This window comes from Hyaena hyaena, unplaced genomic scaffold (genome assembly GCF_003009895.1).
Source record: "Hyaena hyaena isolate Hyena2069 unplaced genomic scaffold, ASM300989v1 scaffold_10, whole genome shotgun sequence".
NCBI lineage: Eukaryota > Metazoa > Chordata > Mammalia > Carnivora > Hyaenidae > Hyaena > Hyaena hyaena.
The window spans coordinates 1,073,389-1,144,868 of record NW_024080642.1 but is presented as its reverse complement, the minus strand read 5'-3'; the positions used below and the strand labels follow the sequence as shown (position 1 = coordinate 1,144,868).

At 46.1% G+C, this 71,480-nt stretch overlaps 2 protein-coding genes and 1 pseudogene across 2 annotated transcripts in view; 2 read left to right on the top strand and 1 right to left on the bottom strand.

The window, feature by feature from the left end:
* Nucleotides 1-23,017, bottom strand: part of MYO1D (myosin ID) — a 351,929-nt gene extending 328,912 nt beyond the window's left edge. The window contains exon 1 of the mRNA XM_039251930.1: nt 22,623-23,017. Coding sequence (XP_039107861.1) covers nt 22,623-22,717 — 95 coding nt within the window. The 5' untranslated portion in view covers nt 22,718-23,017. The remainder of the gene's footprint in view (nt 1-22,622) is intronic.
* An 18,144-nt stretch (nt 23,018-41,161) lies between these two features.
* LOC120245745 lies at nt 41,162-42,785 on the top strand (annotated as a pseudogene).
* Nucleotides 42,689-55,428, top strand: TMEM98 (transmembrane protein 98). Its single transcript, XM_039251587.1, has 7 exons — nt 42,689-42,786; nt 45,340-45,521; nt 46,659-46,790; nt 47,756-47,789; nt 50,183-50,298; nt 52,767-52,826; nt 54,085-55,428. The coding sequence occupies exons 2-7, from the start codon at nt 45,391-45,393 to the stop codon at nt 54,290-54,292; spliced, it is 681 nt and encodes a 226-aa protein (XP_039107518.1). The 5' UTR covers nt 42,689-42,786; nt 45,340-45,390; the 3' UTR covers nt 54,293-55,428.
* Nucleotides 55,429-71,480: the final 16,052 nt, after the last annotated feature.

The window sequence follows — 71,480 nt, the reverse complement described above, 5'->3', positions numbered from 1 at the left end:
CTGGCCTTCCTACCTCCAGCTTTGGCCATGAGATAATATAACCCCTTCATAGTACTAACAGCCACTGTTCTAAAATGTAAACCTGATCAAGCCATTTCCCTCACTTAAAAACCTTCAAGGGCTCCCTACCACCACATAATAAAATCTAAAAATGATGCAAACATGGGACATCCTGAACTTACTCTCTTCATGCCTACTTGTCAACTCCCTACTCATCCTTTAGTGCAAATGTCTCCTCTAGAAAGCATTCTTCCCCCTGACCCCTCCCTAGCCCGGAAACACTTAGCCAAGTCTCCTGAGGTCCTGCAGCATATGCCATCTGTATCTCCACCGCAGCATGGATCACACTGCTGTGATTATTTGTTTCTGCCTTTTCCTCTAGATTTGGGTTAAACGTGGTCACGGACATGATTCTACTCATCTTTGTATCTCTGAAACCTAGCATACAATTGGTGAAAAATTAAATGCGCTGAATGGTTAAGTGAATGAATGAATTGGCTCACAAACAAAACAAAATACAAGATGAATTAACAACTTAAGAAATTTTTTCTATACAACTGAACCAATGCTCTAAGAATCAACATATGCAAGATAGCAAATTTTAACCAGTAAATTACCGAAACAAGTATTAAGTTCCACATTATGAAGTTGTGGGTTCTGCCTTAAGTTTACATAGCTATCTAGCAGTGATTTTCAAAGTATGTGAGTCTTTAACTTAATCCATAAGAACTTTTCTCTAGTTTTTTTGAAACATGAGGCTCACATTTCAAAGTCACCTTTAATATAGATACTCCTTTCAAACACAGGCACAAATTTGCTTAATTTCCTAAAAATGGGGCGGAGGGGAGTCAAATACTCTTTTGACTAGCAATGTCAACAACTGGAATTATGCTGGAATCAGTCCAAACTAAAGAACACTAAAATCTCCTTTTCACTCCATGGAGAGTTTATTTTCCGTTCCTTCCAAACACATGCAATAGGTAATCCCTGGGAAGCTTAGTTTATTAATCAGAATTATCATGAAGATCTAACTCATAAAGAAATAAAAATGGATGCTGGCAGATTGGACACAATTAAAAATTTATGAAAAACAGATATCTCCCTTGCTTAGCTATTTAAAATTCCTCATAAGTGAGTCACCCTCTTCTAAAAAACAAAATTCCACCTGAAATAAACCTGAATGTGAAGAAGCTTGCACATCTAAGAAAATCAACAGCAGTTTTTCCTAAAGCAGGAACTCACTGATAAGCCAACTGCAAACTACAAATAATAAAAGGTAATTCTTGCTTCACTTTGAAATATATATAATGGTGACAGATTTAAGTTCATTTGACAAACTAATATTAGAATTAGTTTGCATTTCTTGTGCAGAAACCAATGGAGCCAGTTAAGCAGGATCTGGGATTAAAAACACCCCATAAATGTGCAATTTTTCAAGGCATCTGAGACTCGAAACAAAATGAGAGAGGAATCTAAAGAGAAGTAATAAACATAGGGTAAAGGCTGAACAGGCACAAATAAAGGCTGTAATGTAACAACAGCTATAGAACACAGGAACCGGAGGTGGGGGGTTGGAACACTCTGCTGGGTAATGCACTGGCTGAATCCACACGCTTTGCTAAGTAGCTAAACTGCAGTCTCTAGGGGACACCAATGTATGATATATAAACGCATACGTACACGTGCGTCGCCTCACACACATACATCTATCCTGTATTTAGCAATCGCTTTTCCAGCCGCAGCAAATCCCCCGAAGTCATGACATACCTTCGGTTAACATTTGTAGAATTGTTGGTTAATTCTCATTGGCTGCAAAGAGGTTTATGATGCCATTCATAGGTCAAATGCCTTCTACCAGCTCTTAATTGCTTGCTGATTGTTGTACTGTTTCCTCAATCATTTTTTAAACACATTTTATTGAAGTATAATAGGAACACATAAAACTTCACAAGTCATAAATGCATATCTTGATGAGTTACCGCGGTGATCATACCTATGTCACACTCCTAGGTCAAGAAAACTCTTACCAGAAGCCCTCCTGTTGCCTCCTCCTAACTGTTTCTTCCTCTCCTCTCCAAAATAACCATTATCCTGACTTCTAACACCACAGATTAGTGTTGCTTGTTTTTGAATTTTATACAGATGGCGCATACAGTAGGTTTTGTTTTGCATCTGGGTTCTTTTGCTCAATATTAGGATTGTGAAATTAATTCACGCTGATGCATGCAGAGGTAGTTGATTCAATTTTGTTGTTACCTATTCTATCATATGAGTATCACAATTTATTTCTCCATCCCACCACTGATGAAAATCTGTATTCTTCCCTAGTTTTAGCTCTTAACTCCTTATTACATTTTAGTATCTAATATAAACACCTTCCCCTTATTTCCACACTGCAGGTCTAGAACTATTTTTTTTTTTTTTGCATGATTCATACCAGTCAAAAAACCAAAAATCTGTCAACTATTACAGATCAAAACAATTCTTCGGAGCCCAAACTAAACAGCAAAAAAGGAGGTCATGACACAGTAAATAACACATATGGCAAAACATAATCAGCTCTGAGAAGTGTGGCACACATTCTTTGCTTCTATGTGCGTTTTTTTTTGTTTTGGTTTTTTGAGAGAAACAGAGTGAGTGGGGGTGGGGAGAGAAAGAGAGAGAGAGGGAGAGAGGGGAGAGAGAAGGAGAGGGAGAGGGAGAGGGAGAGGGAGGGAGGGAGAGAGGGGGAGAGAGAGAATCTTAAGGAGGCTCCACGCCCAGCAAGGAGCCTGACAAGGGGCACGAGCCCCCTCTGGGATCATGACCTGAGCAGAAACCAAGAGTCAGACAGCCAATTAAGCCACCCAGGCGCCCCGAGGCACAGACTTTGGATGAAGCTGAGGCTCACACTCACTGCCCCCCCCCCCCCCCCGTAGGACAGGCTGTAGGACTACCTTTCACTGCCTGAGGATGGATTCATTCTCATCCTCCTGTTACACCCTTTTTCTTAAGTTTATTTATTTTGAGAGAGAGAAAGAGAGAGAGGGGGAGAAGGAGGAACAGAGAGTGGGAGAGAGAGAATCCCAAGCAGGCTCCACACTGTCAGTGCAGAACCCCACGCGGGGCTTGATCTCACAAACTGTAAGATCATAACCTGAGCCAAAATCAAGAGTTGGTCGCTTAACCAACTGAGCCACCTAGGTGCCCCCTTTTACGGAAGATATTTCAGAACAAATAACACCATACACAGACCACTAAATTGAGCAGCTTTAAACACTATGAATTGCCATCACCCAAATGTGCACGCAGGTGCTATTTGTGGACGAGGTTGTTTTGGAAATGGCATGGACCACGCAGCTTTGCTTTGGCTGGGGGAGCCGCCGCATATGGCCGCACAATCTGATGTACGGGAGGCAGAGAGAGACCATTTAAACCACAAACTCAGAACCTCCCTTCCTCCCCATCCTGCCCACCACAGCTTCTCCAGATTCAGGGCTTTGCCTCTCATCACCTTGGGAGTCTCACCCTTTGTATTAGACTTTCTCCTCCCTCAAACTGCTCTCTTGCCTGCCTCCTTCCCATTACTATTCATTCAGATTCTCTCCAGGCTTAAAAACAACAGAAAAACAAAAACCCATCTGCAACCCCCTATAGCTGTGGCTTCTCTCCTTCCCTCAGAGCAAACTTCTTGAAGGCTGCAGCACCACTCACAGATTCTACCTCTTCACCCCCGCCACTCACTGTTCACCCCACTGACTGCTTTCCACCTCTGCCTCTTAACCAAAACCATGCTCATTCAAGTCTCCAAGGCAGTCCTGTATTACCGGACTCTTCTTCCTGGATCTCTCGAGTGCTCACCCCCACCGCCCACACTCCCCTTCTCTTGACTTCTGGGATCGTACACTCAGCTGTTTCCTTCCAACCTCCCTAAATGCTCCGCTTCAGGTTCCTGTTGGGATCCTTCCCCTGACTGTTCCTTAAATGCAGATTTTCTCAGGGTTCAGTCCTTGGCCCTCTGCTCACTCTTTATCCTCTTTTTGATGATCTACATCTCACAGACATGTCCCATGGGCACCTTGAACTCAACAGGAGAGGCATTCTCTTTCTTCCAACACTGGTTTCAATATCTACCCATGTAGTCAGGATCCTCATTCTGTATCACTGCCCCTGTTCCTTTCCTTACGTGAGCAGCAGCAGGGGTATGAGAATGGGTATGGGCTTTGAAGCCATGCCATGCCAATCTGGTTTCAAATTCAAGCCGCCTTTTAAATTAGCAATGTGACTTTCAGAAAATCATTTTTCTCTCTCTGAATACATGTTTCACGTCCAGACGAGTATAACACCTGTCTTGCAGAACTGAATAGATTAAAAGAGATAGATGAACGAATTAAATGAATGAGGAACCATCTAACACAGCACCTTACGTCTCATAGCTGTCCCAATCCTAGTTTCCTCTTCATTTTCCCTTTTATGGAAGTTAATCCTGTCTCCCTAACTGTAGTGACCTGGGAGCAGGCTTATCCTACACGAACCTTCCGAACCTGACAGACTTGTCCTCTCACACGCCCATGCACAGAGGACTCCTGCAAGGAATGCTTTTCCCTGCCGTTCTTAGGTCATGCATACCTCAGTCTTACTCAGGCTTCACACTCAGCCCCACCTCACACCTTCAGAGAGCCCTTACTTAATCTCAAAAGGTCGCAGAAACATTCTCCTGGTCTGAACTGGATAATGTTGGTACCTACAACCTGGCACTGATTCTATACTACTCTAATGAAGTCATATACTTTTTTTTAATGTCAATGCCCTTTTTACTCAATTACATCATGAACTTGGAAGGAGTCTTAGCAAAAAGCTTTAAATAATACCTGTTGATTGGTATAAGAAGTCAATCTCCTTTGATTTGTAATAACTGAAGGCATAAACATCATTTAATAAATTCAACTATTACTTTAAACTATGCATAGAGACACCCAGAATCTTAGAATCTGGGGTTTCAGAGACCACATAAAGCAATCTTACAGATGCATGACACCTCTTTACAACAATCTTGGTGAAACCAACTTTGGTTTCAATTAATCCCCATAATCAGAAACTCAGGACATCCTTTGGGAACTCATTTGATGTCTAGGTAGAAGTTATTTTTTTTTCTTTTAAAACAATCTCAAACTTACCAAAAATTGCAGGTACCTTCTTTCTTCCTGAACTACGTGATAGTGATTTGCTGACCTGAGCCCCACTACCCATTCATATATATTTTCTGCAAACAATGACATTCTCCTACACAACCACAACATAATCATCAAAATCAGGAAATTTACTAACAATGAATTCTCAACCCCCATTCACATTCTACCAAATGTCTCAATAATGTCCTTTATAAACAATCCAGTTCAAACTCACACTTCTACTTTTAGTTATGTTTCTTTAATCTCCTTCATTCTAGAATATTTCCTCAGTCTTTCCTTGATTTTCATTAACTTGACATTTTTGAAATTTAGTTTCTTTGTAGACCGTCCTTCCATTTGAATTTGCCAGAAGTTTGCTCTGTTTACATTCAGGTTATATACCTTCAGCAGGAATGTCACAGAAATGATGCTGTGTCCCCACTGCATCTATTCACCTGTATGTGATTTTATTTGTCTCATTACGGATACTGTTTCTTTTGCTCACACGATTAAAGCAGTGTCTGCCAGGCTTCACTGTAACAACATTCTTTTTTTTTTTTTCTTTGACATTAATTAATGAGCATTTTGTAGGGAGACAGTATGTAAATATCTCATTCCTTATCAAAGCTCAAGTTATTCATGTAAGTATGGACCATGGTTTCCTATTTCAGCTTGATGCTCAAACTGACCCAGATTTAGACAGGGAGAGCTCCTTCAGGCTGGTTTCTATATCTTCTTTACGTTTTCCATCATTCTTTGAGGACTTCCTTGTTTTCCGGCACAGCTAATGCGCCATGCTTATCTTACTTCTTGTTTTAATGCAAAAAGGAATGCCACTCACCTCTTTATTTAAAAAAATGAATTATACCACTTATTTCATTAAATATATCATACACCCTGGCATACTTTCTGGCCAATAGATACACAGCCATCTTCTTCCAGTGTGATCTATAACATTCCACAGTGCGAGGGACAGAAGCTCCTATGATCAGGATGCTTCCAGACTCTGGCCTATGTACCTCCTCATCTAGCTCTTCATCTGCTGCCCTTATCATACTCTTTATTTGGAACAGGCAAACATAAGTAAATGGTTCTCTGAGTCCTGTGAGCTGTTCTAGCAAATCAATCAAACGTGAAGGGGGTCACGGCAATCTCCTCTATTTACAGCTGACTGGTCAGAAGCACGGGTGACACCTGGACTTGGGGCTGGTGTCCTGAAGTGAGGAGGCAGTCTTGTGGGACCCGGCCCTTAACCTGCACGATCAGATGACAGATTATGCCAGAACTGTGCACATTAAATTTGTAAGCCACAGACAGAGTTGGTGTCCACTGAGAACTGGAGAACTACTTGGTGGTGCTGGAAAACACGCCACAGTTATCATGTCTTATGTCTGGTGCCTTCAGTCCTTCCTCAGTGACATGGTTTCAAGTGCCCCACTCCCACTGAGCACACTTTTCTGAATGAACACCATTCTGTCCACACAGCCTATAACAGTATATACAGTAGGCACTCTTAGCCACTTATCCAGTATCCTATTCTGTTCCTAAAATTCGTCCCTCCCTAAAAGAACAAAGAACCCAATTTTACTCTGGTATCTACTCCCTTCCACATAGTCATGTGCTTCAGGAAAAGTGAACTCTATCCTCAGCTCCTGACTATTCCAAATCAATTGGGATAACCACATTCCTCTGAACCAGTGACGGGTTTAATAATTTGCATGTGAGCAAATACTGACCAAGGAGATGTTAGGAAGGCGCTTCCTAAGAGCAAAGCACAAGACCAGCAGATGCTTCCCTCTCCTTCCCTGGAGGTTACATGTCTGGGTGGGATGCAGGGACCACTCCAATTACCTTCCACCAGCCTGAGGACAAAACCGACATGAAAAGAAGGGCAGGCCTGAGACAATCAGACTAGTGGAGCCAGAGCCCCGAAGGATGGGCCAGAGCCTCTCTTATCACTTCTGGTTCTGTGAGATAGTAAGTTTCCTTTCTGTGTCAGGTTTATTCAGGTTTTCTTTTAGTTGCAGTCAACAGCATTCTGATAGAGCCGTAGTGTGGAACTCCTTAGCCCTCCAAGAGAGGCAGAGTTGAGCCAGAGGAGAAACTTCCAAGACCAATTTCCAGGTCAATGTTGATGCATAGCATGGACTATAAAACCCTCGTCACTGGCACTCTCAATGTTATTTTGTATATATATCGTTGCCCTTCAGTAGAACTAGAGGCTCACTTATTATTTACATTGTTAGCTTTTCCATTGTTTCAACCTGTTCCCAGATCATTTCAAGCAAGCATGTTCTAAGTGAATAATCATAAAGGAGGTTTAAGAACTGCTACTTGATTCCATAGCAATGGAGCGAAGAGAGGAAAAGTAGAATAAATACACAGCTAGGATATAGGAAACTTTTGCTCTAGCAGTAACCAGGCCACCAACCTAGAAAAGAATCCTGGACAAATCACATACTTTCTGTGTTCTGAACTCTATGTATCTTTACATCAGTGAGATAACTTCCAGGTTCCCTTCTGGCATTAACATTCTATGACTCAGAGACTTCATGGCTCAGAATTCTTCTACTGCTTGAGGCATAAAATCAGAAAAGAAAAAAGCCCTCGAAAATCAGTTGTAGGCTGTTAGTCATACAAAAAAGCCCAGATACTTAAAAGTATGCTATATATAACCCTGAAGTGACTGCAAGACGCGTAAAGCCCTTCAGTTGCTTCCCAGTGTACCCAAAGCCGGAATCCCTCATTTCCCAAAGGCCCTTTGCAAAGTGTACTCCCTGAAAGTGATCCATCATGGTCTGGCCCCACTGCAGCCCCACTGGATGCCCTTCAGTTTTTGAAAACCCCAAGCATCCATCTGTCACTATCTCCTTCTCTCCCTTCCTCGTGATTCACTCTGCCTGGCCTGTACTGCCCTCCCTATCTCATTCTCCCACTGCACACCTGCCAAACACATACCACATACATCCACTGCCATTTCCCCACGAGGGAACCCTGCGCTTGCCCTTCACAGCACTCATTACCACGTATTACTATTATTCTTTTGCTTCCCAATTCTGTATGTCTCCTGTTGGTTTGTCAGCTCTATGGGACAAGAAACCGTGTCTGTCAGGTTGCCCCCGCACACCCAGACAAGAACGAAGAAGACATGCTTGCTACCGTACTTTCAAAGGCAACTTAATAACATGGAAAAATGCTTAAGATACTATATCATATGAGAAAACTATTTACAAAATTATGTCTGCTATAAGCATGAAGATTCCAAATTTTAAGATATATAAATTTACACATGTTCAAAATATTATAAGGAAATATATCAAGGAATCAACAAGGATGGTATGATTATACTTTTTTGTATGGACAATCTAGTGACAGAAAGAAAAATAATATATAGTATGATATCAGTGGACAACCACTGGGTGGAAGAACAGAAAATGTGTTGTCAGGATGAAGAATAAAGTACGACTATCAAATAATTAATTGATTTAATAATCACAACAGAACTAAGAATATTGATTGTTTGGATATATTTGTGAATACAGCAGTCAGCTCACATTTCAGTCTTGACCCATTTAGCTGCAATAGAACACAACTGTGGAGTGAAAACCCAGTAGCCCAGGATAGTGGCTGCTAAGCTGACATTAGAATCACCTGGGCTTTAATGAGGCTTCATACATCTGCATCTCCAGGATGTAGGGTCCAGGGAATCTGTATATTCTAAAAGCTGAGTAATTCTCATACAAGCCAAATTTGGGAACCACGGTCCTCGGATAAATCAAGCAGTTAAAGAAAGAGTTTCCTTTTCAGTAAAACTTCCAGATGAAACAGGAAACTAAGAAGCACGGATATGCACGGTAACAAAGTCTGCCTACAGCCGCTGCCTGTCACAAATCAACAGCAATCATGAAGTCCACACTGACGTTCAAATGGTGTGGAGAAGTCTACTTGTCATATTATGGTTTGTTCAGCCACACAAATAATTCATATACCTAATGGCAGCAATACATTTTAGAGTAGCACCTTACCTCCTCAGAACTCACCCTTGGCCCACCTGCCTTACCAGCCAAAGACACCAAAGCAATGAGCAAAAAAACCTCTAAGCAGAGAAAACAAGACAAAAAACAAAGGTCTCCAGACTCATACCTGATTGATGCACCCAGTTCAGCTCCTCAGTCCTCATGAGAACACGTTAACTCCTTCTTTGCGTCGGGCTCTGTGCTGACAGCTCAGACCCTGCCTGGAGCCTGCTTCAGGTTCTGTGTGTGTGTCTCTCTCTCTGTCCTTCCCCCACTCACACGGTCTCTGTCCCTCTCTCTCAAAAATAAACATTAAAAAAAAGTTGAACTGTTTAGATCAATTTGATGTGGAGCAAAACATTACACATATTTCAATAAATCCCAAGGGCATGAAAACAATTGTTCCTATGATCATGATGATCTAAGTCACTGAGGAAAAAAGTTAACTTGCATTCTTTATCTTCCATATAAGGAAGCAAAAACGAGACCGCACTGACATATGATTATGATGTGTTAAGAACAATAACCCACCTGTTATCTCATTTGATGAAATGACCCTGAAGTAGGGATCAGTCCCATTTAAGACTATAGTGGCCCAGAGAAGTGAAGTAAACTGAAGTAGAAGTCACAGATATGTAATACAGCCATGTCTAAATCTGGATAACTGAATTTATTTCCTTTGCTCATTATTTCATACTGCATTGCCACTTTTTAAATCGTTTTGGTTGGAAATAACTTCTAATTATGTATGTTTTTGTATGTTTTTCCAAGGATAAAAGCCATCTGGAAAATGATCACCTGAAACAGTGGTTTTCAAACCATTTTTTCAATGTGAAAGCATTTCCTTCTAAACAAAAATCCCTGGGAACCCCAGTATGTAAGAAGTAGAGCTGCTGTGCAGAAAGCAAAAGGAAGCAGGAGGCCCAAAGCCCTACTCCATGCTTGTCTCTGAGGCACCTCCACGGCCACGGCCACCACAGAATGCAGATAAAAAATAGCACCCACCTGCATCAGCTCAGCCCCTGGATCTGCTGTATATAATAAGCATGTGGCTTAGAGATATTCAACAAAGATACAAAGCTACTACTGAAGGCTGGTAAAAATGTAGTCAATTTGCTAAGGTGGGCAACAATGTAAGACACTCAAGATCGCAGCACCAGTGAAGAACATCTTCCTCTTAGAAGATATGAGGCTTCATATGTCTGAGCTCTACAAGCCCTTTCAAAGGAAAAAAGAGGTCTACCATTTCACAAAAATGTATATATTTTAGTGTATTTTTTTTCCAAGAGTAATGTCAGATTCATTTTCCTATCTTCCTAAAGACTGGAGTCACAACAGAAAAATGAGCTTATATAATTATATAAAATGCAATAAACACAAAGTTCAGTCAGGAATCAAAGATGCAGAAATATTATGTATTCATTTCTTCATTCATTTTTAGAGGGGAAAACATTTTGTCCTTAATGCATGGAAATGAGCCTTCACAGACAAAGACGACTTCATCTTCTTTAAGGTAAAGTTCTTGCCCTCAGGACTTGGAGACCAGAAGCAGGGCACAAATATGAGAAATAAATATGACAGGACAGGTTGAATGGAGTTAGAAATGCCTCATAGTTTTACTTACTGATATTAACTCTACAGATTTGTTATTTTTGTTTTGTTTTGTTTTTTTGGTAAAGTTGCTTAATAATAAGAAACATAAGCAAGGATGGCAGAATCAGGCTAACTCAACCTCGTATCAAGGACTATTTTTATAAAAAAAAAATTTTAATGGGGGCACCTGGGTGGCTCAGTCGGTTGAGTGTCCGACTTCAGCTCAGGTCATAATCTCACTGCTCATGGGTTCAAGCCCCACATCGAGCTCTGTGCTGACACCTGAGAGCTTTGTATTCTGTGTCTCCCCCTCTCTCTGCCCCTCCCATGCTCATGCTCTCTCTCTGCTTCTGATTAATAAATAAATGTTAAAAAAAATTTTTAATTTTTAATGACCTAGATGTCCATAAGAGCACAAACTAAAACATGACCAATTTTAGGGTTATCCAAAAATAAATGTAAGCTTTTTTTTTTTTTTAAAGAGTTTGACTTTTATTTTTAATTGACTATAAAATTTTTCTTGACTTTATATTGAACACAAAGCAGCGGTCTGAGATAGAGTCATTCGCCATCACCCTGACCCCGCTACGGATGATCCTCTATTGTACAAGTTACTCAAAGCAGACTTTGTGGTCAGAGGGGAAAAAAATTGTTTGAGTTTCTCTTGGTGTTTGCTTCATTGTTTTAGATGAAGCCATTTTTTGACTAATTCATTTGCTTCCAGCGCTTATGGGACCCTTGTGTATATAAGTGGCATTCTGCCCTCCCCGACCAGGTCCTAGTAATATGGTTGTGGGAGATACACGGAGGAGAGGAATGAAAGCAAAGTGGTGTTTGTCTCTTGATATATTTTTCCATCTATTCCAGAAGTTTTTGGGTTTTTTTGTTTTTTGTTTTTTTTACAACTATGATTGGCTTGTGTCTCTTTTGGAAAAAGCTATGTTCAGCAAGCAGTAAACAATCTTTTTATTAAAGCAAAATAGCTTTACTAGACTTAATGCTTTCATCTCCTCTAAGTGAAATACACTTCTATATTTCTATATACATCAAGGAGCAGAAACATAGGGGAAATGAAGGAGGTCTTGTTCAGATGTAACAGCAACCAGTCCCACATGAGCAGCTGTGCCTGGAGTACAAACTGGGATATTTTTAGGGGTGAGGCTAGATAATGAGGAGACTGGAAGGTGGGCAAAGTACCAAGTAGGAACCAGGTGATGCATTTAAATGACTTCTGCATCAACTGATGTCACTCATCAGAGCGCTTCACTTTAAAATGGTCCACTTTCCACAAAAGTGAACCATTCTATTTCACCAAGAAATACTGAAAGCCATGATAAGGTTCACAGGCTGGCTCACAAATGTCTCTTTAACACATAAGAGAACGATCATAGGATTCATCCCGCAGTCTGGGTACGGAGTCTTGGAAGTTCTGTAATTAAACAGCAGATATTCAGATTCTTCCAGATTTTTTACTTTCTGAATATCCACTAAGATGAGACTAAACTAGGGGCATCTGGGTGGCTCAGTCGGTAAAGGATCTAACTTCTGCTCAGGTCATGAACTCACCATTTATGAGTTTGAGCTCCAGCATTTCCTACCTCTGTGATGATGCGCAACTTACAGAACTTCTCTGGGTTTAGGTTTCATTATCTCTAAAATGTACGTAATATAAAAACCTGCTATCTAAGAATTGTTGTGAGGAATTAGATGAGTTAATACAGACACATATGTAATATGTAATAAGATATGTAATAAAGTGTAAGACTCTATCTGTAATGACACAGAAAAACAGAAATGAGTAAGTACCATAAGTACAATTGAAACATAAAAAATAAAATAAAATAAAAATAAACAGCAGATAAAGAAAAAAAATTCCATTTTCTCCTCTAGGCCCAAAGATGAGTCACAGATAAATTTTTTAATCGAGCAAAGGTTTTCTCTGGTGCCCTCCCTGTCAACAGTGTGCCTCCCAAGAACAAACTGAGCACCCGCTATATCCTGCCTATCCCATATCCCAGCCCCACAACCTACCAGAGTTCGGTTCTCCACCCCAGGTCTGCCTGGTCCCTGAACAGTTACTCACAGCAAAACTTTCTCAGAAGTGAAATGCTCCCTCTCTCCTTCTAACTGATCTTGCCAAGGCATGTGAAAGGAAGGACTGAGCAAACAGACGCCAATGTAAGAGAATTCTTATCAACCTAACTCTGTCTCCAGTTGGGAGTAAGACAGGAATGGAAGAAGCGTAGATGATGTTGGGGGAAATATCCTGAGCGGTGGAAGCTGGCTAGCAGCAGGGCCAGCCCACTCGTGCTGAGCGTGGGTGACAAGAGAGAAGGAAAGAAGGCTAGCGTGGTGTAAGCCATCAGACAGCAGGACCTGGGTTGTTACCAAGTAAGATGCCGTCCTTCTACTTCCAACAAGGGTCTGCTTGCATTCTACCCCTGCCACAGAGTATGTCCTCTCCACTCCCAACCCCACTTTCTCACTTTCCGAATTCCCCCCAGAGGGGCACCTGGGTTGCTCAGTTGGTTAAGCATCCGACTTCGGCTCAGGTCATGATTTCATGGTTTGTGGGTTTGAGCCCCACGTCGGGCTCTGTGCTGACAGCTCAGAGCCTGGAGTCTGTTTCAGATTCTGTCACCCTCTCTCTCTGACCCTCCCCTGCTCACATTGTCTCTCTCTCTCAGAAATAAATAAAACATTAAAAAAAATTTGAATTCCCCTCAGAATTTTTCTGAATAACACACGAGCCCTTCATCACACTGTCACCAGTACTCTATTTTCTAAAAATATGCTATGTTGATTCCTTCTCTCTAGGAAGCCCTAAAACAACTGCACTGTCCATTTTTGGTTCAATTACATTCTATGTTACATTGACCCAGTTATTAAGGTATCTTTTACTCCCAGTTCAGCTATTCCCCCAAAGAATGACCTTTTTAAAAGTAACCCTCACCAAAGTACCCACTAGACTGATAAGCACACAGCAAGGGTTCAAGTAGTTGCTAGCTTTTTTCATAAGTGTTTATTTATTTGAGAGAGACAAGAACCTCTTGTGAGCAAGGGAGGGGCAGAGAGAGGGGGGAAGAATCCCAAGCAGGCTGCTCCACGCTGTCAGTGCACAGCCCAATGTTGGGCTCCATTTCATGAACTGTGAGATCATGACCTGAGCCGAAATCCAGAGTTGGACACTTAACCCACTAAGCCACCCAGGTGCCCCCGCAAAGCAGTTGCTAGTTTTAAAGCCAGGAGATTATACTAAAAAGATATAAGGTCTATAATGCTAAGCAAAATAAGTAGGTCAGAGAAAGACAAATAACCTATGACTTCACTCATATGTGAAATTTAAGAAAGATAACAAGCAAAGGGGAAAAAATGAGAGAGAGGAACAAATCAAGAAACAGACTCTTGGGGTGCCTAGGTAGCTCAGTTGGTTAAGTGTCCGAATCTTGATTTCAGCTCAGGTCATGATCTCACAGTTCATGAATTTCAGACCTGCGACAGGCTCTGCACTGACAGTGTCGAGCCTGCTTGAGATTCTCTCTCTCTGCCCCTCCCCTGCTCATGCTCTCTCCCTCTCAAAATAAATAAATAAAGGAAGGAAGGAAGGAAGGGAGGAAGGAAGAAACAAAACGAAACGAAAAGAAAAAGAAGGAAAGAAACTCTTAACTATAGAGAACTGACGGTTACCAGCAGGGAGATGTGGGAGGGGATGGGTGAAATAGGTGATGGGGATTAAGGAGTACACCTATTGTGATGAGCACTGGGTGTTGTAGGTAAGTGTTCAATTACCATATCATATACCTGAAAATTATATAACACTGTATGTTACTAACTGGAATTAAAATAAAAGCTTAAATTATACACATATGTATGTATATATACATACATACACACGTACATATGCATATATGTATTATAATAAGGAATGAGCTACAGATTTTTTAAATGTTTTTTTTAAATGTTCATTATTTATTTTTGAGAGAGAGAGAGAGCAAGCATGAACAGGGAAAGGGCAGAGAGAGGTCTGAAGCACAGGATCTGAAGCAGGCTCTAGGTTCTGAGCTAGTCAGCACAGAGCCCAATGCAGGGCTCGAACTCATGAACCATGAGATCATGACCTGAGCCCAAATCAGACCCTTAACCACCACCCTGCTGACCTGTAGATTTTTTTTTAAGACTATACTTGAAATTCACCACCCAGCTATAGCCCGGGGGGACTTCAGGCACCAAAGTCACCAACCTTTGTAAAAGCAGAGAACAGAAGACATGAATAAAATTTTTTGGAATATTTATGAGTAATATGAAGAGCTGATTTCCTTTTTCAAACAATTTAAGACAACTTTTGGAGACTAAACAGTGGTACACCCGGCGGGAGCAGGATTACAAATGAGTATGTTTAGGGCGGGGAGTATGTTACGGAGGGAACTGGGAATAGCAAGAGCACTTGGTCCACAGGGCAGATTGAGAGCCAGAGCCAGAAGATCACCCACTGAGGATCCACTCTGCTTTGTCTTCCCAAAGACTAGAGTCACAACACACTGGGCATGATGCGATACAGGTGCTATAATATAATCCTCACAACAACGTCATCTTTATAGATGAAGAAACTGAGGTTCATGGAGGCTAAGTAACTTGTCCAAGGCCATGTGGGTGGTAGTAAGTGGACAAAGACGTGATTAACGTCCAGATGTGTTTATTTCCAACGCTCTCGCCCTCTCCACTAGATAATCCCAACCCCATCTAGAACATTTTTCATTTTTGTCCCCCCCAAATAAAACCAAAACAAATGAATTTGTCTTGGTGAGGAAGGAAAAGGTGAAAACAGCTAGCTTTTGGGTCAGTTATGAGGCCAGGGCAGGGAGGCAAGGTCATCTGCGAAGGATTCAGGAAGACAGTTAACATCAGTTGAGAGTGAACTGTGTACCAAGCACTGACCAGGCACTTTTTACACACCATGTGATTTCATCCCAGTAACCCCAAAAAGTAATCATTTTATACATAAGGAAACTGAAACTTAGGGACATTAACTTACCCTAAGTCATAATGCTAAAAAGAGCAGAAGTGAGGCCGGGATTTGAATTTGGTCAGTCGGGTCTCAAATCCTGTGCTCTTTCCATTGAGCCCCATGCCCTGGGCAGGCAAGCTCTCCCTTTTCTTCTTTCCATAAGTGTCCAAAACTAAAGTTTAGGTAACACTGTTCTATTAAGAAATCTAACTAGTAATTATATAGCAGTTGAACAAACAGGAGTTTGCTTCCCAGAGGAAATAAGACTATCATCTTGATATTACTATCTAATTTAATAGACAAAAAGAGAGAGGCTTAGAATGTATATTTTTAAATGCTGTGACCCTCTGAACTTATGTATGAGTATAGCTGACATTTTCATAAGCCATGTCATTGAGGCTCGTCACCAATGGGGCTAGAGCCGCTGTTGACATAAGAGTCCTCTGCTAGATGGACTCAGCAGTGTCTGCGCAATGATGCAAAGACCCAGTCCAGTCCCCAGAGCAACACGGCAACAGATGACAGAGAATCATCATACAACGTGGCCAGTCCTTGAGTTAGGGTCCTTTTTGCTGAGGTGGCTCAGACTTCAGTGAGAATGGCAACTCACCAGCTGTCCACACTGGGACAACTTACAGTGCAGACCACTTGCATGTGGAGTATGAAGTAAACACACTTCTGTCTACACCAGACTCACTTATCTTTTGTCTCCAAGTCAAGCACAAAGCCAAAGCCCATCTCTTTCATGTGGAAGCAGAGTCCTTCAGAGACCGCACTGCAACGCCCCAGTAGCCGCTTCTGAGTACTCAATTCCACCCACATCTGGCTCTACTTGGGAGCTAAATTCAGCAGAAGTCTCCAGGGTCAACAAATGACCCTGAGTAAAAATAGTCTTGGAAGTCTGTCACAGAGCAGGAAAGGAAACAAGACGGCAGGGTGATTCACTCCAAATGGAAGCTCCAAACCCAAATGCTCATTTTTGTCCCAATATGAGGCCAACGTGCAAAACAGGCACAGAGCAAACTGTCCTCTTCTGAAGGCCTCTAAAAGCAGTTGCCAAAGAATTTGACGTGGAAGCCAAAAAGATTTAGTGTGCCATTCACCTCTCCTATAAATCCAACTACAGTTACTTCTCACTAGAACTCTGCACCTACTGCAGACTTACACGTGCTTTAAGACCAGCCAGAGTACCTCAGGTTTTGCCCCGGGCAAGAAAAAGGGACCCTATGTCCCACCAAATTTTCCAAATAACCAAGTAGCCACAGAGAAAGAGTACAGAAGTTGTGTGGTGAGTGTGTCTGTGTGTGTGTGTGCATGCGTGTGTGTAATTCTACAACTCATCCATCCCACCCTCACACAGTTAAGCTATATTAAATAAGAACAATATTTTGAGAAGATTGTATGCATTTTTTAAATTAAGAAGTCCACGGGTTGAAGAATAATCAACCAACATTTGTGTAGTTAACTCATGTAAAAATGTATGGAACACACAGGTACCCTGCACAATAGGAAGCACAGAAGGTCCAAGATGGGTATGTTTCACAGCCACTCACTGGCACTGTTCCCTTCCAAAGTCCTGTATCTAATTTGGCACTCACAATTAATACTCTTTTCTTAAAGATGTTCCCCCCGCCCCCCACCAACTGTAATGAGTTTTAAGGACCACAAAACCTGTATCCACAACTGGACAGGCTATCAGTCTCTGAGGATCTCATTATTTGGTGGGAAGGCTGGTATGCAGATAACAACAATATGAACTGACTGATTCTCTCTAATAGTTAGGACCAAGTGTCCATGCATCCTGGGGACACAGGTAAGAGTATAATTAACACAGAGTTGGAGGACTGGGAAAGACTTCTCAGAAGTGGTCTCAAAGGATGAGTAAGAGTGACAGGCAGAGTATGAGAGCAGGGGTGAGGGAAGGAGGAGGACATTCCAGGCGGTGAGAACAACCTACACCAGCGATTCTCAAGTGGGGACAACGCTGCATCCTCCCCCAGGGGACACTTGGCAATATCTGGAAACATTTTCAGTCGTCATAAACGGGAGGGAAGTGGTGCTACTTGGCATCTGGCGGGTAAAGCCCAGGGGTGCTGCTAAACATCCTTCAATGCACAGGACAGCCCCCCAAAGAATTACCTGAGCCCTGAAATCAGTGGTGTGGAGTTGAGAAGCCCTGGTATAAGCAGGACTGTGATAACAGACAGGTGTTAGGTTAAAAGAAGGTGCCTGCAGCTTCCGCAAACAGTTTCAGATGACTGCTTTTATGGAAGAGAAAACCTGGTTAAAAAAAAAAAAAAAGAAGAAGAAGGGAGGAAAAATTAAATTCCCAAGGAGCCGAGATACGAGGCTAAGATGCCTTGTGCTCAAAACAGCTACCATCATCAACAAAGTTAGGAAAGCGGACCCCTGGAAGGCTATCGTGTATTTCACCGCCCTGTGAAGTGAAAAGCACATCTCTCTGGGATGCTGTCGTCGGCCTGAGGATCAGCCCTGAGCAGCAGCTTGCATTTTCCCTTTTACACACACACACATGGCTGAGCGGGGTAGCACAGTGAGGACCAGATGCCCCATGCAGCTCGTGATCCTCAGCCGGAGAGAGGGCACAGGGCTGCTGTTAGTGCTAAAAAAACTCAAGTACAGGAATGGCCCAGCAAGGAGAAAAGGAACCAGCCAAAGGGCTCCAGGTCCCAAAAGGAAGTGGCTGCGAAGAAAGCAGAATATGGTGGGGATACTGTGGCCAGTGCTGCAAGCGGTCAGGTCGTCAGGGTTCTTGGCAGGAACTAGGCCTGACCACAGAGGCAGGAGGTGTCTGCGCAGGAATCTTCCTCCTGGGCACAGATCCTTGAAAAATGCAGCAAGGAACTGACCACTGCCTCCAAAACCACCAGCACCTCCACCTCCACCAAAAAGGAAAAAGAAATAAATAGAAAAGATTCCCCCGCCCAGCAAAGGACTTCTAGGACAGAAAGAAAGCAACCTTCAAAATACTAGCAGTTTCTGGTAAAAGAGTAAGAAATATAAGTTGAAACTCCTTCACAGAGAGACAAACTCACACTCATCCACATCACCCCTTAAATCTTGCCTCGTCTGATTCACACACTTACGTCAACTTTTGAAAATAATAACAGCATGGGGAAAGTTACATCAATTGTAACAGCCGTCTAAAAGCCAAGTTTTAGGGGCGCCAGGGTGGCTCAGTTGGTTAAGTGTACAACTTCAGCTCAGGTCATGATCTCACGGTTTGTGAGTCTGAGACCGGTGTCGGGCTCTGTGTTGACAGCTCGGAGTCGGGAGCCTGCTTGGGATTCCGTGTCTCCCTCTCTCTCTGCCCCTCCCCCACTTGTGCTCTGTCTCTCTCTGTCTCTCAAAAATAAATAAATGTTAAAAAACAATTTAATAAAAAACATAAAAATCAAGTTTTAGCTCCGAGAGGGGAAGAAAGGCCAGCAGAGTAGCAGAATGAAAAGATAATTCCAAATGAAGGATGTCATAAAAGCATTAAAGAAGTAACATTTTCCCTCTCTTTTCTCTCTCTCTGCAAGAAAACTGCTGTCACCAGGAATGTGTTATGTGCCCAGCATTATTATGCTGGGTGCTGCTGTCAGGAAAACGAAAATCCAATTGAGACTGGATGCCCCAACCCCCTGAAACAGCTACAATGTTACAGACAACAAAGGAAGAGGGCCTTGCAGAAGAGCCAGGTGCAGGGAGCAAGAGAAGGAGCCACACGGGTCATGATCTCGTGGTTCGTGGGTTCAAGCCCCACATCAGGCTCTGTGCTGACAGCTCAGATCCTGGAGCCTGCTTCAGATTCTGTGTCTCCCTCTCTCTCTGACCCTCCCCTGCTCAAGCTCTGTCTGTCTGTCTCTCTCTCTCTCAGAAATAAATAAAAAACATTTAAAATTTTTTAAAAAATAAAAAGAGAAGGAGCCACAGCGTGGGAAAGGCAGAACGATCGGGCTCAGGCACCTACATCCTCTTAAAGATGAAATACTCATATTTTGCCCATATACAACCACAAACTACACCGGGTACGGCCCAACCACCCGTGTTGCAAGAGATGAAAACACTTCAATGTCACATAAGAGCACCTCGACCTGCAGTGTTTCTAGCTGCCTTTTGCAAAGTGAAGCAAATGTCCAAGGGTCACAACAGCATGAGCCCAGTAGTTCATACAGCTAAACCCTAAACTAGCCTGCAGGGATATCAGGGTGATAGGAAATCCCAACTATCAGAGAGGGGGCTGTTTTCCACCTGGGTATCAGGATTTACAACTGAAGAGGAGGGCAAGGGTACTGCTACTACCCTTTGCCAAGACTGTGTTTATGGCTACCGAGAACCAACCACTCCCAACTTAGAAGTAAACCATGAAAAATCACTGAACCTCACATTGACAACTGCAGCCAATTCTCAGAGCCGTCAGGTATACACACAGATGAGACACATACAGATACGTGCGCATGTCTGAACAGCCAGGACCTTGACTGACTTGGTGACTGAGGGTGAAGCCAGCCCTATTATAGCTCTAATGAGCTTGCTGATTCCTCCCACATCCCCAACACCAACTCCTTCCCCTCCAGACAACTTAGTTTATTCACTACCACCAAACAGAACCACCTTTCAAGCCTTCACTCCTCTACTCACGCCACCGTATCCACTTGGAATGTTCTCCATCTAGACCATTCTTACCCATCCTTTGCAACTCATCAGAACTTCTCTATGTTGTGTTTCTGAGCCAACCTAAAGTACCTCTCCCTCTTCTGAACTCAAGAACAATTCATTTGTACAATTTCTTGGCCAAGAATCACTGACCTCTATAAAGCCTAACTCTTCTGCTGGTTTCTTGGCTTTTTATTTCAGTCAATAGAAATTTCCACTTTTCTCCCTGTTTTCACTGACATGTCACCTCTTTGAGGACGGGTAAGGATATATCTTACAGTTTTGTGGTACCTCCAACCCTACCTCCCAAAGTGCTTTGCACAATGTGGAATTAAATTGCAAGGTTAAGTTAGGCTCACTTTAAATTTTTTTTTTAATGTTTATTTATTTTGGAGAGAGAGAGACAGGGGCAGAGAGGGGCAGGGAGACACAGGATCTGAAGCAGGCATCAGGCTCTGAGCTGTAAGCACAGAGCCTGCAACGGGACTTGACGCCATCGACTGCGAGATCATGACCTGAGCCCAAGTCCAACAATTAACCGATTGAACCACCCAGGCGCCCCCAAGTTAGGCTCATTTTCATAATGTTCCTTAAGATTCCAGCCCGGTGCTTACTTTGCAACCAATGATATGTAAAAGCAGAAAAGAACATAAGTGCTGAAAAATCGTGAAGATCCCCATTGTTTTATACATTAGGAAACTCAGACGCACAGACTGGCTCAAGGCCAGTTTGTTGTAGGCAGGTGTGGAACTCAGATCTGTGCCCCTGTTCCATACTCTGGGAAGCCTGGCCAAGAGCAGATGAAAACCCTATGGGGTTTGCAATTCCAAAGATTAGAAAACATTTTTTAAATTCTTAAATTAAAGTTAACAGGAGGTAATGAATACTGAGAAGCAGGGTTAGTTAAGCACTCAAACCTAGATCATGATTTTTACTTTATATGCTTACGGAGTGATAGCTATAAACCTTACAAGAAATGAAGCTAAAACTACCAGGAAACACCTCCTCCTCCTCCCCCCCCTCGCCCCCCAGGAAAAGACTCAGTTATTTTCAAACTCCATTTACTGTAACGTCTAACAAAATAAAGTCAAAGCTACTTAAACTTTTTTTAAATGTTTATTTCTTTTTTGAAAGAAAGCGGGGGCGGAGAGAGAATCCCAAGCAGGCTCAGTGCTGTCAGCGGCAAAGCCCCACCCATGGCTCCAGCGCAGGAACCACGAGATCATGACCTGAGCTGAAATCGAGAGCCCGAAGCTTAACTGACTGAGCCACCCAGGCGCCCTGCAAAACTGCTTTCAAGTTCTGTTTACATATTACTCTATCAAGAGTGAAATAATCACATGTAGAAGAGTTTTTAAAATAAATTCGTCTTGGAAGCCCATTTCGGGCGTTGAGTTGTGACTACATTCTCAAGGATGTCGGTAACACAAGGGCTCCATCCATAACTCCTTGAAAAAAACTGAAACCATGAATGCCTTGTCAAATTCAGACAGTTTATCTTGGCACTGGCAAGCAGAGCCGTCTCTTCGATGTCTGGAAACGTGTCTAATTACGTTTAGGAGAGTAACTAAAAAATAGCCAGTGTCCCGGAACGGACAGCTCAGGGATCACTCCATCGCATCCTGAATGACATGATGGAGCCACGCCAGAAAATAAATAAATAAATAAATAATTAAGGAGAAAAAGAAACGAACCAAGCGTGAAACCAGGATGAGACCCAAGTCTCTCTCCAGAACAACCCTCCAGTCTCCCCAGGGCCTTCGTGGCCGTCACAACTCTCTCTAAAGTTCGTATTTTCCTTTACCTTTGTTTCCATTAGGTCACCCGGCCCGCCCACATCACTTACCTAGGGCTGCGCGCTGGCCGGCCCTGCCCCAAGCGCTGCCTGGCAGCCGGCACACCACTCGCACCCCTCCCCCCCGCGTCCGGACGGCACCCAGGACACCGGTCTCCCGAGGGCGCAGCCCCGGGGTGCGACATGCCTCTTACACTCCACGGCGACCACACCCCGGGGCGTCCTCTCTCGGGAAGGCGCGACCACCGAGCTCCGCAGCCCCCCAGACACCCCAATCCTGCCGCACTTCTTCTCTCGAGCTCGGCGCGCCCCTGACACCCCCATTCCCGCCGCACCGCAACGGCGCCCCCTCTCGGGAGAGCGCAGGCTCGCGCCCGGGCGCACGGCCGCTCTGCCCTCACCTGAGCCGGAGGTTGGCCATGAACTCGGGCATGGAGACGGTGTCCATCAGTACGAAGTCAGCCTTTCCGAACTCCAGGCTCTCTTGCTCCGCCATGGCGCCGGCGTACGGGCTCAGGTGGGCGCGGACGGACTCAGGTGGGCGCGCTCGGGCCGCGGGGGACCGGCGGCGGCGGCGGCGGGGGGCGCGAGGCGAGCTCGGGCGGGGTTGGGGCGGGGCCACGGCGCCCGGCGCGGGGCTGCGGGGGAGGGGGCGCCGCGCGCCGCTCAACTGGGCCGGGCCGGACGGAGGCCGCCCCGCTGCTCCTAGGCGCGCTCTCGGCCGGCGCGGCGCACCCGGCAGTTTCCGCTTCTCCCGCGGCGGCTGCCCGGAGCTGTGGGGGGACGGGACACCGAAACGGAGACGGCGGCGGCTGGTCCCGCCTCTGGCTTGGTCGAGCCCCGGCCCCGCCCCGCCCCGGCCAGGCCTCTCCGGCTCCGCCCCGTCCCGCCCCGCCGGCCGAGCAGCCCGCCCCTGCCGCGGCCCAGGCCGCCGCCTCCTCACCTGGGCGGCGCGCACGGGCGCGCGCCGGGCTGGGCCTGGGCGGCGGGGCGGCAGCGCCCCCTGGGGACGAGCGCTGGGATCTCGCGGGGCGGAGGGAGGATGCGCGGTGCGGAGAACGGCGGACGTAGGCGAGTGGGTGGAATCAGATTTCCAGAATTGCCTGCTCCGCGGTCATTGATGACTGCCAACTGAGTTCCAGAAGCAGCTCGTGGAGCTTTTTGCGAGGATAATTCCTATGGCTGATTCTGTCACCTTGCGGCGAAGCCTCCTCCTCCTGTGTTCACATGTTCTCCATCACTGAAATGATGGTTCGCTCACAGACTGAGAGATGGTAATAATAGCTAACTTCCGGGGGACACTTAAAATGCCAAGAGCTTTTCTAAGCGCCTTGGAGAATTCAAGTAACCTGCTACACCGCTAGGAAGTGAAGAAGCCGCAGTTTCATCTAGGTCACTCAAGTTATGAGCCACATAGCAGAATGCTTTCCTTCTTCAGTGTTCTGTGCTCCAGCTTTCTGTTCCACTGATCTGAACATGGCATCGAATATTACATTATATTATTAGTAAGTCTTTAATGTATGTTGCATCATCTCTCTAGGATTATTGTAGGCTTCTTGAGCATAGGGACATGTCCTAAATTTCTTCATATCCCCGCTGGCAACCAACAAGTAGCTATTGTACGGCCCTCCCTACGTCGATATGAAATCCGCACTGGTTCAATAGAGTGGAATGCGTTGTACGTGGCTCCAACTTATAGATACATTGGTTGAGCTTGGGAAATTTTTTTGGAACTTAGACTACATTTTCTGGATGAAAATATATTATACATGACTTACTAAGGCAGCTGCACCTCTTCAAGCCTTGTGTTTCAGTTAAGACCATCTTCTAGGAAATCTGCTAGGAAATCTAGGGGCTCCCAAGGACCTGGCTGGGCTCCAACTCCACGGCTGAATTTGAGAGGAGTAAACCAGAGGGAAAGACCCTGCTCAGGGCTTGCTTCAGTTGCCAACAACCCACTCTAGCCAAGAGAGAGGGGAAAGCAGCTTGATCACCTCCGGAGGGAGCCACCTCTGTCTGCCATCAGAAAGCCACCTCAGGAGCACCTGGGTGGCTCCGTTGGTTGAGTGTGGGACTCTTGATTTTGGCTCGGGTCATGATCTCATAGTTGGTGACATGGAGCCCCAGTCTGGCTCCAAGCTGACAGCAAGGAGCCTGTTTGGGATTCTCCATCTGCCCCTCCCCCATGCATGCACACATTCTCTCTCTCTCAAAATAAATAAACTTAAAAAAAAAGAAAAGAAAAAAATCACCCCAACCCCTGGCTCAGGCAGAGCTTGGTTGCAGTCTACCATTAATATCTTAAATTTTGTGAAATTTGGAGCAATCAAGGGAGCACACTCAGTGACCCATCGGGAAGGGATGTGCGTGTATTTCCTGAGCCCTGGGTTGCCCTGGGTTGTTAGGGCAAAAGTAATCCTACAGTAGGTAGGATCTACCATGGGATATAGCTGTGGTTCTCAAATGGCCAAAGCAAAGGAACCCTTGTTTTGTATCAATATCTTGGACAGTAGCCCAACATACAACATGTGTATACAACATATGCAAAATGTATTTTATAAATGTATAAACCCAAATTAATATAAAATCAGGCATTGAGACCAGTAAGGCTCTTTTGAGGAACCCATATCTGCCCATTGGGGGTCCCTATCACCTTAAATCAGCTTTGGGATTCCACTTTACTTTTGAACACTGTTTTGGTTGTACAGTATCAAGGAAATCCTGATTTACCTGGGGAAGCAGTTATTTGTTACTCATAGAGTTTTACATTCAGCCTTTATAAAGGCCAACGCGAGGCACCTATGTGGCTCAGTCGGTTAAGCGTCTGACTTCAGCTCAGGTCATGATCTCACAGTTCGTGGGTTCAAGCCCCATGTTGGGCTCTGTGCTGATGGCTCAGAGCCTGCTTCAGTTTCTGTCTTCCTCTCTCTCTGCCCCTCCCCTGCTCACACTCTGTCTCTCTCTCTCAAAAATAAATAAACATTAAAAAATAAAGGCCAATGCACAGCTACAATCTTATTAATCAATGACACATTTACAAGAAGTTTCAATATACACAGAGACAGCAGGAGAACGAAACGAAACACTACAATTTGCATTCAAAGAAGATAATATAAGGCAGGTTCTCTCATTATTAATCTCCTTAGTGATAACGTTTAGATATAAACACATTTGGATATGTATGTTTGTGTTACAGCTTAAGATATACTAAAAGCCAATGGGCACCTGGGTGGCTCAGTCCGTTAAGTGTCTGACTCTAGATTTTGGCTTGGGTCATGATCTCACAGAGTGCAAGCCCTGTGTCCAGCTCTGTGGAGCCTGCTTGGGATTCTCCTTCTCTCCCTATCTGCCCCTCTCCCACTCATGCTGTGTGTTTCTCTCCCTCTCTCTCTCAAAATAAATAAATTAACTTTAAAAAGGGGGTAGTACTTGGGTGACTCAGTAGGTTGGGTATCTGGCTTCAGCTCAGGTCATAATCTTGCAGTTTGTGAGTTCAAGCCCCACATCAGGCTCTCTGCTGTCAGCGCGCAGCCCACTTCAGATCCTCTGTCTCCCTCACTCTCTGCCCCTCCTCCACTCTGTCTCTCTCTCAAAAACAATAAACATTTTTTAAAAATATTAAAAATAAAAATAAATTAAAACATATACTAAAAGCCAAATAAAAGTTAAAATCACCAATAATGAGACACACTGACGTCATGAGTGACATGATGAGTTGTATCATCTCCTTAGAAAGACATAATAATATCACTTCCTTGCTAAAAATGCATCCACTGCATCTAATCATGAAGAAACACCAAATAAACCCACATTCAGGGGCATTCTAGAAAAAAACAATCTGTGCTCTTGAAAAATATCAATGGCTTGAAAGACAAAAAAAGGCCTGAGGGGCTGGCCCAGGTTAGAGGCCCCTAAAGACACACGACAACTAAAGGCAGTATGTGACCTGGACTTTGACCAGAACAATGTAAAGGACATTGTTGGGACAATCCGTGAAATTTGAATATAGACTATAAATTAAATAGTAACATAGCATTACTATTAGTTTTCCTGAATTTGATCATTATATTGTGGTTCTGTAAGAGAATGTCCTTATTCTCAGGAGATGGGGTCCAAGTATTTAGGGGTAAAGTGTAGGATGTGTCAAATTGTTTGGCAAAGAATAATAATAATAATAATAATACATGTGGATATGTATACATATGTATAGAGATACAAATGGATAAAGCAAATGTAACAAAACATTAATAATTGGTGAATATAAAGAATGTGTGGGAGGAGCACCTGGGTGGCTCAGTCAGTTAGGCATCTGACTTCGGCTCAAGTCATGATCTTGTGGCCCGTGAGTTCAAGCCCCACATCAGGCTCTGTGCTGACAGCTCAGAGCCTGGAGCCTGTTTCAGATTCTGTGCCTCCCTCTCTCTCTGACCCTCCCCTGTTCATGCTGTCTCTCTCTCTCTCTAAAAAATAAATAAAACATTAATAAAATTTTTCTAAAAAAGAAAGAAATTTGCAGATGTTCCACGACTGAAAAACCCACACACACTTTGAAAACTCTGGTGACGATTATCTGTAAGCTCTGGTTGCCACAGATATACTAAGAGATTATAGATACTGAACAGACCATTTGAAAATCCAAAATATAATTTAAATATTTTATCTTTTCAATATATGTTTATAATTTAAATAATTGAATATGTAAATGTTGTCAAATATGCCCCAGGGAGGGTACTACCTGTTCTCTGCCTGAAATCCCTTTCCCTGTTGTCTCACTACTCACCCCCTATGGTCTGCTTATCTCTTACCTCTCAGCCCCAGCATCACTTCCTCCAGGAAGGCTCCCCTGATTTCCTAAGTCAGGGTTGGCTGTCCCTCCTCTGTGCCCCCACAGCACCCCAGAAGTGTCACTCCCATTGCAGCATTGAATACACTCGAGCCTCTTGTGCATCTCTCATGAGAGAGAAGGCCATGAGGGCTGGGGGCCATGTCCCATTCTTGGATGTAACTGTGGCCCCTGGTAGCACAGTTCCTCAGGTGTGAAAGCTCTTAATACACACTTGCTTGTAAATGAATGTGGAATGATCTGTGAATCTATGGGTTCTGCAGTGTGAGGTTGTCAGTCCCGCCCACCCCCGACTTAGTAGACTTTCTGCATTAAAACCAGACTTTGTGCAGTGTTTATCTTATTCTCATCTTCTGCACCTAGAAGCAGGTCTCAGGGCTGTGTTTACTTCTCTCCTGGGGCCAAGCCTGTGCACTCTGTGTTCACATTAAACAAAGGCTATTGTTCCCCCAGCCCCTCTGTAGTTGACACCTGTTACTGGGTTATCCTTGAAAATCAACTCTGAATTTTCCAAAGCAAATATTTGCTCCCGTTCTCTCCCAGAATGCCTCTGGGCTGCCCCACCTCCCTTTCCTCTGTTTACCAGATGCCCTGCGTTTAGGAAGACACCTCACCCCAGCAGGAATCCTGTAAGACAGAAGTAAGAAGGCCAGGAAAAACATAACTTATTCAAAGGGTCCTGTATACATTTATTTTATAAGCCCAAATTATCCGAGAGCCGAAGTAGAAGGGCAAATTTATGTTGCAAAATAACTTGGTGATGTACTCACATCTATATAGAAATTATGTGGAACTCTCTGCCTGACATATTATCCAAAACATGCTTCCTCCTGTTCATGCTGAAGACTGGATTTGAACTATGAATGGTACATCAAAGGCAGCATGTCTGCTCTCTGTGGTTTCTGAAACCTAAGTATTTTTAAAGTAAAAGCAGACCCAACAGTGGCATCCCTGGTATTACTGGTGACTTGCCTGCCTATGGACATCCCTTCTCCATCCCTCCATAGACATCTCACAGAACAAAGGAAAGGGAAACTTCATAGCTGAGTTCACTGTCACACCACCCTGAAAGCCCAGAAAGTGACTTAAGAAGTTCATTTTCGGGGCACCTGCGTGGCTCAGTCGGTTGGGCATCCAACTTTGGCTCAGGTCATGATCTCACGGTTTGTGGGTTCGAGCCCCGCATCAGGCTCTGTGCTGACAGCTACCTCAGAGCCTGGAGCCTGCTTCAGATTCTGTGTCTCCCTCTCTCTGACCCTCCCCCCTCACACTGTCTCTCTCTCTCTCAGAAATAAATAAAAACATTAAAAAAAAATAAGAAGTTCATTTTCTCACCTATAGCTATTAAAGACAAAGATCAGCTGGCCAATTGCTAATTGCTAAAGACCTGTCTCTGGGTTCTAGGGATTTCTTTTTTTTAATTTTTTTAAAAAATGTTTTATTTTATTTCTAGGAGAGAGAGAGAGAGAGACGCGTGAGCAGGGGAGGGTCAGAGAGAGAGGGAGTCACAGACTGAAACAGGCTCCAGGCTCTGAGCTGGCAGTCAGCACAGAGCCCGACGCGGTGCTCGAACCCATGAACCGCGAGATCATGACCTAAGCGAAAGTCGGACGCTTAACCGACTAAGCCACCCAGGCGCCCCTAGGGATTTCTATCCCTACTGTCCCTGTGGTCCAGCTGTGCTTACCTGTGACAGTGTTGGGTTGGGGACAAGGATTTTTCCTTAACTCTTTGGAAGGGCTGATACCGCAGACAAAGTTCCTTTTAACATAATCAACTTGAGCAGGGAGGAAGTTGGGATATATCAGCTGAAGAGAGGGAGGAGAGAAGAACCCACTGTCCTTTGATGAAATCATGTGGACTTTCTCTCCCAAGACAAGTGTATTAACCACACACACAAAACAGTTTACACATGGACCCCTATGGGTCCCAGGTTAAGAAAGCCCGAGCTAAGGGAAGAGTCACACCACGGGGTCCTAATCATTAGGGAATGGAGAAGAATTTAAGAGAACCTTCATTGTCAGTATCCTGTGAGTCATCAGACAGGGACTATCCCATAGCACATTCCCAAGCATGGTCAGAGAAACCACATATTTATGACCACAGGAAAGAGCGTCAATGGTAGAGGAAGCAGCCTGGGACAGCCTCCAGAACTCTTCCTGCCTGTGGAAACGTGGTTTCTGACTATAAACATCTCACTGGAATGTATCCTCTTTACTAATTACAGAAGAGCTTATCACACTGAATTGGAGTTGGCTGTCCAGGCATTGTCCCTAAAGTCTCCAGGACAGAAGCCATACCCTACTCACCCTTTTATCTCCAGCCCTCAAGCTGTGCCTGATGCCCTGTACATATTTCTTGAATTGAGTAGGTGAATTAATCAGCAAGTTTATTTATTAGGAAAATGGGTATGTGTGGGTGTCGTATTCTATTTCAAGGAGCATGTGGCATTTCTTTAAGCCCCAAGCCAGAAAATCACTAACTCTCAAGCTGTTCTGGCCATTGGAAGTGGTTCTAGAGCTAGAAAATTGGGGGGGGGTGATAGAAACCCCCCAGAGGGAAACAACAAGGCACATCCACAATCGGTTCATGGATTGATGTTTGAAGGGAGGATGCATCAAACCCCAAAGTGTGTAAGAATCACTTGGGTTGTTAGAAATCCAGTCTCAGATCCCATCTCCAGCCTACTGAATCAAAATCTGCATTTTGACAAGATTCCCAAGGCTGCTGCTCTTGCTTTCCAGACCATACTTTTTGTTTATTTGTTTTTAGTTTAAGTAATCTCTACACCCAGCCTGGGGCTCAAACACACAACCCTGAGATCAAGAGTCGCATGCTCTACGGAGTGAGCCAGCCAGGTACCCCTACAGACCATACTTTGAAAAGCAAGATTCTAAGGAGTCCTAATGGTTGTACAATCAAACACATACTTCCTAGGGAAACTGAGTCCCAGGAAGAGCGGCTGTCTTTGACTGGGTCAGAGGGAGGTGCTGGTAGAGCTAAGACCAGAACTCAAAGCTTCTGATTTGAATAATGGTAGTTTCCACTGCCCAATGTGGACATCCATTTGTGAGACAGCATGCTGGTGGAGGAAGATAGAGAGGTCAGGGAGGGTGGCACCTGGATCTTCTTCGGGTAACCCCAGTCCCTCCCTACTCCTATTTCTAAGTGAGGGCAGGGGAGGGAACGGCCTTCTTTTCTCCGTACTTTTTTCTCCTCCTCTAAAAGCTTGGTGTAGAGATCAAATAAGATATTGCTGGGGCTGGGGAAAATTTGGATTCTTTTTTTACCTCCACCTGACAAAGTAGCAACTATTCAGTACTACTATCATCCACCATTAATATTCAATTAGTATCTATAGTGCTGACACTCCAGGAACAGTGTGACATCATTCCCAAGGTGACATCTTCTAATCGGTCCCAAAACTCCATCTCCTGCTGCCATTCACCCAGAGTTTCTCAACTGGTGAGCTTTGGTAGTATTCATCTCCTAGAATTAAGATCACAGAATAAGATGATGTTGAAATGCACAGTGTGAAAAATAAATAAAATTTGTTTATTTCTTATTTAAAGTTTATTATGTATTATGTTACAATATAATGCACATGTGCCCCTCTGACATTTTCCAATCAACGAGATTAATTCCTCAGACTATCCAGTGGCCGAAATGACATGAGCAGTTCTTCCATCCAAATTCTAACAACCTGAACCCTAAAGGAATGATACAGGGGAAAAGTAGAAGCCACAAAACCAAGAGACCTCAGAGGCCATGTAGTCAGTATCCCACCTAATGTCTGAATCCCCACTACAAAAGGCTGCAATGCCAGACCTACCTGGGCCATGACTCTTTTGGCCACTCCATTCCATGTAGACGTCTCCACACAAAAGCAGGTCCCAACACCATTTAACTCCATCTTACTCCTGAGTCACTCCCCCAGACTCACTCCATGCAATAAACCCCAACTATCCCATCTTCTGCTCTTGTTACTCATTATCCCTATTTATGAGCTTGGTTTGTCCTTTGGATCTGGTATTCCATTGAGATGGGACCAGGTTGAAGTGAATTATAATCAAGAAGGGAAGCCAAGGTCATGGCCAGGTAAGGAAGAGCCTTCCATTTTTCTCAAGTTGATCTCTCCCTTTTAGAGTTTCTATCCATAGAATTCTAACACTGCTACCACTAAAGTCTGTAAAGCTGGCCTTCTGAGTGTGTAGGGTCTGTGTCTGACTGTGCTTAGCCATGTCATGGTCATTTTCTCCTAGCATCCCCACTCTTTCCAAGTCTCTAATTAGCTCTTCTATACTGAGTAGGGTTCAGATCAGAGTAGCATTTTCCCCATACAGTTCTCAGTGTCTTAGATACTTGGATTGAGGCATAAGATGGGGGTTGGGGGTCTTCATTTTAGTAAGCAGGTCAGGGGATTTTGCTGCAGGAGGGCAGGAGGCCTAACTTGGAGAAATATTGATGGGAATTTTGCTGCCAGGCATATCAGAGATCAGTTCCTAGCTTCGCAACTTACTGCCTGTGTAACCCTGAACAAATTAGTTTATCTTCATAAGCCCCAGTTTCCTCATCTCTTCTAAAGAGATGATAACACCTATCTGTGAGTATTAAAACCGGGCTATATAATACTTTGTTTAATTCAAAGATGAGAGGTCTATATAATGTTTTGTATAATTCAAGGCAAGTACTGAGCATTCAATAAATACAAGTTAGTGTTGCTGTTAGTGTAACTGCTTCTTTTATCTTCAGGATAGGGAACTTATTTATTTTTCTTAACAATTTATTTATTTTTGAAGCGGAAAGTATGTGGGTGGGGGAGGAGCAGAGGGAAGGGGACAGAGGATCTGAAGTGGGCCCCCACACGGACAGCAGAGAGCCCGATGCGGGGCTTGAACTCACCAACTGTGAGATCATGACCTGAACCAAAGTTGGATGCTCAACTGACTGAGCCACCCAGGAACCCTCAGGATAGGGAATGTATTAGCAGGCAATTTACTGCATATGCTTTTTAGCTGACTGAGATTTCTAATAGATGCTGGTGAATCTTCGGCTCACCCTATAGCTTTTCCCTATGTCAGCTTTGTGATTCAGTAATGTGTCGCCATTTCCATGCATAGCCATGGGCCTTGCACTTAGTAGGGGATCACAATTTGCTAAATATTTTTTTTAAATGTTTTTATTTATTTCTAGGAGAGAGAGAGAGACACAGCATGAGGAGGGGAGGGTCAGAGAGAGAGGGAGTCACAGACTGAAACAGGCTCCAGGCTCTGAGCTGGCAGTCAGCACAGAGCCCGACGTGGGGCTCGAACCCATGAACCGCGAGATCATGACCTGAGCGAAAGTCGGACGCTTAACCGACTAAGCCACCCAGGTGCCCCATTTGCTAAATATTTTTTAATGAGTGAGTGCCATCTGGCCAAGCCTTCTTGCTACCCTCCCACGGCAACATCACCTCTGTTGTCACCCTTCCCCAGTGCTCTCCAGCATCTTCCAGATGGTATAGTGTTGGTTTGGTTCCCCATTGCCCCCATCACTGGAGAGTGCCATCCCACAAATGACTTCTGCCAGTTTGTATTTACTTTCTTGCATTAAGACGTCCAGTGCATTTCATCATATATGCGTTGTGCATATATTGCATTTTTAACTAGACAGATTATGAGAGATGAAGCTGATAAAAGGAGAGTAGGAGTTGAGGCGGTGGGTGGGATGTGCTTTGACAGCCAGGTAATAGACTGTCTTTTTCTCTTCACAGAAGTGTTCAGTAGAGTTCTGTCTTTGTTACCAAAGAATTAATTCAGGGGAATTGAGCCTGCAGTATGGATAGGCTACATTCCAAGTTCTCCATCAATGAATAAATACACGCAGCAGCCACACAGAGCTACAAGGATAGTGGGGCTGTGGCGTTCGGATTTGAAAGGCGACAGAGCATGGGGTTCGAAGCAAAGGCTCGGGGAGGGGCTGGTTCTGCCATTGTGCACTGTGTGTGACCCTGGGGATGTTACTTGAGCCCTTCAAGACTCAGTTTCTTCTTCTGCAAAGTGAGAGTAATACGAGTACCAACCTTATAATGTTGCCATGAGAATTAATTGCAATAGGGTACGTTACACACGTTGTATAGGGTCGAGTATATAGGGCTCAATATAGGGGAGCTCACAGTACTATTAGTATCCACCAGTCCCCTGCCCTGGGGCTTCAATGCGGCTCATAACTGGGAGAGGAAGGAGTGCGTCTGTTCTCTTCTGGTTCTTTTCCTTTGACACCTTGGTTCTCTGGTGTACTCTTATCTGTTCCTTCGTGTCAGGCTGGTCATTTCCTTGTAGCTGAGCTGATAATACTAATTGCAGGGAGTTCACGACCTCCCTATCTAAGGTTTCTCAACCTTCAGTCTTGAAGGTACAGTGACTTCCTGGCTTCCCTATTCATGCTTTGTCACCTGAGTGCCTAATGGCTCTTGCATAACCAGGCACCCCTCCCAGTGGAAATGCAAATAGACAGGGCATATCCATGCAGAACTGTTCCTTGCAACCCCAATCTTGTGGGATTGCTTCAGGGAGGTTTTACAGATCAATGAATCCTAAATCTGGCTGGCCATTAGACTCACCTGGGATGCTTTTTTAAAAATGTTTATTTATTTAGTTTGAGAGGGAGAGAGAGCGCAGGGGAGGGGCAGAGAGAGAAGGAGAGAACAAATCCCAAGCAGGCCCTGCACTGTCAGGACAGAGCCCTGTGCAGAGTTCCATCCCACAAACCATGAGATTATGACCTGAGCCAAAACCAAGAGGCAGATGCTTAAGCAACTGAGCCACTCAGGTGCCCCCAATTCACCTGGGACGCTTTAGCAGAAGATGCAGCTTCCAGGATCCCATTCTCAGTCCTTTTGAATGGAAATCTTTGTGGCCAAGAACCACTATAGTAAGAACACCTGGAGTCACACACGTAAACGGAATAACCCCGGAGATCGCTGTTGCCTGGTAAATTAACGGCCGTCGTGTCAAAGTGGTCACCCTCTCTTTCACATGGGAAGAGCAGAGGGAAGCTTAACATTTTGAGTTTCCCGCCTCAAGCTCTTTCCCAGAAATGTACCATAAGCTTGCCTTATTAGACTCTGCACCTAGTATTTCTTAAGTGTTCGGCAAGTTTTCGGCTCCTGCGGGTGTGATCGCTAACCACTGACTTTATTACGAGAGCGTGCCTTCCAGCTCCCCCTAGTAAGCCCCTTTGAGGCACTCACTTGCCTCCAGCCAGTTCTGTGACCTAGACGTGTAAGGATTAAACCTTCCGCATGTACTGCGTTTGCTTACATGGCCTAACGTACCCAAAGAAGAAGACTACACCTTATATCACAGCCTAAGAAAAGTATGGGTGGACCAACTCAGCCTTTGGGAAAAAGAAGAGGAAGAAGAAGGAGGCCTATCTTAGTTAGATGGGGAAAATCCTGAAGCAAGTGAGTTGGGGCTCTCCTTTGTGGAAGCTTAGAATGGCCAAGACCTGTTCAGGTGAGTGGCCCTGGGTATGTTCTTGACTTCAGCCTTTTCTCATACAGGAGTCCTTCTTCACACATCGAGTTCCTGAAAAGTTGGGTGCAAACAGCTTCTATCAACCAGATCTGCTGATGGCCGCTATCTTTTCCCACTTGGCTTGCTTTCTGTTGGCAGCAACTCTGAACACCTGAGCTCTCAATGTCTCTCTTGGATCAGTTGACGGGCAATCTATAAATTGATTCTTAAATGCCCTCTTGTAGAGAGGGGATTCAGCACCTAGTCTATTCTGATTCTGTGAAGAGGTGCTTACATCAGGTTTTCACTAAGTGGTGCTCTGTGCTTCGAATGTACCTAACATGGGTTGGCTTTTGTTTCTCCTTCCTGCCCATCCAACCTCACCTCATAGCCTACAAAGAACAAAACCATAAAAAGGCTTCCCCTTTGGAAGAAACTATGGGGAAGAGAAGAAGGCACTTCTATGGCAGATGTTAAAAAGGCTTGATTTTGAAGTTTCTCCATGACAGTGAGGCAAGGCTGGGTGATCATGGGTGATTGTACGAAAGGCCCCTGTGTTCCAGTGGTATCATTTGGACTCCGTTGCTTATCCTAGGAGAAAAAGGGGGAAATGGGATTAAGGGATTACGGAAAGCTAGGAGAAGGAAAGAAGGTATGTGGTATAGAGCCTGGTTTCTCACTGACAGACACTGACGAATAGCACTTAATGATTGGGGGCTTCTTAATTCTTTGTTGTGGGAAGCTGTCTGGAGCATGGTGGATTCTGGGCAGCATTCCTGTCCTCTCTCCACTGGATGCCAGTAGCACCCTCTCTCCCAACCAAAAATGCCCAGAGACATTGCCCCCCATTGAGAACCACTGCTGGAGAACCTGCATTTTCTGGAAGGGCTCTTTGTGCAAGTACTTGCACCAAGTAGTCCTCTAATCATTAGTCTGTCCTTGGCCTGCTTTTTTTTTTTTTTTTTTTTTTAAGAGAGGGAAAGGGAAGGGAAGAGAGAGAGAATCTTTTCTTTTTTTAAGTTTTTTAAAATTTATTTTGAGAAAGAGCATGTGAGAGTGGAAGAGGGAGAGAGGGGGAGGGGAGAGAGAGAATCCCAAGCAGGCTGTGTACTGTCAGTGAGGAGCCCAGTGTGGGACTGGAACTCACAAGTTGTGAGATCATGGCCTGGGCTGAAATCCAACACTTAACTGACTGAGCCACCCAGGTGTCCCGAGAGAGACACTCGTAAAAGGCTCCATACTCAGTGCAGGACCTGATGTAGGGCTTGAGCCCATCTACCCATCTGGGATGATGAGCTGAGCCACCCAGGTGCCCTTGAGGCATGAAAGTTTAAGTGACCAGAGTTAGTATATATTCTACAGATAAAGTTGCTGTTTCTCACCAGCTACAAACTCCCCTTCCCCATCTTCCTCAGACAGTTGATAGACAAAATGACCTAGTCTTTCCTCACACCCCTGCCGTTGTACCTCTGGGTGGTTTGTGTGGCCCCACGTGTGCACGAATCCATGGAAGGCATGTGTGCTGGGTTAGACCATAAATCGCCAACTTTGGGAAGCCTGTACTTACTTCTCTGCCTTACCCTTGTGCCGTTTCTGTCCCAGGCTCACCCAGGCTTCGGTGGGTGCTCCTGGATCTTGGACGCACTGGGCTCTCTGGAGGATTGGCTGCTGGAACGGGTTAGCCTGGAGGCAGTTAGACTGTCCTTCTACCACCACAGAAGAGCCATCACCAGCAGAGAGATCCTTGGAGGAGTTAAACAGAGATCCTCTTGGAAGAACTTTCGTACCAATGAAGTGTTCTGTTGTTGAGATGATTGCACTTGTCAAAAGTAATCAGATATGTCAGAAGGCTGAGTTGGAAGACAAGGTGTCGAATAAGTACCTGTTGCAATAAGAGTCTTGGTGCTACATAGGTGGTCTCTGGGTCCTGTGGTTTTAGCCTCTGACTTAATTTGTGGAAAAAATAAGGAAAGGCATTTTGTCTTGTGTTATGTGTGTAATGCTTATTTTTTATGGCTTTTAAATTTTTCTTAGGCATACTTCTCCCATTTGAACACACCCATTGTCTTTTTGGAGGACACAGTTTAACCCGTTATACCATGTACTCACCATCTCTCCCATCTTCAGCCCCAGGGTGCAGACTGCTGTGCTGGAATGAATGGAAGATTTTTTTAAAGCCCCTCTACTTAGATTTATAACAAGCAAACACACAAAAAAGTAAAAAGAAAAAGGGTCTGTTTGTTCTTTGAGTATAAGACTCATGGCATTGGTTATCTATGTAGCACTTTGCCTAATAGCATGTGCGTAATGACTGTCAAATGTATAAGCCAGCCATAACTGTAGAAAAACAAAACAATTATAGTAGCATCATAAAAATATAATTTAGGAGCATAAAGAATAAATGTAGCAGAAAGAATAAATGGGCTGATATAGTTTAGACTTGATAGTCTGGGTAAGCCTGGGCAGGTGATGTGAAGGAATAAAGGTGTTAGGCATGGGGAAGGATTCTGGGCTGAGGGAGCAGCCTGAGCAAAGGTCCTGAGGCAGGCAGGCAAGCTGCAGCTTATTAGAGAAAATGAAATGAAAGCCAGGGCAGCTGGGAGAAGACCAGTAGGAGAGGAGGTTGGAGAGAAAGATGGGGTCCCAGTCATGCAGGATTTGATTTTATTCCGAGGACGGTGTCCAGCCACTGAAGGATTTTAAACAGGGGGATTGATATCTTGTTCAGTTCTGTGGGGTTTGGGGTTTTTGTTGTTGTTGTTGAATTTTATCCTACAGTAAAGTGTACACATCTGAACACATCTCAAAGTTTTACACATATGTATATACCCAGATTAGAATACAGAACATTTCCATCGCTGCTGCTGTGTTAAGAATAGACTGAAGAGGGGCGCCTGGGTGGCTCAGTCAGTGGCTCAGCATCTGACTTCGGCTCAGGTCATGATCTTGCAGTTCATGGGTTCAAGTCCCACATCAGGTTCTGTGCTGACAGCTCAGAGCCTGGAGCCTGCTTCGGATTCTGTGTCTCCCTCTCTCTCTGCCCCTTCCCTGATTATACTCTCTGTCTCTCAAAAAATGAATAAACATTAAAAATTTTTTATAAGAATAGATTGAAGAGTGTGCAAATGGGAAGGTTAGTCAGAAATATTTTGTACGAGTTCACTAGAGAGATGACTATGGCCCACATGAGTGTGGGTGGTGGTCAAGAAGGGGAGAAGTGAAGGGATTTGAAATGAATCTGAGGTAGAACCAATGATTTGCTGATGGGATGGAGGGGGAGTGAGGAAAAAGTGAGGCTTCCTAGGTTTGGGGCTTGAGCCGTGTGGTGGACAATGGTGTCGGCTACAGAGACAATGGCCGGCGGAAGGAGGACAGGTGTTTGGGAGAGGTGACAATTGAGAATTCCATTCTGGACATGTTTAGTTTCAACCATTGGAGATGCCGAATAGAAAGGACTAGACCAAAGATACAAATGTGGGCATCGATGGTATAAAAGGTGATCTATATGAATCAGAAGGAATGAATATGATCACCTCAGAAGATGGGGTAAAAAGGAGAAAAGAAGACTTTTTAGAACCAAGGGTAAAGAAGTTCTAGTGTTTAGGATCAGATGGTAGAGAACGGATATACCACAGAGGAGAGATCTGAGAGGTCAGGAGAGGGTAGTGGTATGGAGGTCAAGAGAAGAGAAAGTGGTCTGGTCTGTTGTGCACAATCCTGGTGTTAAAAGGGGACACGGAGGGGGCACCTGGGTGGCTCAGTCACGTGAGTGTCCAACTCTTGGAATTGGCTCAGGGCATGATCTTGAGGTTTGTGAGATCGAGCCCTGCGTCTGGCTCTGTGCTGACAGCATGGAGCCTGACTGGGATTCTCTCCTTTCCTCCCTCTCTGCCCCTCTCCCCTTCTCTCTCTCTCTCTCTCTCTCTCTCTCTCAAAATAAACTTTAAAAAACTGAGACATGGACATCCAGAGCATTTGGTGACACAGAGATCATAGTGACCTTGAGAAGTCAACTCTCTGGAGCAAGGCAGGGCATCAGGCAGATTTGAGCAGGTAGAGAGTGAATGGAGGTAGTCAGAAGAGACAGCTTTTCCTATAGCATTGAGACAAAAGGAGAATTTTAGTGCTAAGAGGGAACAGAGACATGGGCCGGTAGCCAGAGGCACTTGGAATGCAGACAGAGATATTTAAGATGAGCTCAATTGTTTGCTGATGGGAATTCTGCAGGAAAGACTGAGATAGTAAGTAGAAAAAGGCAAAGGATCCGGGACCTTGAGAAGGTGAGGGGTGATAGGATTCGGAGCAGAAGTGGTAGAGGAGAGAATGAGTAAAAACACTGGTAAGTGTAGAGATTTCATGATCAACGGGTGAGGAAGTCACTACCTTTTTTCTTTTAGAAGGAAGCCATGAGAACGGAAGAGGGCTGGGGGAGGGTTGACGATATGTTGTTGTCTAACGGAGTGGGAGACTGAGACTTGGGTCCCTGGGGACAGATGGCTCACTAGCAATGAGTGCCTGTGCACAGTCTGTGATCACAAACCAACGGCAAAGTGAGTCTGGCTGTGTGGCCTTCTCCAGCTACTGGCACCTGCTCTGAACTAGGAAGGACAGAGGCCAGGGAGCAACTCCATGAGGGACAGTGCAATCCAGGCCAGCCAGGAGGGACACAGGATGAGAGGGAGACACAGAGGATATCAGGCCTGTAAACCGAGTTTCAAAGAAGGAAATTTCTCTCTCCAGCGTGCTGCAGCCTTAGCCCACCCATGAGGGCACATCTCTAGGAAGCAGCGGTGACACCAGTGACCACTCCTTGAAGTGCACCTGCTCGGTGCAGGTCCTAAAGCAGCCTTGTATGAAAAGATGTGGGGGGGACCCAGGAGCCACTTAAGCCCCACCCCCCCCATTCTCTCCAGAGTTGTCCCCTGGGGGATTCCGTACCACCAGCTCTGGGTTCCCTACAGGGACAGAGGGGCTGCTGCTCAGCTGGGTAACTTGAGGTAGACTGTCCCAGCACTGAAGGCAGCAATCTGGGGGCTGTTCGCTCAGACCTGGGCTTCTCTGATAGGTGTCTGCTGTCCTGGGGATTCAGGACAAGCATCATAGGACAGGTTTGGACACTCCCAAAACTCCGCCGGGTTTGGACAATGACAGCTAGTGACACAAGCTTCTTCTAGCTCACAGTTGTCCTGGGAGTGGCAGGGGGTGGGGGAGATCATCAATCCAGCTGATTCAAGAGCTGAGTGAGGACTCCCCTCTCTCTACTACCCTCTAAGAGTTGACTGTCCTCAGGGATCTGAGAAGGCCCTGATGTCTCCTTGACCCAAGCAATGGGATCTGACTTAGTCTATAAGAAAAGCTGGGCTCCTTCCTATCTTCTGTCACCCATCATGCTTAGTGGGCTTGACTTCTGGGCCCAGGAGATTCAGGAAGAGCTCTTTACCTCCCCTTCAACTGCCTAAAAATTTAGATGGAAGACCTTTCAGGAAGAGAGCTATTAACATTCAACAACAACCCATTATCAATTTGTGTTCCAGATTTTTCAATTTGGAAACTCTTGCTACAGCTTGGCATTCAGACCGAGTGGGGAGAGGCCATATGTAGGGTGCTTGAATTTTGAGGAGCTGTCCAGCAACCATCCTTCTTACCTTTCGGGGGGGAAACCCCCTTGCGTGTAAATGTATTGGAAGGAAGGGTACCGCTTGTGACTCAACCTCCCATGTTGGAGACAGACAGAGAGAAGTCCTACCCAGAACTCTGAATCTAGAAGGAAGATAAAGTTGAAGACAGGGTCACAATCATTTCAGGGCTATTGCACCCAGACCCCAGAGCTCCTGTGGTACCTGCCCATTTCCTAATCTGGGTCTTGGTCTTCAGTTTCCTGCTGATTCTGTGGGCACCCTATGTCATTTGTCATTTCAACAAGCCCCCCTTCCACATGGGATAATCAGTTTCTATAGTTTGCAAGTAAGAACACTGAGCGCTCATCTCAGGTCAGCCCAGGGAGACTTCCAGGGGCATTGGGTTGGAAGAATCACGGGAGACAGCTGGCTAGTAAATGCACTGGCACAGCCGTAGTACTATCCTGTCCTCCCTGCAGTTGGCTAGTGGGTGGTTAATGGGGCATTTACACCATGTTTGTTTGTTTGGGTCTTGTAGGAGAGGAAAAATAATTTTCCCTCTACCCTTGTAGGTTCTTAGTAGAGACCCTCATGCAATGAAAAGATTAACAGGAGAAAAATAAACAGAAGCTTAATAACATGTATATCTCCTGTACACATGGGAAACACCCAGGAAAGCTGAATAACTCCATGAAAGGGCCCAAGTTACCACCTTAAATACCACCTCCAGCTAAAAACAAAAGAAAGGTGTTGGAGAGGGTGGGGCCAGGCCAGTTATGGGAAATTGGGGGTGGGGGGCTGGGAGCGTGGGGATGGGGGGAAGCACAGTAAACAAGGGCATGTTATACAAATTTAAGCTGGTGCCTTCCCCATTGATATGAGTTCCTGTAGATTTAGGATCATCTTCTCTTTCTGGGATCATCTTCTCTTTCTGGGACAGAGAGGAGAACACCTTTACAAATGGATACTTCCCAGCTCTCTGCTCCTCCCCATTTGATGGACAGCAGCATCTTCTGGTGCAGTGCCAGCTGCATCCTGGAGACATGCTGATAAAGGTCAGAGTAAACAGATTTGGCTATTGCAAGCACCTGGTCACCAGGACTACTTTTAACTCTGACAAGGTGCATACTGTTGTCATAAATGACCCCTTCATTGATCTCAACTACATGGTCTACATGTTCCAGTATGATTCCACACATGGCAAATTCAATGGCATAGTCAAGGCTGAGAACAGGAAACTTGTCAACAGAAAGCCCATCTCCATCTTCCAGGAGTGAGATCCTGCCAACCTCAAATGGGGTGACGCTAGTGCTGAGAATATTGTGGAGTTCACTGGGGTCTTCACCATGCAGAAGGCTGAGGCTCACTTAAACGGTGGGGCCAAGAGGGTTATCATCTCTGCCCCTTCTGCGGATGCCCTCATGTTTGTGACAGGTGAGAACCATGGGAAGTGTGACAACTCCCTCAAGATTGTCAGCAATTCCTCCTGCACCACTGACTGCGTGCCCCCCCCCCCCCGGCCAAGGTCATCCATGATGACTTTGGCATCATGGAGTGACTCGTGACCACAGTACATGCATCACTACCACTCAGAAGACTGTAGATGGCCCCTCTGGGAAGCTGTGGTGTGATGGCTGAGGGACTGTCCAGAATATCATTCCCACTTCTACTGGGGCCACTAAGGCTGATGCTCACTGGCATGGCTTTCCATGTCCCCACCTGCAACATGTCAGTTGTGCATCTGACCTGCTGCCTGGAGAAAGCTGCCAAATACAATGATATCAAGAAGGTGATGAAGCAGGTATCAGAGGGCATTCTGGGCTACAGCGAGGACCTGATCGCCTCCTGTGACGTTAACAGCGATACCCACTCTTCAACCTTTGATGCTGGGGCTGGCACTGCCCTCAATGACCACTGTGCCAAGCTTATTTCCTGGCATGACAATGAATTTGGCTATAGCAGCCGAGTGGTGGACATTATGGTCCACATGGCTCCAAGGAGTAAGAGTCCCCTGGACCACCAGCCCCAAGTGAGAGCAAGAGGAAGAGAGAGGCCCTTAGCTGCAGGGGCGTCCTTTCCCCAACTCATCCTCCAACACACTGAGAATTTCCTGACCTCTACAGTTTCCATCCCAGGACCCCTGCAGAAGGAGAAAGGCTCGGGGAGCCCCACCTCCACTGGATGGCCGGCCCCTACAAGGACCCTGTGGCCTTGTTCTGAGCCCAGGCCCTGGCTGGGACGCGAGGAGCGCTGGGTGGCTGAGTGAGGGCCTCCCCGCCGCCAGGCCTCCCCCGGCCTCAATCCCCCCCTGCCCCCTCCTCCCCCCACCCTCCCCTACCCCCAGTCCCCCGCCCCCAGCCCGGCGGGGACGGCGGAGCCTGGCAGCGGGGGATTTGGACGCTGCGGCCTGGCTCCCGCCCCCCTCCTCCCACCACCTGGGGGTTTGGCTACCAGGGACTTTATCTCGATTCTTCGGACAGCCCAGCTCCTTCCCGGCATGCCCCGCTCGCAGGAGCCGCCCGCCAGTCCCGCGCCCGGACTTTGCCATCGGCGGGGCCGGGCGGCCTGAGCGCCTCCGGGATGCGTCCTGCGGCCGAGGCCTGAGGTGGGTGGGTCTCGCCGCGCCCCGGAGCCGCGGGAGGGAGGGGGTCGGGCGTGCCGGGGTACCGGGGGCGGAGATGGGGGCCGATGCCGGGGAAGGGGGGGAGGCGGACCGGCCGCACCTTTGTTCGGGCCGCGGAGCCCGCGCGGTGCAGCCCGGGCGCCCACAAGTTGGGCAAAGTGGGAGCTGCGCGCCTGGGAGTCCTGCGAGCCTCGCGCCAGGCCGGGAGGGGTCCCTTCTTCAGACCTGAGTGTTGGGACGGGTGTTCCCCTGCCCGGCAGGGGGAAGGCGGTGGAGGCTTGGGTCTGGTTTATCCTGGCGGATTTAGAACTCCATGGAGAAGGACACACACACACACACACACACACACACACACACACACACAGGTGGATTTAGAACTCCATGGAGGACACACACACACCAAGAAACTGAGACCTACACGCTTACACAAAGACCGAGAAAGAGACAAAAACTCATCCTGAAACACACAGAGAAGAATACACAGAGAAAAAGAAAAACACACAGAGACTCATATAGACAAATCACGCTCCGAGAAAACCAGCAAAAACTCAGAGAAAGCCCATAGGCACTCAGAGAAACACATTACTGGAAGAGAGGAAACAAAGCGGGTGGTCTTGGAGGCCATGGCGCAGGGGGAGGGGACAGGAAACGCTGGGTAGCCGGTAAGATGCCTGGAGAGGAAAATGGAGAGGGAAAAATGGAGAGATACAGAGACACAGAAATGAGAGGAAAGAAAAAGGGCTAAAGGAGGTAGCCCTTTAGGAGGGACAGTGTAGACAAACACACATCTAGAGAAATTGAGGCAGACCCTCAGAATTACCCCCTGACTTCCTATGGGAGATGCAGAAATGAGACAGACCCCCACCCTTCTCACCCTCTTGAGCAAGTGAGTTCCAGGTGGTAGAACAGCTCTGTGAAACCTTTCAGAAAGGCCTCCTTGGCACTTTGAGCCAACAAAGTCCCTATGTTGTCCACCTGGCAAATTCCTACTCATCCTTCAAACCCATCTCAGACAACATCTGCTCTGTGAAGAAAGGCTCTCGCAGAAAATCTCATCCAAGCACAGGTAGCTCTAGTCTGTGTCCTCTGCGTGTGGCACAGCACAGGGAGTTGAGCTGGGGAAGCGGGTGACAAGCAAGCAGAAAACATTTGTCCGTTTGTCCACCTCTTTCTCAGCTCATCGAGGTTTAAGGTTCGTGTCTTATTTTTCTCCAATCTTCAGAATCCAGCCTAGTGCTTGGTGCCTAGTAGATGACCAATATATACTTACTGAATGACAACTGGAACATTCAAACCTGAGACGTGTAGTATAGAAAAAGTTCTGCATCATTCTGGGATCATAGGAACTCCTAGATCAAAGCCCCTCTTCTGCAGATGGAGAAATCAAAGCCCAGAGAGGGGAAGAGACTTGCTCAAAGGCACACTAGTGGGAGCCTGTAATGAAAACAAAGCTCTCTACGAACTGAGGACTGATGGGTATGGGGGGGGGGAGGGGAAGGAGGGTGATGGACATGGAGGAGGCCACTTGTGGGGATGAGCGCTGGGTGTTATATGGAAACCAACTTGACAATAAACTAAAAAGAATAAAAAAGAAAAATAGAAAACATAGCTCTCTGAGATGCCCTTGTTTCTTTACCTGAGTCTCAGATAGGTGTGGAAGATCCCCCTGAATGAAAACAGGCAATAGGCAATGAACATGTTAACACCAGTTGTAAGTTTCTAACACGCAAACTGACAATCTAATTCTTTTCCACGGTGTTTAGAATCTTCTTCCCTTCTAAGAAAGGTGAAGGGCAGTGGATGCCCCTATCAGTTTGAGTGGATGGGTTTCTGCTTTTGGACTACAGAACCTTGGACAAATCACTTAACCTTCCTGAGCCTGTTTTCTTAACTGTAAAATGGGAATACTAATACCTACCTCAGGATTGTTAGAAGAGTTAACACACAAAGTGCCAGGCACAGAGTAGATTTTCAGTAAATGCAATCCTTCCCTTCTTAGGAGGGTATTCTTTCCTGCAGTTGGTGTAGAAGTGAAAACAGCAGTGCTAGTTGTTTCCTTTTATCCAGATTTTAAATTCTTTTTTTTAATGTTTATTTATTTTTATTTTTGAGAGAGAGAGAGAGTAGGAGTGGGGGAGGGTCAGAGAGAGAGGGAGACACAGGATCTGAAGCAGGTTCCAGGCTCCAAGCTGTCAGCACAGAGCCTGACATGGGGCTGGAACCCATGAACGGTGAGATCATGACCTGAGCTGAAGTTGAACGCTTAACCGACTGAGCCACCCAACTGCTCCCTTTTGTCCAGATTTTAAAAGCCAACCTGGTCCAGCAGGTGGCAAACTTTTAATTAGACAAAAGGCAAATTTGGGACATGACATAAAATGCATCTCGATTCTGTGCAGGCCCTCAGGTGTCTGCAGGTGACTTGGGGGGAACCTGGCTCTCCACATCCCCCGCCCCCAACAGGTAGGACCCCGCTGCCCCACTCTCTTTTGCTGCTTCTTTACCAAGGCCTGCTCTGCCCTTGTGTCTTTCAAGATTTAGCTCACTCTGGGGACGTGACTGGGACCGAGGGAGCCACCCAGAAGCATGGAGACTGTGGTGATTGTCGCCATAGGTGTGCTGGCCACCATCTTCCTGGCCTCGTTCGCAGCCTTGGTGGTGGTTTGCAGGCAGCGCTACTGCCGGCCTCGAGACCTCTTGCAGCGCTATGATTCCAAGTGAGTGGGCCCAGGGAGGGGACAGGGGCAGGGGCGGGTCCTCCCAGGGGCTCCGACAGCAGAAAATAAAAGAGAGGAGCCCATGAAGTTTGGTACTGGGCAACTGTAGCTCAGCTTTGTGTCTCCAAAATGGTACCCGAAGTCTCTCTTTCCAGGAAAGACCTTGGAGCTTAGCAATGTCCTGAGCCTTCTCTGACTCTGTCACTGAGCTCAGGAGAAAGCGACCAAATGGGCTCACCTAGCACAACGGTGTGGCCATCTATCCAGAACTGACCACTTCCCTTAGCATTTGAATACGCTCAACCTCTTTCCAGCCAGACTTTAGCAACAGAACTCCCGGGCCTGCATTCCAGCCACACATGGAAGTAGCAGATACTCCGTTTTGTGAATCCGAGCAGAGGACAGTCTCCCTCTTTGCACTGATTTCTTTGTGATGCATTGTGTGCGCGATATATTTTATAAGCATGTTCCAGTTTTCCGATTAGGGGTGTTTTAATGGATAGACCCTTGAGGGACCATGGCAGCTGACCCTTAGTTTCTCTTACCCCTCTGTCTGAATCCTATCAGCATCTCTGTTGAGAGGTGGATAATTTGTAAATGCCCGTTTATATGACCCATGAAAGCTCTGCTATGGAACGAATGCTCCGGCGTCCCCTGCTGCAAAGTCGGGCTTATGATCCCTCCCACTTCTCCGGTAGAACAAGGAAGGGGGTAGGGTTATGCGGGCGGACCAAAGTCCTTCCCGACAGTGATTCTGCAGACCAGGGAGGATTGGCTGATAGGAACTTCAGCTTCTCTGGAAAAGGTAGGCTTGAAGGGAAAATCAGTTTAAGAAGGATGCTGTTTTGTGCTGAAGGAGCAGCCCGGTCTGATACATCTGTGCCTCTTTCTCTTAGCGGCTCACCTCACTCTGCTTCACCTTTCCTTAGGCGCCGCCTGCCTCCGTGACCCACGTCTGACCGCGTGCCCTGCCTGCATCTGCGGTCCCAGAGGGTCAGGTGTGGCTCCAGGCCAACGGGTCCCTGCCTTAACTTGCTAACTTTCTGCATCCTGCTGGGGGATACGGGGGCCTCTGTGAGGAGTGGGTCAGCGACAGTCAGCCATCATGAAACCACTCACATGGGCACTTCCTTCCAGGCCCATTGTGGACCTCATTGGCGCCATGGAGACCCAGTCGGAGCCGTCTGAGTTAGAACTGGACGACGTGGTCATCACCAACCCTCACATTGAGGCCATTTTGGAGAACGAAGACTGGATCGAAGATGCCTCGTAAGCCCTGGGGACCGCGTGCTTCCTTCAGTCCCCTGGGGATGGCACACGGTCTTCTGGGTGCCCTTTTCTGGCTTTCTTTGCCACAACACTTGACCGGGTGTCCAGGGGCACTGGGTCACTTACGGCTCTTTCCCCGGCCCTCGGCATGGGGATGGAGGATCAGATTATAATATGACCATGTTTGTCCCTTCTCCCCCCATTCTGTAGATTTAAACACTGAGGCCCGTACATGTGTGGCAGAGGTTCTTACAAAGTCACCTCGATGTGCTTGGGCTATCCTTAGGGTGCCCGTGAATTTGACACTCGGGCTCCAGGGATGAAGCCTTTGTCCCCAGGATCCCTCAGGGGTCTCTCCGTCCGGCAGGAGCCTCTACATGTGGAGAAGTGTGTGCCATTATCATTCAAGACATGTGGGGGGCCATTATGTGTAGGACACTGGGCCAGTTACCACAGATATTAAACCGCTGGGGGAGACAGACTTCTACGAAATGCAGTATCTCTGAAACGTTAGCGGGTCTGTGCACAGTGCCGCGGGCACACAGAGGAGGCCACGTGTAGAGCTGCCTGGGATGGGGAGCAGGAGGTGGCTTTCATGAAGGCTGTCACAGAGTGAGGGCCTTTTGACCTGGGCCTTGCAGGATGAGGTGCTCACCCAGCGCAGAATAAGGGGAAAGTCACACGGGGTGGAGGGGACAGTGTCAGGAGCTCAGAGTTCTAAGAAAGCATGCCTTGAGAGGTGAGTGCTACCTGGAAGAGCCAGCCGGCCGGATCCGGGAGGGGAAGGGAAAGGAAAGAAAGAAGATGCCTCCTCATTCAGCTCGTGGACCTGTTCCATTTGACCCAGAGGCATTCCTGCCCTCGGTGGCATCCCACCGGTCAGAGCTATGTGAGGAGCAGGGCTGGTGCCTGGAGCCAGGTGGCCTGCGTGGAGAAGCACTGACAGATTCTTCTTGTCTCCCCAGGGGTCTCATGTCCCACTGCATTGCCATCTTGAAGGTAATACTTTTGGATTTCTCATGAGATAAGGGGGTGGGGGAGGGGACTCCCCAAATCATCCCTATGCCCACACTCTGGAAGGGCATCTTAGGAAGGGCACTGAACCCATGCAAGAGGTTTTTTAAACATGCCTGACGCTTGGGAGTTCTGCTGTTGGCACTCCCTCCTGGGCAGCCTGTTACACCTCAAGGACCCGGTCCTGCTAATATAGTGACCTGTGAGAAAGGCCGTGTAGGTGGTCACTAGCTGCATCTCCACCAGCTGGGGAAGGTGGTGTGCCCGGGGGGAGAGGGTTCCCCAGCTTCTCTCTGGGCACTTTCCTTCATTAACGGAGAGCTCAGCCCTTTGCTCCACGAGTTGAGTTCTGTGTCTGGACTTCTCCAGTTAGTAGAAGGTCCTTCACTGGCCCTCTCTGGCTGGGACGGTGGTCAGCCACCTGGGACAGTCAGTGTGTTGAAAAATCCAAACCATGAGTATCGTACTTGAAGGCAGATTTTTTTCCTTCTAATTCCTGCAGTCTCCACAATTGGGTGGACAATTGCATCCAATTTGCGTTTTGACTAGTTTTTATAGCTTTGGGTAATTTTTATAGTTTTAGCACTTAAAAAATTTTTCGGGGGGGCTCCTGGGTGGCTTAGTCGGTTAAGCGTCCAACTTTCGCTTAGGTCATGATCTCGCAGTTTGTGGGTTCGGGCCCCGCGTCGGGCTCTGTGCTGACTGCCAGCTCAGAGCCTGGAGCCTGTTTCAGTCTGTGAATCCCTCTCTCTTTGACCTTCCCCTGCTCACGCTGTCTCTCTCTCTCTCCTAGAAATGAATAAAAAAAAAAAACCTTAAAAAAATAAAAAAATTTATAAAAAAAATTTTTTTGAAGTTTATTTATTTATTTTGAGAGAGAAAGAGAAAAAGAGAGAGAGAGAGAAAGTATAAGCAGGGAAGGCCAGAGAAAGAGGGAGAGGGAGAAATCTCAAACAGGCTCTGCACTGACAGCATGGAGTCTGATGTGGGGCTTGAACTCACAAACTGTGAGATCATGACCTGAGCCAAGACCAAGAGTCAGGTGCTTAACCGACTGAGCCACCCAGGCACCTCAGTATTTGGTCTTTTAATCCTTGCCTGATAGAATAATATTGAAATATTTGGCCAATTGCAGATATTGACAGTTTCTTCATCTCGGTAACCTGGGAAACTACATATTTATCTTTTTGTCCAGTAATTATTCAAGATTTCAAAGATAGACGGCCTTGTGTTTTCTCTGGTTTCATTCAGTACAAGATAGTATGAAGTCTTTCATCCCACCTCTCCTGTAGCTGTCCCTCTTGAGGGACAAAGGAGCGTCTAGTAGGAAATTGTCACACAGTCCAGGATTATTTAATTCCAAGAAGCATTTGGGTGTGGATATGGTTTCAGACAGGTCTAATGACTAGAGCAATCATGCCGTATTCATCTGCCATCTCCCAGCTAGCATGTGTCCTGGCACTGTTTTGTCCCTGTCCCCACCTGTGACACCTGAGCTGGGGGATAAGTCAGCAGCAGGAAGGAGTCTTATTGGATTGGAATCAGTGGTCCAGCTGAGGTCCTCAGATCAAAGGAGAGGGGAGAGGCCCTAGGGTCTGGAGGCTCTTTGGCTTGGCCACCTGCCCTTGAGTCCCCAGGCTCTCTCCTGGGTGAGCTCTTGGCCTTCTTCCCGCCCTCTTTTCCAGCCCCAAGTAGGAGGCAGGTAACGGAACTTATTTACCAGGGACAGGAGCACATCCAGGTTCTAACATCAGGTAGGTGTGGAAGGGGGGAACCAAGCTTTTGGAAGTGGTGGCATTGTTGATGGATGACGAGATAGGCCTCAGGTCATAGTCATGCCTTTTTTGAAGACTCGTTTGCCATGGCTATGTTGACAAACCCCGTGACAAACATGGCCAACCCCAGATAATTGTTGAACTAAGGGCTGCTTTTGGAGGAAGTGCTTCAAGGGGACAGTGTCCTCTGTCCAGCTGTGTTCCTGAGGGTGCCCCACTGGGGAGATCTAGCCATCTGGAAGGCTAAACCATGAGGTGAAAGAATAGAAGGAGAAAGTAGGTTTTTCCCCCCAGACAAGAAGGCAAAATTAGAGCACATGATTTTTCTTAGACGGATTATTTCAGCTTGGACTTCTCTAAGCCGAAACCGTGACCCTGATCTGAGCTCCCCACCTCTCTCTCCTCACTGGACCGCGTCCTTGGCTTTTGCCTCTCCCACCCCATTAGTCTTGCGTGCTTTTCACTTTAATTTGCCTGCTAGGTTAGGGGCCCCGGTGTGGGATGGAACCCAAGGCAGGTGCCGTATTTGTGGGGGCAGCAAAAGCTCTTGGGGGAGCTGGGGCGTCCCCTCCCTCATCACCTCTCCCCTCCCTGCTGTGTTAGATTTGTCACACTCTGACAGAAAAACTTGTTGCCATGACAATGGGCTCCGGGGCCAAGATGAAGAACTCAGCCAGTGTCAGCGACATCATTGTGGTGGCCAAGCGGATCAGCCCCAGGTGAGCTGGTGGGCCTTGAGGGCCCCACCCTCTGGGGGGGAGGGGCAGGGTGGAGGGAGGGACCGGAAGCTCAGGTGGCAGGCAGGCCAGGCTCCTCGAAGAGGCAACTTCAGTTATTGGTGTCCTTGACATTTACAGAGCACCCAGGAAGGTTTAGATTCTCAGAGACCGAGCCAGGGTTTAGATACTGGTCTCACACAGTGGCCCCCGCCTCCAACAGGCCTCCTCTGGCGGCTTTTTGGGGAATCCTAGCATATGACTAGTGCTGACTCTTCCAGTCCATTCTGCAGATGCCTCAGCCTCTCCCTCAGCCCCATTCCAGCTGGGGCTGCCTGCCTTCCCTTCTTCCCAGGCTCTGGGCGGGAAGCACATTTTCCGACGGTGTCCACACCCTCATGCAGTGACCCGCTGGCCACGCCCCACCCTGCCCTATCTGTACGGGAGACCAGTTTCAGGGACCTGCTCCTTGCCACTTCCCTGTCAACCAGTGCCCCAGCCATGGCCCAGCCAGCAGCCTCCAGGACTGGGTTTGGGGGTTGGGGGGGTGGGAGAGAAGCCATACCTCATTCAGATCTCCCAAATTCCAGGCTGTCTACAAAACCCCATGTGGGAGGCAACCAGCAGGACTGTAGTCAACAACTACACCCCCTCATTTGGGCTTGACTTTGTGGAGAAACATAAAGCCCTTTTCTTAGGAAGGAGGGTGGTACTGAGTTTGTGCTGCCATCTGGTGGCTGGTATGTGGATGTGCCTGAGTTGGGAGTTGGCCTCGTCCAGGATGTTTTCTCAGTCATCCAGGCAGCCTTACCGTGGAGACAGTGCCTCCTGTCCCTGGTTGGAATGGTGGCACTCCCAGTGAGTTCCAGGGGCTCTCGGTTTCCTAGTTGCCATGGCCTCTGCTAGATGCCGAGGAACCAGCCCTCTGAAGGAATATGAGAGCTGGAGCACTTGAACTCTGTCCAGGGAGTTGAGTGAGTTGAGAAAGTAGGAGGGAGATAATCCCAGGGAGAGACTCAGCCCAGAACAGTTCTTGGCTTTCTGAACTGGAGCTGCCCCGCATGGGCGTAGCCACAGGACTTGTACCAGCCTGGCCAGGAGGCCCTCCAGCCGAGGCTCTGGGCAAGCAGGAGGCGTTCCTCTGGCCACCCATTGTTGGTAGAGACTGCTCCTATCTGCTAGACCTGCGTCATGCTTCCAGTCCCTGCTAAGAGCCACCCCTGGGGCTGGTGCAGCTCCTGTGATGTCTACTTGTAAACCAGGAGGCATTGCCGGGAGGGGTGGGAGGAGGACAGAGATTGGGATTTCCTGGGAGGAAGGAAGTCCTTGGCGATGGGGATTAGCCCTGTTTCTAGAGGGAGGGTGTGGCATTGCTCAGAGTGGACCTGACCTGGTACACACTGGCCCTTCCTTTTGAGCCCCTTGGACTGCTTCCCGAATGTTCCCCGCCATAATTCAGTCAGTGCCCTTGCTTCATCTTTTTGCCTTCATGCTTCTTTCTTCATCCGGACTGTTTTTGCCCCCATTGGTTTTTTTTGCTCCATTTATTCTACATAGTGTGTGGATACATATTAGTTTCCAGGCGAGTGGCTTCAGCTCCAGGGCACTACAGGGAAAGGGGCCGGTGAAGACAGCTGCTGATGATCTTTGTGTTTCCTCACCAGCCCCTTAGCCTTGAGACAGAAACATCAGAGGGCATCTATCTGTTTTCAGGTGCTTTTCAAAATCAAACAATACATCATTATTTTTTCTTCCTGACTACCGAGGGGTCCAGGAGCAAGGATTTGGCTGAAAATCTTGAACCATGCAAATCAGAATGAATAGCAGCTCCTTTCTGAACTTGACTTAAAAAAAAAATTAACCATGAATTGTACCGTATGTAAAGGAAATCCAGTGGAGTAGTTTGGACCCAAATTAAACTTGTAGGCTTTTTTTTTTTTTTTTAGTGTTCTCTATAGTTAGCCATTTTTTTTTTTTTTAAAACACAGTAGTAGCAAATACTTAACCAAAGTCAAAATGCAGAAATAGGAGATCTGGAAAGTGAAGGAGCCCCAGCTTCCACCCCATTCCAATCCCTGGTGGCAACACGACTGAATGGTGAGTGTTCGTTCGCCTGCTGCACGTCACAGCTTTTGTTTATTTTCACGCCATGGATTGATCAAACTTTATATATTTTTGGCAGTTTGCCCTTTTAATTTAGTAGTGTATCTTGAACATCATTCCAGAAGGGTGAACGTAACACTTTTTAAAAACTACAGGGACTGAAACAAAACCAGAAAACAAAATATTCTCCAAACTGAACCGAAAGTCTTTCTGTTTAAGGCTGTCTGAGAATGCAAAAGCAATTAGAGAAAGACTCAATAAAATTGGGGCTCTTCAGTATCAGGAGACAAAGAGAGGTAGAAATGAAGGAAGAACAGAAAAGGACCCAAGGAAGGTGAAATACTGACATCCTTTTTGCCTCCCCACAGAGTGGACGATGTGGTGAAATCAATGTACCCTCCGTTGGACCCCAAACTCCTGGATGCACGGTGAGGAGTGGGGGAGGGGCTGTTCGGTTTCTCACCCTGGAAGCTCACTGTTGTATCACATCCCGGAGGCCCACTGTGTGGGTTGTGGAGAAGGCTGTGGTGCTGGGCTCCCAGGGCTTTGAGCGCCATTGAGTGTGAATGGTGATAGAGGTCCGGCTCTTCCTGAAACCTGGGATTAGGAAGAGCCGGTCTTAGATTTTGAATTTTTATGATTAAGTATCTGGCCACGCAAAGTCCTATCTGCACCTTCCCTGTGTCCCGTTTCTCCCATGGGCTGCCTCTCTTCTTGGGCCCCGGAAGCAGACACGCCATGGCTGTGAGTGCCGCCCAGTGGGCCGGGCAGGTGGTGAGCAGAGTGAAGAGAACGGAAGGGACAGGTCAGCTCAGGCTGTGCTCACCTGTACAGGTCATACCCGGGACCCCCTCTCCTGACCCTCCCGTAGTACACTGAGCGTACTTAGGCTTTTGAAATTCTGTTCCTCTACCAGATGCAAACTCATTAAAACAAGCAGAATCTTTTGTCTCTTGGATTTATATGAGCATTTCATAGATCTGCTGTGTGATGATTGCCAGATTGCAGTGATTACAGTGGCTCCCGGTGCTTCAGTTGGTTTTTCTGCTCCGCTCCCATTGCTGCCCAGCTGTGCCTACGGGCTAGGAATCTGTAGTACAGCCCTACGTGCATCATACACACTCACTGTATAAAAGATATTCTACAGTGAATCTTTCAATACTGGGAAATAAAACCCTCCTCCTCAATTTGGTTTTTGATTAAATTTTGTTTTTAGAGTGGTCTAAACCATCTCAGGGCCTTATTGATTCAGAATCAATAAGGGATGCCCCAGACAGGGGTACGTATGTCCTGTCTTTAACTGGGCAACAGTTGGGGATGCGCTCATCCAATCGACTAGGTCTGAACTGTCCTACAGAACACTCTTTTGAGATGTCACTAGGCACGCTGCACAAACTGGGCTCCACAGTCTTAATTAAATGAGTGAGTGAGCCACAGCACACTGTATTCTTTCCTTACAGCTCTATATGATAAAGCTGTTACCGGCTCAGAGAAGGCTTTGGGTAATGTTGTTCAACCCAGCCATTCCCAAATGTATTTGAGTGTGGATCCATCTTTAAATCACTCACCAGCCTCTCAGGGAAGGGGCTCCAGGGTTGAAGAATGGCAGACCAGAGTTTGTCCATGCAGGCTGTGGAGCACGGTCCGTTTCCCAGAGAGGCTGACTGATCCTGCTGCTTCTTCTAGGACAACTGCCCTGCTCCTGTCTGTCAGTCACCTGGTGCTGGTGACCAGGAACGCCTGCCACCTGACCGGGGGCCTGGACTGGGTCGACCAGTCACTGTCGGCTGCTGAGGAACACCTGGAAGTCCTTCGAGAAGCAGCCGTGGCTTCGGAGACAGATAAAGGCCTCCCGGGCCCTGAAGGGCTCCTGCAGGAGCAGTCGGCCATTTAAAGCCGCCGTCCCTGGTGGCTCAGCGGAACCTTCCGCTTTTCCCCGTAGTGTCAGTTCTCCACAGCTCAGGACTTCAGCTGTGCGTGAGAGGCCGATGCCTCTGTTGCAGTTGCAAATGGTGGCTGTTGAGTGGCAGTCTAACACCACGGTTCCTGGTGACCACATGCCCATCTGTACAGCAGAGCTTTGGAAACTGGTAGACCAGCAGCTTTATTTAGCCCACCTAGTGTTTTTAAGAAAATTGAGCCACCGTCTAAAAAATCACAGGGTTTTGCATTGAAATCAGAGTTTCTGGCTTCTCTTAAACAATCTGAAGATAAGGCGCCTCTGAAATGCATCTGCACAAGACAATCAACTTGAACTCAGTGGGAGTTGTGTCTTTTGACAGGGCTTGTTCTCTCTCCCTCTCTGTCTCTCTGTCTCTCTCTGTCTCTCTGTCTCTCACCTGGTCTGTTTCATTTGTTTGTATTATCTGTCTAGTCCCTGGGGCATCTGAGTCCCTCCTCCCCTTCCCAGGTTTGCCTTTGAAAGTGAACACAGAGTTCATTTTTCCTTTTCGTTGGGCCTGCAATTTTCCCTACCTGCCACTAGGAAGACAGTACACTTGGACTTCTGTCAAGCAAGTGGTTATTGAGTCATTCAAACGTATTGGGTGTGGCCTGACGTATTTGAGAAATGAGGGTGGGAGAAGGGAGCCTAAGAGTCCTGAGGACACCTTGTGTGTACGACCCAGAAAGAGGCATGTCAAGACCCTTCAGAGTTTAGGCGGAAGTTAAGATCCTACCATAAACTAGTTTCCACATGAGCAGTGACCTTCATGAAGGATGTGGTCCCCCTTTCTTTTGGTTTCTATCTGTTTTGCAAATATTGAAAGATGAGGGGCATTTTTATGGCTCGGGACCTTTGTGGGATCCAGAATCCCAATCGCATAGTCCAGACATACATCCGAATTGCATAATTGCCATCATAAACATATAGGAAGGAAAGGCTGAAGTACTTTGGTTCCTCTCAGGATCTGAGTCAACATTGCTCTTGGGAGAAAGGGCTCTGGCTCAGGAGCTGCCTTGGTTCACATGCTGTGCTGTTTGGCATGTTTGGATCTCCGAGTCTGGTCCCACTTCATTTTCTGTGCCCTAACTTGTGTTTGGATCTCCGAGTCCGGTCCCACTTCATTTTCTGTGCCCTAACTCGTCAGCAGATGCCTCAGTCTGGTTCTAGAGAACCAGGACCCCATATTCCCAAGTCCAAGATTGGAGTCTTGTTTGTCATTCGAGTGTCCCACTGGGCACAGTCCATTCTCTCCTGGAAAGCAGGGTGCTTCTGACCAGTGTACTGTGTACCAGTTCCCACCTGGGACATGGAGTCAGGAGAGGAAAGCTCAGATCAGCTCGCTGTGGACTGATGAGTGGATTCCTGATTGCAGGGACACCTTACTGATTGTCCATTCCCATCAGCTCTGAACACATGCTAAGTAGCTAACTTTCTTGTCCTGCTGGTAGGCTGTGAATGGGAAACTTCCTGAAAGCCACTTTGAATTTGCCATGTTGTGGCCTCCACAAACAGACATCCACAGTCCTGTTTTTCATTTTCCCTTCCTTTCAAAAACCTGCACTCATGAGATTGGAAACCACTTTCTACTAAGGGGTTGCAATGACCACCATAGTTGTAAATGTCCCTGCATTTTAACCCAGGTCAGAGCCCTAAGCCAAAGAGAGGTAGCCCCAAACTGGCATCTCAAATACCATCCAGCAGGTGTGGGCAGCGGGGAGAGGTGGAGGTGAAGTTTCCCAGCATCCCTGAAGCAACACCTGTCATCGCCTACCTTCTGTGAGCCCTTGCAAGTCCTGGCCCCTTCCTGAATCCCTGGGTTGCTGCAAGGAGAGGTTTCTGCACACCTGGGAAGTGCCTGCTAGGCTGCAGGGTCTCTGAGCTGGCTGCAAATCCTTTGTGTCTGGTGCAGGGCAAACAAGTCTCTGGAGAAGGTGAAAGTTGGCTAAAGTTACCTTCTCCCTCAAGAGGACCTGGTTGGTGAGCACAGGGGTTCAGCCTGATGTGGTTTCCTAGGAGATGGATGCATCCCAGGTCCCCAGTTCACTAGTGTCCTTGTATGGTGGTAGATCTTCCATGACCTGCACCACCCCATCCCTGCCCTGGAGTAGGAGCATCACACTCAAACTGAATGAAGAGGGAATGACTCAGGGATAGACATGGAGTGTGAGACGAGTCAGATCTTTAAAATCAAACAATTAGATTCAAATTTGGTCTCTCGGGGCGCCTGGGTGGCTCAGTTGGTTAAGTTTCCGACTTCGGCTCAGGTCATGATCTCATGGTTCGTGGATTTGAGCCCCGTGTCGGGCTCTGTGCTGACAGCCAACTCAGAGCCTGGAGCCTGCTTCAGATTCTCTGTCTCCCTCTCTCTCTGACCCTCCCCTGCTCACACTGTCTCTCTCTCTCAGAAATAAATAAAACATTAAAAAAAAAAATCTGGGCTCTGTCATTTACTGTGTAAGCTTGGACAAGTTACTTAACGTCTCTGGTCCTTTGTTTTCTCATCTATAGAATCAAGCCTCTTTACTACCTCATGGGATTGGCGTGTCAGTCAAACAAAATGGGGTTTTAGCTGTTATTGATCGTTCTCTCCCCAAAGCCGCCCATGCCCTGAGGCAGGTGACCCAGATGGCAGCACATCAGTTACCATGGCTCTGTCCGTGCAGGGGTCTCAGTTCATAAGCTCTGGAACTGAGCAGCCGGAAGTGCTGGAATCACTGCAGTACGGGAGTGGCCAGCCTTGTCCCAGCCCCACCCCAAGTACCTTTGCAACTTGAAGACGGATCTCTCTGCCTCTTGCCTCTTATCAGTGTTCCCAAGGTTGATTGCTCAAGCCCGCATTCCTCCAGAGCAAAGCCCAGGGAGCCTCCTCCAGCCTGTGACATCTTCCAGATGGATCACGTGTTCCTGGCACCCCGTCCACCTTGGTACTTACCCTGACCTGCCTCATTCCAGAAGTTCCTTCTCTCCAGAGACTCGACTCTGTGCCCGATCTGTAGAAAGTGTGTGCACCTGATCTATAGAAAATGAGAAAACAGCTTACTGTTCAAAGTTCCTGAGTTGCTTTACGACCTGGGACATCCTGGAAAGGTGACAAAGGAAAGCTTTCCATCCATTTCTTCCTTTCCTTCCTCTACCCTCCTCTACCTCACTTCTAAACCCTCCTGCCCCACCAGACTTGTCCAGTTTGCTCACTCTGGGAGAGAAGGGTGCTAGATGCTGGGGCTATGAGCAAAAGATGCCCTCCCTGTCCTTAGGAAGCAAGAGGGACAAATGAGCAGCCGACTGAACCACAGCTGTGGCAGTGTGGTGATGGAGGGGTGCAAAGCTGGGGACTGGGGGGGGTACAGCAGGAAGAGGGAAGTGCGTGAAGAAATCTGGGAAGAGCAGATGCCCTCGTTGAAACTGTCAAGGGACAGAGAGGTGTTCTGGGCAAATTAGACAACACAGAAAAGGACCAGGAGAGCCTGGCTGATTTGAGAAGTACAGGTGGTTGAGGGGGCTGGAGTGTGGGATGGACAGGATGTCAGATCATGGAGAACCGTATAGATCCTACTGAGGAACCAGAGCTTTATTTATCTGAACAAGATAGGGACCATAGAAAGGCAGGGGAGTGACAACATCAGATTAGCAATTTAGAAAGAGTCCTTTACTTCATACCCTATGACAGTAGTCTTAGGCCCATAAATTTACCTGATCCCTCTGAGTACACATTTCCCCCCTGAATCTGAGAGGCTCACGAGTCAATCGCGATATAAAGCAGGGTGGGCAACTGGCTGCGAAGGAGAAAGAGGGAATAGACATCAGAGCAGAAAGTGCCAGAGGGAAACACTGCAGTCGTGCCCAGGTCTGCTTCTGGCTGATACGGAAGCTGTCTCTGTCAGAAATGCTGATGAGCAGGGTTTTAAGAATTTGTGGCATAACTGAGGGGCGCCTGGGTGGCTTAGTCGGTTAAGCGTCCGACTTTCGCTTGGGTCATGATCTCGCGGTTTGTGGGTTCGAGCCCCCCGTCGGGCTCTGTGCTGACTGCCAGCTCGGAGCCTGGAGCCTGTTTCAGTCTGTGACTCCCTCTCTCTCTCTGACCCTCCCCTGCTCACGCTGTCTCTCTCTCTCCTAGAAATAAATAAAACATTTAAAAAATTAAAAAAAAAAAAAGAATTTGTGGCATAACTGAGTCCTTGCTGGTTCTTCCCATCTGTATTTTTATCATTCCTACTTTACAGATAAGGAAACCACAGCCTAGAGAGATTGGTAACTCTCCTTGAGCTAATAAGAATCAGAGCAGAAAGGACACCTGGGTGGCTCAGTTGGTTGAGTATCTGACTCTTGATTTCAGCTCAGGTCATGATCTCACAGTTCCATGACTTTGAGCCCCACATTGGGCTCTGTGCTGACAGAGCCTGCTTGGGATTCTCTCCTTCTCTCTCTGCCCCTCCCCTACTCCCTCTCTCTTTCTTTCAAAGTAAATAAACAAACATTAAATTTTTTAAAAAATCCAAGCAGGAACTTCAACTCTCCGCTTTGTGTTCTCAACCAACCATTCCTGCCTGCCTGGGGGTGGTGAGTGGGGAAATCCATAATGGAAAGGAAATAACAGATACCAGTGTCGTCCCATTTTCTTCTTGTTTTAATATTTTTCACTTAAAAAGTGATGGTTGTGACCCATAAATTAATTTCATGGCTCACTAATCGGTTACAACCCACAAGATGATAGTACATGGATACTAAAATGAGGGCCAGGGCATGGGTGAGGTATTCTTCCCATCCAACATGACTTAATTTGATCCGTTTTAAGTAAAGCGTGCATGTACCAGATTAGTGGCAAAAATTTATGGGGCAAAATGGAATAATTAATTTATTACATGATTGATCAGTTCAAGAGTCATCTGTTGAGCATCTACACGATCTAGCAATGAATAAGTATATAATGCCTCTCTTGAGGCGCATATGATCTAAGGTGGAAAGAAACCCATAAAGGGTCATTTTCAATGTAATGCAGTAAATGCTAAGTAAGGGAACACGTGTAATGAGAGCACAGTGCAGGGGTGCCTAATCCTGCTCCTGAGAGTTTCCCAAAGGTGGTGATGCCTCAGAATTTTCAAGAAGTGTTAGCGGGGAGGAGATTGGGTGGTTGGGAGAAGGTGGAGGGGGAGAGGGGGAGAGGACCCAGGAAGGGCAGTTGTGCAGGAGGACTTCTGTCCTATGCTCAGGAAATTACCACTGCACGTGTCAGATGGGAGGAGGGGTGTTGGGAGAGGAGCCAGGAGAGTAGGGTGAGGACTAGACCCTGGATTTTTTTCCTCTGGGTGATAGGGGTTTATTGAAAGTTGAACAAGCTCTTGGTTTTTCTTGGAAAACTACCAAGTGATCTCTGCACCCTCGCCAGCCTTTAATGTTCTCCTAATCTGATAGTCGAACAATGGCTTAGGTTGTGTTAATTTGCATTTCCCTGACTACTGGGGAAGTTAAACATTTTTCATGTGTTTATTAGCTATTTACTTATTCATGTCTTTTGCCCACTTTTCTCCTGGGATTTTAATATTTTTTATCGACTTATATGAGCTCCTTATATGTGAAGGATAACAACCCTTTGTCATATTTATTGCATATATTTTCCTCAGCCTTGTCATTTGCCTTTTAGTTTTGTTTAGAATGGCTTCTGACGTCCAGGAGCTTTAAATTTGGTGTAGTCAAATGGATTGATTTTCTTTCCCTTAGTGATTTCTTCCATTGCTTTTATGCTTAGAAAATCCTCTCTCATCCAGAGATCAAATAAATATTGAAATGTTTGAAGCAGCAGAGTGCCATGGATGGATGATTAATAATAATATTCACAGGTTAGATGTAGTGGTAAAAAGAACCAACCAAACAAAACAAACAAACAAAAAAACCAAGGCAAAGCAGAAAAACAGTAGAAGAAATTAAATCTTTCTTTATCCGCCACAAACCCAGCTGAAGGTTAAGGGTGGGAATAGTTAGGGATCAAAGAGACAGAGATAAAGAGAGGCGGGTAGAGTCTTGAAGCACTAGCAGGACGTGGGTCAGGCAGGCAGGAAGTAAGCTATGTGTCCCAGGGTAGGATATGAAGGAACATGGCATGTTTGGTTAGAATCTGAGATGAGAAGAAGCAGTGATGCCCGAGGGGGTTGGAAAGAGAATCAGAAAAAGCCAAGAAGTCTTGCTAAGATGTTAGGATTGTATTCTGAGAACAATGGAGAGCTATTGAAGATATAATCCAAATAATCCTTAATGCCTCGTGGAGCCAGTCCCAGCATAGAGTTTCATTTAAGTAGGCATAGCCTGGCAGTCAAATGACAAATGACCAATGGAAGACCAATGACAAAATTCCATTGACAATGGCACTGGTCTTCATCCTTTTAGAGGACAGCCCTCTCTTCATCTGGGCCAGATGGTGAGAAGATAAAATCATCTCTCATCCTTACCTTTTCCTCTCTTACTTGTTGCCAGGAAAGAGCCTGGGATCTGGAGGAAGTCAGACTCCGGTTTGGATCCTGACTCTGCCACTCCTTAGCTATGCCCTTTCCCATCTGCCTGCCTCCCTTTGTTCCACAAATTCCATTGGACACCTATTATGTACCAAGCATTGTCTACATGCTGGAGACACAGGGCAGAGATTAACCACACAATAACTGCCCTAATGGAATTATAGGCTAGTGAAGGAAGACAGATGTTAAACAAATGATTGCTTAAAGAAATGTAGAATTAGGGGTGCCCAGCTGGCTCAGTCAGTGGAGCAGATAACTCCTGATCTCAGGGTTGTGAGTTCAAGCCCCATGTTGGGTATGGAGCCTACTTAAAATAAAGCTAAAAAAATAAACATAGAATTTAAAGTTTTCCAAGTATTTTAAGAAGATAAATAAAATCTTATGAAAGATTAGGGATACTGATCTATGAAGATGTCAAGGAAAGCTATTAAAAGGGATCTACTATCTGAAGGATGAGCAGGATTCAGATGTAGAGGAGTGGGGTCACAAGGTCCTTTGGCAGAAGGACAAAAGGTGAGACAAGGCCAGTGTGACTGCAGAGTACACAGGGAGGAAGACAAAGGTGACAATGAGGCAGGAGGTCAAATCATGCCAGACCTTGTAGGCGATGCAAGGACGTTGGTCTTTATCTGAAGAGCAATGTGAATTCCTTCAGATGGTTTATTCAAAGCTGGTGAAGTTGGAGTGAAGTAAGGTAGAGAAACAATTAGATTTGTACTTTGAAAAAGCCCTTTTGATTTCTATGTGGAGAATCGATTGGAGGGAGCCAGAGAAGAAAGGGGAGACCCAGTGTGATTGCATCACACAAGGCAAGAGAAGATCCAGCTAGGTCTAGGCAGGGAGAGGAGGATACAAAGTTAGGAAAGATATTTAGGAAGTAGAATAAATAGGACTTGGCTATGGGATGGGGGTATGGGATAATAGGGTGTCATGAAAGATTTCTGGGTTTCAGGTTTGCACACATACGTGGGGATCCCTATCCCCACAGACATAGGAAATGCCAGAAGAAGATCAAGTTTGGGGAACAGGTTGGGGATGAGGGAGGTTGAAGCCATGTGCTTTGAACTTGAAGAGTATGACATACGTTTGAGATTTCTGTGTGGAGTTAGGTATAATGACTAAATCTCAGAGAAGACTGGAAATTTTTCATTGGTCATTATTGTTCAAGTTATAGCTCTGGCCATGATGCTAGGGAGAGAGTACGGAGTGAAAACAGAAGAGAGCCACGGGGCACTCCAATATCTCATAGGATCTTGGGCTAGTCTGAGGCTTTTGTAGAGTTATTTTGATGATTAGATGAAATACCAAATGCCCCATGTCTGGCACAGAGAAGCAGTTCAGTAGATGCTAGATATACATCTCCCTTCTCTCCTTTTAACTGCTCTGCTCCCTTTATTTTATTCTTTTCTATCTTCTGGCTCTACATATTATAGCCAGAGAGTTAAATCCAATTCTTCCAACCAGTGATGGCCCCAGGGAACCTACTATAGACACCAGGCAAGCGGTGCTCTCCTCCAAGACCTACCTGGAAAGCCTACATCTCTAGCACTCTCTGAAACTGAACTAGGAGACTTGGGGCCTTTGCTTAGTTGACCAATGACCGGTATTTGGAGATCCAAATTAGCACACACAGCAACATCTACCTCAGCATGCTAATCATGCCACCTCACATTTCTAGAACATGTTGTATATTTTTCAGGGAGTTTTCATAACAATTATCTCAGTTGTTCATCACAGGATTTTTCATTATGAAATGCATTTGCATATTTTATTTACCTCTAATTCCTTCTCCGCTGCTAAAACAATAGCGTTTTGAGCAAACATGCATATGGATGATTTACAAATTCACTCCACTCTCTTTCTCAAGCTTGCTTTCTCTTGTGTTCCCGTTTTATTTTTAAATCATGAGTTTCATCTTCCTTGTCATAATGCTCCACGTATTTCAATGCTTCTCAAAACCTCCATTCTGTTATTTCTCTTCCTTTTTGGTGCCTGCCCCCACTCTCCTGGCAGAGAATGAGGGCTCTGGCCCCCAGAGTCCATTGTTACGGCACATTCAGAAACTCATGTTTCTGACTTCTCTCCACCTCATTTCTCTCTGAAGCAGGTGCTGTTTATTCTGCATTGAAGCTTCATATTAGCTCTAACAAGAGATTTGTTATGCGAGACAACCTCACGATCGTGTCAGCCCCATCCAGGTTCCTCCTTTGCCCCTGGCATCTTTAAGATTCTCTTCTATTTATTTTTTTCTTAAAGATTCTCTCCTGCTTCTCAGCCTCACATCACTACTTTTCTCCTCTTATGCATAATACATCCCTGCTTTTCCTTTCTGGCTTCTTGGTCTTCATCTTTTGCTATCCATACTTATCCCCTCATTAAACATCTGGAGATTCAAACACATATGACCTGGGCCTTGACCTTGAAGTGCTCACAGTCCACAACAGTGGGTTGCAAACCCGATGGCATATTTGAATCATCACATGAGGCTTTAAAACAATGTGAATGCAAAGGCCCTAGCCCCAGAGGTACTGCTTTAATTGGTCTTAAGTGGGGACCCAGGCATTGCTATTTTTTAAAGAAGATTCTATGTGCAGCCAGGGATGAGAACCACTCACTGGCCTAATGGGTCAGACAGATGTATAAACCAATGACTTTAATACAATGTGAAGGCAGAAGTAAGCACAGAGGCTGGAGGAGAACGGAAGAGAAGCCCCTTATTCAGCTTGGGAAGCCAGAAAGCAAGGATGATTACCTAGTGCAAATGGCTCAGGGCCTCAACCCATTCTAGAGAAGCTTTTCACCCTCCCCTCCAGGTTTCCAGCGGGGTCGGAGAAATGAAAATCTCTCTTAAAGTTGTATCATCTTCTGTCTTCTTTTTTTAATAGAAACTTTTTAAAAAGTTGATTTATTTATTTTGAGAGAGAAGGAGTGAGAAAGAGACCATGAGCAGGGGAGGGCATCCCAAGCAGGCTCTGCACTGCCAGCATGGAGCCAATGCGGGGCTCGAACTCAAGAACCATGAGATCATGACCCGAGTTGAAACTAAGAGTCAGACGCTTAACCAACTGAGCCACCCAGGTGCCCCTTCCTCTGTCTTCTTAAGGAACGGCAGAATAAAAGCAGTTATGAGCATGAGCTTTGGAGTCAAGACAAACTGGATTCAAATCCAGCCCTGCAATTTACTAGCTGTGTTGCCTTAGACAATTGCTTGTCCATTCTTAAATCTTAGTGCTTTTGTCAGTAAAGAGGATGAGAGACAGAGAGAGGAAATTAGGGGAGGAGATATATGTAATGTGCCAAGCCCACTGCCTTACACTCAGTAGGCGTTCAAAAAATTTTAGCTATGTACACTTTGAAGTACTATACACACACTGAGGATGTTCAGCGTTTCTTCTTCGCCAGCAAGTATTGAGATGACCTATGTTTTCTCTATTGATTTGTCCCTGTCCTAGGGTGGCACACATTTGGTCCACTTTCATGCAGTGTCTGAACCTCAGCACCTACGTGCACTCTTATCTCAGGTTCTTTCTCTCCTCTTTCCCAGGTGTTTTCCATTTTCTTTGCCTCCAAAGCTCCTCTGGCCCATTGTCTGGTCCAAAGCTCATTCTGGATCTCAATGTGATGGCTCCCCTACATCATTCTCTATGGCCCTGATGTGATTTCTCTTGTGATGGCTGAGTGGTTTGCTGCCATCACAAGAGATCTTGCTGATGCCTCCAGGATCACCAGCCCCAGCACTGAGGCCATGCTGCTAGGTAGGGTGGGAGTCAGTGACAGCAGTGGGCTCCAGCTGGCCACAGCTGCCCACCGTCCTTCTGAAATGTGTTGCTGCTTTCTTGGCTGGCCCTCCTTTTCTTGGGTCAGCAGTTCGAGGTTTGCTCTGTGTTGAGGCAAAGTATCTGGTGGGCACCATCTTGGTTTTATAGCTTGGCCAGTTCTGAATTAGGGTGTGAGGTGGGAAATCATCTTCTTCCCCCCCAGCCTGCCCCCTGCTCTCACTGAGGCTCACTGTGCTCCCAGAACAGGGCTGTAAACACTGCTGCGTTGTTCACACTTTCCCACTGGGTCTCATCCCATTTGGCTGTACAGCAGCCCTCTGATCTCCTCATGTTTCTGCAGAACCTCTGCCTATGGCCCCGCATTCTCGCCTACCACCTTGACTTTCTCTCTTAATTACTAGGATTCTGTTAACACAGACTTCTCACTTTGCTTCTTCATTTTTTTCTGACTTCTATTTCATTCTCTCACCTTTACCATTTCTCTCTCTGCTTTTCATTACAATTGGCCTTTGAGCAACATGATTTGAGCTGCACAGGTCCATCTGTATGTGGATCTTTTTTATAGTACAGCCCTGTAAATGTATCTTCTCTTCCTTATGAGTTTTTAAGCTATTCTTTTTTTTTTTTTTTTTTTTTTGAGAGAGAGAGATAGAGACAGCATGAGTAGGGGAGGGTCAGAGAGAGAGGGAGACAGAGAATCCAAGGCAGGCTCCAGGCTCTGAGCTAGCTGTCAGCACAGAGCCTGATCCGGGGCTCGAACCCACGAACCATGAGATCAATACCTGAGCTGAAGTCAGACGCTTAACCGACTGATCTACCCAGGCACCCCCTTATGAGTTTTTAAATAAGTTTATTTGGGGCACCTGGGTGGCTTAGTTGGTTAAACGTCTGACTTTCGCTCAGGTCATGATCTCGCAGTTCGTGGGTTCGAGCCCCGCGTCGGGCTCTGTGCTGACTGCCAGCTCAGAGCCTGGAGCCTGTTTCAGTCTGTGACTCCCTCTCTCTGACCCTCCCCTGCTCACGCTGTCTCTCTCTCTCTCTCTCTCTCCCCTAGAAATAAATAAAAACATTAAAAAAAAGTTTAAATAAGTTTATTTATTTTGAGAGAGAGGGAGAGAGTGTGAGGGGGAGAGAGAGAGAGAGAGAGATTGAGAGAGAGAGAAATCCTAAGCTGACAGCACCAAGCCAGACACGGGGATCCATGCTACAAACTGCAAGCCAAAATGAAGAGTAGATGCTCAATAGACTGAGCCACCCAGGTGTCCCTCCTTATGATTTCCTTAATGACATTTTCTCTTCTCTACTTTATTGTACGAATACATGTAGAATACATCTGTGTGTTAATAGGCTGTTGATGTCATCCATAAGGCTTCTGGTCAATAGTAGGCTATTAGCAGTTAACTTTTTGCAAGTCAAAAGTTACACAAGGATTTACAACTCTGTGGAGATGTAACCCCTAATCCCTGTCATGATTGAGGGTCAACTGTATTTACTTCTGCAAATGGGATTTCCTATTTTGCTCCTTACAGCTTTGGCCTTATTCTTGCCTGTGAGAGACTGTCTCATATTGTCTTTCCAGGTGACCCAGTCCCATCTGGCTTGTGAAAAAGTGAGCCAGACTCTCTTGGTGGGAGTCACTCTTGTTGAACTAGTAATTGTCTTCTGATGTGATGGGACTTTGTGTATCATCCATTCCTTCTCTGGGGGAACACATTCCACACCCTGGAGTCTATGGGCTCCTTACAGCATGCCTGGGAGATGCATAGGGGTAGCAACTGCTATTCCTGTTTTGAAATTGGGAAAATGAGACTTATCCAGGAGGACACTGGGGCCTAGAAGGGAATTAGGTCCTCAAACTCATGTGTCTGGTAAGGGAAGAACTGGGGAGAGGATGCATGCCAAATAATTCCCAGACCATTACTTGCCCCAGGGCTCCATGCTGGTGACCATTGTTGTAGACAGTTGGTGCAAGGTGAGTGCTGATCCTGCTCTCAGGAAGTTTCGATAAAATCCCTCTGGGTGAGAGCCCATGACCCTGGCTGACTGGTCTGTTGGGTTAATGTTTCTGAATAGCAGATGAATCACCGTGTTTCTATTTAATTTTAGGGTGTCAGCCACAGGGACTCTGGGAACAAGATTCAGGAACACCTTCCCTTGTATAGTATATAAAAGCATGCAATATTTTCCCACCACTTTTCTGGGTTGGACATGCCTTTAGTCAAGTGTCTGTGTTCTCTCTGGATGAGCAGTCCACCGATGAGGCCCAACTCCATCATTCAGGTCAGGCAATGTGTGTGCACGTATGTGCATGTTCAAGGGTGGGGGTTTGTTATAGCTCAAGCTGAGGCTAAAAAGGGAATACCTGTGTGGCTGGGCAAGAGACAACCTCTCTTCTCACCTTTCTTAGAGATCATGCAGTGTCTCTCCCCATAACAATCTTTGCCCCTGCCCAGGAGGAGGAACATTTAGACCAGCTGGACAGAGGCTAACATTCATGGGATCATCTTTTACTGATGGGTGGGGCTACTGTGACTCAGGGTCAAGAGCTAGAGTAGCTGCTTTCTCTCTGATTCCCACTTTCAAATGGATTGCTCCTCTTCTACATTGTCTCAGAGGGGAGCACATTTGATTCAGGCTCAGGACTATCTTCTAGAAGGTTCACATCTGTGTAGTTGAGCTGAGCTACTTCTGTAGGCTCAGGCCCATCTCAGCAGGCAAGCTTTGGGTGTGTGTATGTGTGTATGTGTGCGTGTGTGCGCGCGTGTGTGTGTGTTGATATGTTCCAATATCCACATTTGGGAGTTTCAGAAATCCCATGTATATCCTTCATTACTTTCTGAATTCCCCAACGCAAATGATAGAAAAGGCTGTGGTTTGGGAGCTGGAATGTACCAGAGTTGATGAATAAACTTGATATTTACTTCCCATTTGGCTATGATCTTGGGTGCCCACGTCATTGATTTGATCTCATTGGTGCTTGGAGGAAAGACAGAGAACATGCTATCCAGGACCCCTAACATCTGTCATCATGGAAAAGGTGTGATAAGAAGTTGAAAAAGCATAAACACTGTGGACAAGTTCAAAGGTAAACTCACTTAAGTTCAGAGACACAAGGAATGCTTAGGACAACACAAGAGAGAAGCCATTTAACTCCTAACAGGACTCATGATCACAGTGCTGGGGAAGGCTAATGCTGAGGGAGCATTAGGAGACAAGGGGTCTTACGTGCACAGGGGCCTAACTGCATGTTGGGAGCTGTTTGAACACCTTACATGCAGTATTTTATTTAATCTTCATGACAAGTGAATGACCTCATGAGCCAAGTATGATTATTCCCACTGACTCAAGGCTCAGAGAGGTCAAGGCACTGACCCAAGGCCACAGGGTGACGTAGTAGCAGATTTGGGATGAGAACCCATGTCACTCAAGTCCCATTGTAAAAGCCAGCCTGGAACTATCCCTCAAGAGAGTGAAGTGTTCCTCCCTGGAGGGGTTGGCACTGGAGAGGACAGTCTTCTCCCTCGGGCCTCCATGGGCCACATGTGATCCTCTGTAGTGGTCCCTTTCTGAAGTACACAGAGGAGACAATTTTCCTGCTTGGGGATAAAGTTCAGAAGGTGGGACTGAGTGCTACAGTGCTGGCAGCCTGCCAGCCGTGAACCAGGAACCAGAATACATGGAATATGGTATAGTAAGAGCCAAGACGGAGCAAGGCCCCAAGTTCATGTACTTTTAAACATTTAATTTAATTTAAGTGAAAAGGGGAGAGGAGCAGAGAAAGAGAGAAACTCGTAAGCAGGCTCCACACTCAGCGTGGAGCACAATGGGGGGCTCAATCCCACAATCCTGGGATCACAAGTTGAGCCTAAATCAAGAGTCTGACGCTCAACCCACTGAGCTGCCTAGGAGTCCCCTTCATTCATGTACTTTTCTCTAGGTGTTAGGCTGCCCTCGTTTTCATGCTCGTAGTGCCGTGGGGAGCTTGAAGTGGGGAGGAAGGATGTATCACTCTTCCTTCCCTTCTAGGTAAAATCTGAGATTCCTGTTTTGTAGCCATTCTCTTGGTGGTTTTCCCGAGTCCTATTCAAATAGGATGTGTGCTTGGGGAGAGCTTACCTGTGCTGGTGCCCTCCTTATGAGAGAGACTCATGACTTCGGTGCATCCTTGAAGTCTTGACTCCGTTGTCATCTCTTCCTAGCTTTGGATTGGGCTGATCCCTCTTCCAGAGCGTCCTCTATGTTCCTTAGTTCTTCTTTAAGGTGTCTTTCAACTGTTGCCTAATATGATAATACTAACACTTATACACTTACACTGTGTGCCAGGCGTCAGTGCAAGTATTTTGTATTTATTCATTTATTCAATCTTCTCAACATAAGTGTAACATAGGTAGCATTACTTTAAAAAATGGTTATTTATTTTGAAAGAGATACAGAGCAAGCAGGAGAGGGGCAGAGAGAGAAGTACACAGGATCCTAAGCAGGCTCCACTCTGTCAGCATGGAGCCTCACATGGGCTCTATGACTACATTTCTAGCTTTCCTTGGAGTAAGTATGGCTACTTGACCATGTTCTGGCCAATGAGATCTCAGTGGAAAGATCATACGATGCTTTCCAGAAGATTCCTTTAAAAAGGAAGAATCTGGTCCTTCTCCCTTTCTTCTGTCTTGCTGCCTGGATGGCAGATCTGGTAGCTGGAGTTCAAGCTGTCATCTCAGAACAGGAGGAATCACATCCTTGGAATGACAGAGCCTTCACACTACCCCGAGTTATCTACCTCTGGATTTATTTCATGTGAGACAGAAATAAACTTCTGTTTTGTTGAAGCCACTGTTAGTTGGGTTTCCTGTTACTTTAGTCCAATCTAATCCTAACTGACAGCGTTAAATATGGATAAGAGCTAAGGTCAATGAATGTTTGTGAATTGACGATGAGTCCCCAAGAGAAGTCTGGTTTGTCCTTTCTCCATTTCTCAGGTACTGGTGAGAGAGAACCTTGGGTTTTCACAAGGAAATGTCCTGAAACCCTGAAATGCCTTCTTGTGCCTTATGGGTATGGGCCAGTTTGCCTCTAGAAAATGGGTTGAGCCTGGAACATGGTTCTCAGTTATGGTGATCTGGGTTCCATTGACCTTCCTTCTCCGGCCACTGGGGGACAAACCAAAGGGGCAGAGCCAGGTTTAGATTCTGAACATGGACCTCTGCATCACATTTGCCCCGTTGAGTTCTAAGCAGGTGAGCTGAGGAAGCCTGAGAATGCCCAGAAGGATCAGTGAAGTGGATTGATTTCCTCTTCTGTTATTCTTGTTGCTGCTACTGGTATGCTTTGAAATTGATGGTTTCTTTTTTTTTTTTTTTCTAATTTGTTCCTCCCTTTGCTTTTTCTGAATTAATTTTTTCATCATGAAATATTTCAGAGATTAGACAAGAATAGAAAGGAGCATAATGAATACCTATTTACCCACCATTAAGCTTTATCAAATCTTAACATTATGTCATATTTGTATCAGATCTCATTTAAAGAAGTAAAACATTACTGATATAATTGAAGTTCCCTGTATATTACACACTCCCCTTCCCATTCTTCTCCCTCTTCCTCAGAGGTAACTATTACCGTGAATCCACTGTTTATCCTTCCTATGTATGTCTTTACAAGTTACTACATATTTATGCATCCATTAATGCAACATAGCATTGTTCAGCAGGGCCTTACATTTTATATATAAATTGTAGCTTACTCCACTTACCATTGGATTCTCCATAGAATAATTATACCATAATGAATTTCTCCATTTTCCTGTTGATGAATATTTAAGAAATTTCATTTTTTTCTTTTTTTAACCCAGACAGCACTGCTGGGACACATTGTGGGAGTTTTTTTAGGGTTAAATTCTTAGAAACTATGCCCCCTAAATCAAACTATGCTCCTGTTTTTGTACGGGGCCATAAATTAATGATTTTTAATTATTCTTATTTTTAATTTTAATTTAAAAAATTGCCATTTTAGCCATTTTTAGGTGTTTAGTGGCACTGAATACCTTCATATTGCCTCTATCCATTTCTGGAACTTTTTCATCTTCCCAAACTGAAATTCTGTCCCCACTAAACAATAAATAACTCCTTATTCTCCACTCCACCATTCTGTCTATGAATTCGACTACTCTGGGCACCTCATGCAAGTAGAATCATATTCTTTCTTTTGTTTCTGGCTTATTTCACTCAGCATAAGGTCTTTAAGGTTCATCCATGTTGTAGTACGTGTCACAATTTCCTTCCTTTTCAGGCTGAATAATATTCCATTGTATATATACAGCACATTTTGCTTATCCATTCAACTGTGGATGGATGGTTTTTACATTTTTAACGGTTAAAAGAAGAAGAATATTTTGTGGTACATGAAAATTGTATGAAATTCAAATTTCAGTGTCCATAAAAAGTTTTATTAGGGGGCACCTGGGTGGCTTAGTTGGTTGGGCGGCCAACTTTGACTCAGGTCATGATCTCGTGTTTCATGGGTTTGAGTTCTGCATCGGGCTCTGTGCTGACAGCTAGGAGCCTGGAGCCTGCTTTGGATTCTTTGTCTTCCTCTGCTACTCTGCCACTCATGCTTTTAAAAAGTTTTATTAGAACACAGCCCACAGGCATTCATTAAAGTATTGACTACTGCCATTTCATGCTAAAATGGCAGAGTTGAGTAGTTGTGACAAAAACTGGATAGTCTAGAAAGCCTAAAATATTTACTCTTTGGCCCTTTACAGAAAAAATTTCTGAACCTTGGTCTATGATATGTGATCACCTAGAGGTGGAATAGTTGAATGGTAACTATTTTCCTCTTCCTCCTCCTCCCCCTTCTCCTCCT

What these genes read in the sequence shown, in the direction of transcription:
- TMEM98 (XM_039251587.1), top strand. Translation starts at nt 45,391, where the DNA reads ATGGAGACTGTGGTGATTGTCGCCATAGGTGTGCTGGCCACCATCTTC. An exon ending in TTGCAGCGCTATGATTCCAA is followed by an intron (nt 45,522 to 46,658) that starts GTGAGTGGGCCC and finishes ACTTCCTTCCAG; the next exon opens with GCCCATTGTGGACCTCATTG. An exon ending in CCCAAACTCCTGGATGCACG is followed by an intron (nt 52,827 to 54,084) that starts GTGAGGAGTGGG and finishes TGCTTCTTCTAG; the next exon opens with GACAACTGCCCTGCTCCTGT.